Source organism: Amaranthus tricolor, chromosome 2 (genome assembly GCF_026212465.1).
Source record: "Amaranthus tricolor cultivar Red isolate AtriRed21 chromosome 2, ASM2621246v1, whole genome shotgun sequence".
NCBI classification, from domain to species: Eukaryota; Viridiplantae; Streptophyta; class Magnoliopsida; order Caryophyllales; family Amaranthaceae; genus Amaranthus; species Amaranthus tricolor.
The window spans coordinates 2211815-2274829 of record NC_080048.1 but is presented as its reverse complement, the minus strand read 5'-3'; the positions used below and the strand labels follow the sequence as shown (position 1 = coordinate 2274829).

The window sequence follows — 63015 nt, the reverse complement described above, 5'->3', positions numbered from 1 at the left end:
ATTTGTTTGACCAGTTAAAAGTATTAAAGTTGTGTTAGAGTGAAACTTGTTCAAATGACATGTGTCATACATGTATATTAGTGTATTACAAGTATTTTTCTCACTCAATAATATTTTACCTTAAGATTTATATAGTGGACTAAATGCCCAAATATATCACATATGAGACTCTATTGCAAAAAATACACAATTTAACATATACTTCTAAATCACAATACTAAATAGGTTAGAATTAATTTTCACAATTATTTCACTCTCTTTTCCTTGGTTTATTTCGATCAATGTACTAATCAACCTACATATGTATCAAACGTCAGCAGAGTATTATGCATTAGTCTAGTGTGTGGATGGATTACCTCTATGATTAGGATTTGACTCTCACCATTTACACCAATTATAATTAAATTTCTTTTTCCATCGTATATATAGAAAATTCTCATAGCCTTACATGTGAATCAAAAAATAAAAAATAAAATAAAATAAAAGGACACAACACTTGAGGCTTAACCATGTTAATGTTGATTGTGTTTCTATTTTCTAATAGAAAATTAATTAAATTAAAGCTTAAGCATCCTAATTGTGTGGCAGCAAATAAAGACAACTCATAACTAACAAAAGGATGATAATTGATAAGTTGATAGGAAGAAGCAATGTGCACATAAAAAAACAAGTTAGTGTGAAAGGTTATGGTCTTAGTGTGATCTTGATTTAATCATTCAGATTTCGGCTGATTTTTCCTTACAAATAATTTTGATAATATAAAAAAAAAAAAGAAAAATCAAAAAGTTGGATATAAAGTGCATTTAATTAAATTTAGGTTTTAAACTTTTGATTATTATATTATGCAAGATCATATCTTTTGTTTAACTAACCAAATCGAAGGATCCTAATGCCCCCTTGACTTCACATTATACTTTTAAGTTCTTGTCATGACTTCACATTAAGAAGACTTTCGCCGTAAGATTATCGTGTTAAACTATATAATATATTCTAAGGTCTCAATCATCAAACTTAACATTATACTAAATAGATAATGAATGAGAAGGTAAGGATCATTAATATCGTAAAAACCGCTACTACACTGCGTACTGACTCACTCAACTTCAAGAACCATACAATAGCACCAAATACTTGCATCATGCCATTGAGCTTGAAATTACGTGCTCTAGCAAGTCACCCATGGTGCCACCAACGTATGTAGGTAAGTTCTACCCAATTAAATCTGTAGCTCTGATATCAGTTGTTGGGTCTACCAACCCCTACGTGACTCACATGGCCACATTAGTATGATTGACCTATCTTTGATTTTGGCCATCTTTCTGAAATGTCTAATACTAATTTGTGTGGAGATTAATTATATAATAAATATAACTTTTTTTTATTTTTTCCATGTGGAACTTAAAATGTATATCCAACATAAAAATTATTACGTTACAAAATAATTTCAATATATAGTACTTTTTAAATGTATAAAGAGTTAGCTAGAAAGATAAGATGAAAATCGATCTCATATTCTCTTATATCCTAATCAAGTCATCTATTCTTGTCTTCAATAATAAGATTATCAGTGTATTATAAAATTTATAATGCATGAATTTGCCCTATTGGAATATAAAGAAGTGGAGCCAAATACTAGGCAACATCTGTGAAGACGCAAATGTCAGAGTCTTTGCAATTAATGGTTAACGGACAACTTATATGAATAGATCATAAATAATTATAAACAATTTAAGAACAGTTTGACGCCATTTATTCAAATTTCATACCATTATTATATTATATTATATTATAATATTGTTAATTTAAATTAAGGCATTATTATTATTATTATTATTATTATTATTATTATTATTATTATTATTATTATTATTACTTAACATTTAATTTTTATATAAATTTTAAAAATTAATTTACCAAATAAAGATGATGTTAAGATGTAATTAGTTCGATGGTTACTTGATCCCATGATTATATAATTAAAGGTTTGATTGACCTTTCAGCCATCGATGATAGCACAGCATGGTAACTTGATAATTCTAATTAGGCTATAGGTAATAATCACTTTATTAAGTTTAAGCATTAAAGAATATAGTTTGAAAAATCGATCATTGGCAAAAAAAAAAAAAAAAGAAAAATCAATAACAATAATGTAATTTATAACATCTGATAGAGTATATAACTTATCTTGAGATTACAATTGATTTAAATTATTAGTTCAATTGATTTCATAACATAGTATCATTGGCAAAAAAAAAGATCGCTGGTTTAAATATAGATCTACCCAAAGTGAAATATTTTGCGCTATGTATGAGTAGAGTGCGTATTTGCATTCATGGATTTAGCTCAATGGCTCTTGTATGAGAATGCGTGATAGAGTGAGAATATACTCTCTCCGATCCAGAGCAAATATATCATTTGAGATTTAAACTAAATTAAGCAACAAGAAAGAGACCATAACAAAGTCTCTTTATCTACAATAAATTTTATTTTAATATTTTTTAATGTTTATAATTCTGATTTTTTTTCTATTAACTTTAAATATTTTATATGACAACATTAAAAAGAAGTAACTATTGATACTTCAAATATTTTTTTGTTTCTTGTCTTAAAAATGGGTGATAAATCATTTCAAATATCATCATTATTTCTCAAAAAGTAATTAAAAATTTCCCACGTTTTTTGTTAAATAACTCTAGCTGTGGGCCAATCACTCAACATATTTCCCTGAAATTGGAGAGTGTGGGGACTTTCCTTTTATCTCCCATCTCACCAACATTGAATTGAGCATCCAATAACCATTTTCTCTCATATTTAATTTCTTCATGGCTAAACCTCTATATCATTTTCATGAGAAACATCATTCTTAACTCTTTCTCTCTTTTCTTTGTTTTTCATTTTATTAATTACATCATATATTTCACAATTGAAAATAATAATTTTCGATAATCTTGAGTTAGTCTGGTGGTCGATTTAGTTTCTTTCACTTTGGTGACATGAGTCTGATTCTTATATCCATTAATAGGGATTCTCTAGCTTGCTGACCCCAGAATCAAGAAAATAATAATTTTCACCACCTTGTAAAATTTTTTTGAACTTTGTATATTGTTTGGAGCTTTGAATATTTAAATGGGTGTTGGGCAATCTGGGTTAAGGTGTAATGGGTCGGAAAGGATTGGGCTTGGAGACTTGCCGGAAAGTTGTACGGCTGTGATATTGGCCCAGTTAAGCCCACCAGAGATATGTACGCTTGCAGAAGTGAACAAGACTTTTCATGAAGCTTCATTGTCTGATTTTGTGTGGAACTCAAAGTTACCTTCAAATTATGAGTTTCTTGTTAGGAAGCTTCTTAATGAATGTCCTACTAACTTCAGTAAAAAAGAGATTTTTTCTAGGCTTTGTGGGCCCATCAGATTTGATGCTGGAACTAAGGTGAGTAATTTTTTCGATAATTGTTTTGATTTATGAAGTCCGGATTTTTTTTAATTCTTGGTAGGAGAAAATGAGAGAATTAATTCATTTTGTATTTGACAAAACATTAAAGTATTTTTAATTCTCGAGATTAAGGATTTGATGTTACCATAAGGTGAAAAGGTAAACCTTCATTTATTAGATTCACACATAATTCTCGTGATTAAAGATTTGATATAATTATTATCGTGTATAATGGGCGGGATATATTACTATTGCTTGTTTTTCATAACAGGGTAAACTTGAGATTGATAGCGTATATATAAATATTTTATATAGATTTTTAAAATAAAATTTTAAGCTGATATTTAAAAGTGAAAGTTTTAGTGATTTATGTTCATTATTTCGATGGAATCAAAGATTAATAATTCTTTCACTTTAGATTATAATATTTATAAAGTAAAATAACTCATTATATTATGTTGCATATGTTGTTGTTACTAAAGATCAACCGTTAGTTTTTTCATTATTAATAAGGGTAAAGTTGCGTATATTCAATTCTGTCATACTCTACACTAAATAAGAGTCACTTAACTTAATAATATTAGGACAATGGAATGTATTCTGATATAGTAAATGTGATTGTGTAGGAGATATGGGTGGAGAAGAGCAGTGGGAAGATGTGCATGGCAATTTCATGGAAGGGAATGAGGATTACAGGAATAGATGATCGTAGATATTGGAGTCATATTCCTACTCATGAATCAAGGTAGGCTTTATCTTTTGGCTTAATTATAAGTATTAGATCTATAATAATAATAATAATAATAATAATAATAATGATGATGATGATAATAATCAATTATCAGTGGCTACATATATACATATATTTATTTACGTTAATCCTAATTATATTATATTATTTATATCTCTGCAGATTAAATTACATGAAACAATATGAATTTGGACATAAATTATTTATCAAGTCGAATTTTAAATATTGTGTTCATTGAGACAAACTTTGAACTTAGTTTCATCTAACAAATATTTGCTGCTAAGTGTGCTGCCATATGTATAGTCACGTCATTTCAAGTGTACAACGTCATTTCAATGAATACAATACTTAAAGTTCGACTTGATAAACTATTAATAGTCAAAATTCGACATGTTACATCCAATTTTCCATCATAAAAAGGTTTCTAATTAACATTATATAAAATTTTGATTACAATGAATGAATTAGAGTATGGATGAAGTAATATCTTGTTCTATAGTTTTCTGTTTTTCCTTGAGAAATAAGGTGCTAGCTAGCTAATTACTTGCCTTGAAATCAAGTGTTACTTGAAAACAACCAAATAAGCAATGAGGCAAGAACTAAAAAGTCAATATACAATTACAATATTATTCATAAATTTGGATTTTGCCAGCTTGCTCTCTAGAGTGGGTGCAAATTAGTTCCCATTATTGTCATTCTCTTGGGTATTTGGTTTGGGTAACTAATTTTTATAAATGATTTTTTATTTTAATTTGGAAATGATTTAAAATTGAATATTATATGTGTGGAAAAAATCTTCCATTCTCTATATAAATATTTTTTAATGTTCTTCTATTCATAACATCTTCATTTTATCACATTTATCATTAAAAATCAAGTTTCATTCAAACAAAAAGAAATCAACATTAATAATTTAATCTATCAACCATTTAATGAAAATGAACCAATTTTTTGATCATTTTAAAATAATCTAAGATACTACATGTGTCTTAGCAAATATACCTAATATAAATCATTTATTTTCTATTTATATACACTATTTCGGCCATTAAAACACCTTAAAACATCATCACGTTACCAAAAATCTTCATCCTTCTTTAGATAAACTTGCGCAATAACAATCAAAACATCAATTTTCTTTTCATTTGGTATTTTTTTTTACGAATACAAGCATTAAGTGAGATTATTCACGAATAATCTATCAAAAGAAGTTCATTCTCAACAAATGTACAATAAGAATTATGAATATTAATTTTTCCAAATTAATATTAGTTTTCTCAAAAAAAAAATTTTACCTTTGTATTAAATCAAACACCCTAGATTATAAGTTTATAACCTTTAAAGTTTAAACCTAGTATGTTATGTAATATTACAAATAAGTCAAGAAAATATGTCCATATGTTATTACTTTTGGAGAAAATAAAACAAGAGGCTAGAAATAATTGATATTGTAAGAACTAATGACATTTGCGTGCAAAAAGAGTATTGGAGTCGCATTCAACTATCTTCAAGCTTTCTCCTTTTTGGTTGGCAATATATCATCATGAAAGACAAGATTTTTAATTCATGGTTTTATGGCCATTGTTAGTATTAGGAAGTGATTGTAATTTGTCCATGAAAATGATATATATCAAGAGCTTGACAATGCCACCCAATTAAAGGACAAATGAAACAAAAAGACTATTTTACCAATAATAACAATTAATATCAACTTTGATATTTAGTTGCATGGTCTGTCTTTTTTCTGTCATTAAAAATAATATTTTTTCTAATAATATGTTATTCTTAGTAGCGATTTTAAAGGGCAAATGAGTCTTAATAAGAAAGTCTCTTAAACACATTATTCATTATTTTGATTGATGTGGGATAAATTTGTGAATTATTATAAATAAATAAAATAGTTTTGTTATATGTTGTTGTAAGGTTGTGTTTAATTCACTTTAAAATAGGAGTAATAATCATTTAGTAAAATATGTTAACTTTGGTAGATGAATTTAAGTTAAATCAGTAATAAAAAAAAAAAGTGTAAAGAGGAAAACAATATATATCATGCATCAAAAAATTCACTTTAATGAATGTATACAATTCAGTAAGATAAGTTTAATTGAGTAAAAATAAGATGAAATTAATAGGATATAAAAGACATCATTAATTATATCTCATAGATGAATATTAATTTGAAAAATTATTACAAAATCACATATAAAACGTAGAATAAATGTTCAATTAATTTTTAGTATAGCTACTTTTGACTTTCTAATTTTTACTTGTATATCTAAGGGTGTAACTGTAAGCGCATATGATTTTTTGTCGAAATAGAATTCTCTTATATTCTCCATGTGTAATACTTATTTTATTCTATTATATACTTGTAAATGACAGTAACATATTTTTATATAATATGTTATAGTCAGTTGTAAATATTTTAAGACAGAGATAATATATATTTGGGCTTATCGTGCTAGATCTAAACTTCCACTTTTTCAATCTAAGCTTAATCATGTTTTGAAGTCAATGTCACCTTCATAAGCAACAATATCTAAACTTGTATTTCAAAATTAGATTAGTACCCTACTAATATACTGTATTAGCATAATATGATAGTTTAAGATCAACTAATGGAAGTGGACTTTTTGGATTTATCTTATAAGAGTCTAATTAAAGGCCCCCACAATTGGGTTAATTAAAAGGAAGCACTCTAAGCATGAAGTGGCAAACTAATAATTGCGGTTTTACTTTTGATATAATACTAATTTTATAATAATCAACGTGTTTTGAGACGTAATTATCTTTTTCATCACCAATCCAAGCTGTGCTTCACTTTTATTGGATGCTTTATAATTAGGTTTTGACTACCACTAAATTGCATAAATACTATTATACATAAAAAGAATGCTTAATATTTAAATAACAAAAAAGTCATTGATAGGAGTATTAGTTTAGAAAGATCTTCTATAGGTGAAAATTAAGTATTATTCTATAAAGATTTTGGAAAAATTACCTAGAATAATCCAATCTATTCATGATTTTCCTACAATAATTCCACCTATCGATTAATCATGAATAATCCCAACTTTGAGGGGTAATTTTCTAGAGTAAACAATTTTTTTTTAAAAAAAAAAGTTTAATTAAAATAAAATGTCAAAAAAAATTTTAAAATATTTTAAAAATTTTTTTGATTTTTTTTTATTATTTAGAATTCTTTTATGTAAATTTTAAAATTTTTCTTTAATTTTAAATTAATTTTCAGTTTATTATTTTGGTGAATTACCTACTATAGTAGGTCATCGGGTTACCTAAGTTTACTCTAGGCAAATACCTTCTAATGTTGGAATTATTCATGGTTAATCAATAGATGAGATTATTGTAGGAAAATCATAAAAAGATTGGATTATTTTAGGTAATTTTTTCAAAGATTTTCTATAGGTAAAAAATTTTCCAAATTTTATAACATTGTATGATAGGGTCTCATTGAAAGATGCACCTTATACATAAATTAAATAGCTAATTAATATAAATTATAATGATATAAACTCTTTATTTAAGGTTGTTTCGCTGAGAGACTATCTCATACAAGAGTAGTTGTTACATCATAATAGATGATTTTGCATTTTGGGAATATTTGGCAATGGTTGTTAGTTGTTGATTGTTACTTGTTTTAGCTGTATTCTTTGGCAAGTTTGAAGTGTTGGCCTTTTCTGTTAGCTTTTAAATTTGCTGAATAAGTCAAGTAGTCAACTATTTTAAGGAGATATTCGATAAAATAATGTATTTCACTGTTAATTACTACAGAAAAATGGGTCAACAAACAAAAAGTCAATAAAAAACTAACCAAGTTAGCCTTTTCATTTTGTTCATCAAACATATTTTTTTTGTGCTTTTTGACCAACGAAATTACCAAAAGCCAAAGACAAATTCTCAAATAAGATGATCTCATGGTGAGATCATTACTGTTAGGCTTGGCCAATATGCATTTAACGTTTTAAAATGAAACTTACAATCTTAAATGACCAATTATAACCTCAAAGTAGAGTTTTAGTTAAAGTGATTACTTATAACCTCAAAATAATAACTTACAATTTAAAGTTATCAATTAGAGAAATTAGTTAATTATATAAGTCCATTTTATGATGGACAATCTCATATAAGACTTAATAAAAGCGGAAAACAAAAAAAAAAAGTCAGTACAAAAGTATTTACCAAACAATACAAACATCCTTTGTGTAAGTCCAGTTCTCAATCACTGATCTACATTTTTTGTACAATGAATTTGATTAGTAGCTTTGCAGCGGGCCGTGATTGGTCCATTAGGCATCCAAGGTGATTATCTTGGGCTAAATTTTGAAAATGGCCCATTTGAGTTGGTCTTACAAGCAACTTAAATAAAACAATTGTTTATGTAGTTGTTTGCTAAAATTAGGTATTATTATTGGTTATTTATTAGAAAAAAGTGAACTAATGTGCTAGAAGCCAATGAAAAAAACTATTTTAATTATCTTTCTATTTTAGGGTAAAAGCCACTTTTTAGTTGTCCTAAATGCCAAAAATCAAAACACAAAAAAAAAATAAAAATAAAAATAAAAAATTAATAAGTCCGTTACCAAAAAAGCCTATCTAGACAATCCTCTATGCTTTCTCCGTCCCTTTAAATTTAATATATTATATTAAACTCAACCTGCTTAATGTAACAAATTCAAAAAAAATATTCAAATTTCCATTGTTAATAACTAATGATGAATTATATATTGTATGAATTATGTAGATTCCATGCAATAGCATACCTAAAACAAGTATGGTGGCTAGAAGTAGGAGGAGAGTTAGAGTTCAAGTTCCCAGCAGGAAGATATAGCTTACATTTCAGGCTACAACTCGGAAAACCCACCAAAAAACTCGGTCGACGAGTTTGCAACTCAGAAGGAGTCCATGGTTGGGATGTTAAGCCAGTAAAGTTTCAAGTTTCAGCCTCAAATGGACAACATGTTGTTTCACAGTCTTATTTAAAGCCTACTGGAAATTGGGTTTGCTACCATGTTGGAGACTTTACTTGTGGGTCTATGCCTATCAAGATCAAGTATTCCTTGGCTCAAATTGATTGTACACATACTAAAGGAGGACTTTGCTTGGATTCTGTTATTATATGTCCTACTCAATTAGTACATTCTTTGAAGTACTAGGCTTAGTTTTTGTATAGTTTTAAATCTTAGGTTATGTATGACAAGGTATTGTAGATAGCAAGAATGCCATATAGAAATTTAAAAATTATTTTATAGTAGTAGTTTCCAAAAAAAAGTTATATTATATTATAGTATTATATCTAAATTAGGGATAATTTCGTTGGTTTTGTAATGTAAGTAGTATTATGTATAGTGTATACAAATGTACTCTATATTGATTACTTGTTTCTAGCATAACATGGTGTTCTTGTTCTCTTTTATGAGCGAAATGCCCATTAAGTTATTGATAGATTATGGGATGAAAGTTGACTGAGTCAAGATTATTATTTAAAGTAGTTGTATTTGATTTTGGGTGCAATGGCAAGTTGGATAGTACTCAGTGCCTTCTTGTACATGGAAACCCATTTTTCTTCCTCCAAAGATGTTGGCTTTGTTCTTTCAAATGAATTATCAATGCTTTGTTGAACCAACAAGTCGTCTCTTTCACATGGAAAAGTTCATCTTTCTATCAAACAATGGAACATGAAATCTTGTGCCATCACTCATCTTGTTTCCTTACCAAAATCCTTAATTTCACTCATAAAAATAACCAAAAATCTCACCAAACTCTGATATCAACTGTAATAAAAGCTTTTAAAAGTATTTGATGAAGAACAAGATTCACAAACAAAGGATGAAAAACAGAGCACAAAAATGAATGCAACACACAAAAACCTCATTAAAAGTCATATATTTACCTCAGTCCAAAAACAAATTTTTAAAGATAAGGACTTGCTGTTTCAGTAAAAACGAAAGTACCAATTTTCTCAGCAAATCATATGTAGTAAAAAAATAATAATAATTATGACAAGTCTTGTATGAGACCGTCTCACCATAAGATGAGTATATATAATTAGTCAATTTCTGTGATTAATCACTTTAAAATTGTAAGTGAATCACGTTAAGGTTATAAGTAATCAAAGTGATCATTCTAAAACTATGAAAAATAATTATTTTAAAATTATAATTAGTCATTTTTAAAAGGGTAACTGCACATTATGTCGGCCCTATTTTAATCTCAATATGATAACCATCTCATTTATCAATTTGTGTAATAAATAATCTTGCGCAATTCCAACATCCAAACTGGTGCGATTTTATTTGTATTTTTGTGAGATTCTGTTAATGTAACTCCCAATCTCATTAGACACATGATTATATAATTGGGTGGATTTATTTTATTATTCTTAAAAACAAAATAAAAAATAGTCATCTGTTGTTGAAATCAATATTTTTATTTATATTTTTTTCTACTTCTATTTTCTATCTTCTTCTAGCCAAGCACTTTGGTCTTAATTTCTTTTTTTTTGACATAATAATATTGTTTGAAAATAATTTAGTTCTAAAAATATTAGTTACAAAAAATATAAAACCCATAACAATAAACTCAGTTTATTAATAAAAAATGATTTATTTTGAAACATAAGCTTTTTTAGTCTATGGGAGTTTTTATCAATCCCAATGTATTTTTTTCTTAGCTTTTATGCTTTTGTTGATGAACAATAACTCATATTCAACTGGTTTTGTATGAAATGGTCCTATTAAGACTCTATATAATTACTTTATTTTTTTAACAAACCACTTTAAAATTTTAAGTGATCACATTAACACACTTAATGTATTTGGGTTAACTTAATAAAAAATGGTCTTATTATGAGACTGTCTCATTTAAAAATTTGTGCAATTATGTTTTTAAATTTTTGATAATCATAACTTTTTTAAAATAAAGTTTTTTAATGATTTAAAGTTTTAAAGTAATTATTGAAAGTCTTTTCCATTTTAATCATACAAATGTAGTCAAAGAAGCTCTAAGTCCAAATTTTAACCTTTGGAATGAATAATTAAGACGAGATACTAAACATTTTAGCATATTTAAGTTTAATTATATGATTAAACTTTCATCCTACTCCTTTGAACAATTCCAAATAAATTCTAAATTTTGACAACTTTTATTACATTAAATCAAAATGTACACTTTAAATCATTTATCATTACCATCATTTATCAATATCTAAACAGGTCATTTTTGTAAATAAATTGTAAATTAATGGAATACATTTATTTAACTTGTCACTTTATATTAATTCTAACAACAAATTGTTATAATAATGCTAACATATAATACTTTTCTAAAAATCTTTCCCACCTACTATTTATTATTATCTTCTCAATATTATAAATATCACTTATTTCCTAAATCATCCTATTTATTACAATTTTCAATTATATATATATAACTCATTGCCCTTTTAAAAACCTACTTCTTCTGCCTTTATAAGGCCTCCATTTCTCATAATTTCTCATTTCTGTCTCCCTATATTATAGCTTAATTAAATTTTGTGAAATCAAAATCTTATTTATTTTTTTCTCAATCAACTTATAATTGATGCAAAATGGGAGACAAAAACAAATCAATTGAAGAAAATAAATCACAAGATTTAGATGACATATTATTCTATACTAGCTCAACTTCTAGTTCATCAAGCTCTAGAGATTATAGTGATGTTGGGATTCTTAGCGATGTGGAAACCCTTCAAAACATTCCTCTTGAACCACTTACTAAGGTATCTTCTTGCATTCTAATTAAATTACGATGTGAGAGTTTTTTCTGCTAAATGATATAAAAATATGACACACAGAAGTATAGCAATTGTTTGACCTTACGTGTACTATTTATTTGTATTCGATATGTAGATTAAAACATATGATTGCCTGATATGTTGATTTATATCCGATAAAAATATACAATTTTTCGATATGTTAATTTATATCCAATACACATATTTAATTGCTTGATATGTTAATTTACATTCGATTAAAATATATAATTGCTCGATATGTTGATTTATATCCAATAAAGTATATGATTCCTCCAAAGTTATTTTTGGTTCAATCTTTGTTCCGTCCTTGTACTCTCTTGTACTAGTTATGTTTAATTTTACTTTGTTCTTGTACTTTAAGGTTTCTATTGATTTTGATCTCCAATCAAATGAAATATATTTAAAGATAATCATTTTGCTTTACAGAAACTATTTTGGTTTTTGCTTTAGAGTAATTAATTTGTTGGAAAAAATTTCAATAGTACATATATATATATATATATATATATATATATATATATATATATATGTATATATATATATATATATATATATATATATATATATATATATATATATATATATATATGTATATATGTATATATATATATGTATATATATATATATATATATATATATATATATATATATATATATATATATATATATATATATATATATATATATATATATAATCACTTATGCAAAATTAATTTAAGTTTTAGAAAATTATTTTTTTCAAATATTAGTAGAGTTAAATTGATTGATAATGATTTTATTGTATAATTATAATCAATTATAAGATATAAATTATTATTATTATTATTATTATTATTATTATTATTATTATTATTATTATTATTATTAAAGTTATAGGGGAATTTTTATTACTATTAAAGTTGAATCAGTTATTGAGTCAATACTAGAGTGTGATGGATTATTGATTTATTTCCTAAATCTGTTAGGCTAAATTATCTGAATTCATGAACAAATGCTGGAGCAAATATTTCTGTACAATGAACCTGCGATATTTCATTGCATATTCTTGTTTTATTCTGATTGTTTGACAGTTGTTTTACTCTAACGGGTTTTTCCTTTTTCTAGAATAATCTTGCTCTATTGTATTTTGCTATATATTTACCTTTTGAAGGTAGCTCGTAATATTTTTAATTGTATTTAATACTATGATTAGCTTAAGTTAATTTTAGTGTTTGCTTAAATCTTTTTTAACTAATTTCATAAGCTAACTTTATTTATATGATATTAATTGTTTATTATATATTTAAAATTTGACCACATAAGTTAGCAAATGTAGAAGACATAAATAAACCAATTACAAGGAGTACTTTAATATTGTGTAGAACAAGCAAATCAATCAAATAAGAATCAGATACTTTAAGTAAATAACGGTAATTTGTTGTATTGGAAAATCACCCTTATGTGAAAATTTTTAATAGGGTGGGACTCTAAGGATTTTAAATTATCTTTTTTTTATTTTCTTTACCTTGTGGTATTTGTTTTGTCAAAAATTTACAAATCACAGTAATTTCGTTGTGACTATATTAATCATGTACAATTCAATATTACGTAAAGTTGTCATTTGTTGGTAATAAGGGTGAACTAAGAAATAATTTCGTTGTTATTAATACATCAAGACTCTAAAACATTGCCCAAGTAGGAATCAGTTAATCACATTATGATTACAAATGTTATTGTTATGCGTCATCTTTGTGCGTCATCTTTATGCGTCATCTTGATAATGTCAATAAATGTGGAATAGAGACAAAGCCAATGATAGCAATGACAACCAAATTAAAGTTATGAAGAAAGGAGTCACTTGGAGGTCTGAAAAAAATGTCCATGAGAATAAAATTGAGAGTGAGGGTGAGGAGAATAAAATTAAAGCTATAGGGAGCGTCAAAATAACAGATGACAACACTCGATAGTTATAGATTTACATGGTCAGCTCTGAGATTGGAGAGGCTTATAGCGAAATATTTATTATGGACATATAGTTATTAAAATATACTTTCTATGTTCTTTTAAGTTTGTCCAATTTGAGTTTTTCACATTTATTAAGAAAAAAGAATCTTTTATTGTAGTGGGTATTATTTTAATTAAATAGTGGTGTAAAGTAATAATTGTATTGGAAGTATGAAAGAGAAAATTAAAGTAAAACAAAATTTAAAGAACAAAAAAGGAGTGAGAGAGTGAATATACTAGAGAAATAAGGAAGTGAGAGAGAGAAATGAGGGTATATTAGGGAAAAAAGATTTGCAAAATAGAAAATATTCTAAAGTGGACAAACTTTTAAAACTACCCGTTATAGTAAGGTGGATAAACTTAAAAGAACGGAGGAAGTATTATTATAGTCCTCTAACTATTAAATGTTAGAAGCATTATTTTTCTAATATTTAACCTTTTATTTGATTTTCCTACAATAACATTTAATTGATTGTGAATAATCTGAATTTTATGTTCACTTACCCAAGAATATTGTTGTCCAATGATGACTGATTTTTGCAGTACAATTGTTGAGAAAAGAAAAATAAAATAAAAATTTTAATATTAGAAATTTAAAGTCAAAATTATTAAATATACTTAGTTTATTTATTTCTCTTTGTAATTTTTCTTAATTTTTCAATTTTTTATTATCTAATTATGTATTTACTTTGTTATTTTTTATTGCAAAATGACTTGTTGTCTACCTTAGTACATTCTTAGTAAGCATCCCTTATAGTGGGAATTAGTCATACTTAATTAAAAGTTAGGATTATTATAGGAAAATTATGTACAATATTGTATTATTTTGGGTAATTCTCCTTTAAACTTTAAATAAAATCAGGTCTATAATATGATATCAGAGACCAACACGAGTGGTTGAAATCCTATCATATTGCAGAGTTCTTTTTATTGATTTATGTTGCCTTGCATTCTTGAGTCGAGCTGTGATAATTTTTCTACATCATGTTTAATTAGGGAAAGCCCTACAAGGTTCTCACTGAAGAAAATATTCGGAAATATCAAGAAGCTGATATAAAAAACATATCAGAGATTCTTAACATTACACAAGCTGAAGCAGCATTAGTCCTTGTTCATTGTAACTGGTATATATACTAGTACTAATCTGTCATCAGCTTCTCTTTAATTTGATCATAACTTACTATGTCTGATAATTCTGATCGTGATTTTACTAACAGGAACGTTAGTATAATTCCTGATAGATGGTTTAACGAGGGAACAAATTTAAGACATAACATTGGTCTATCGGAAATTCCCTTCATGGAATTTACTTTCAATGCTAAACAAGTAAGTCATTTGTTATCTTAAGAGTATGTAACATATTTTGTGCTTCAACCATTAGCTTAAGTTTTTGATTGAATTGGTTTATTGACATAGTATTAGAAGCCAGCGTGACAAGAGGTCACGGATTCAAATCTCAACTATCATGTGGAAAATTTAGCGCCGGATATGAGGAGCGTCTGTGTTGCATTCACACTTCACGCTCAATGGGCTCTCGTGTAAGAGGGCGTTTTAGAGACTTAGAGTATATAACATATCCTGGGGGCTGAGGCATCAACCATCAACTTAAGTTTTTGGTTGAATTGGTTTATTGACATGTTATCAGAAAGCAGCGTGACAAGAAGTTATGAGTTCGAATCTCAACCACCCTTCATTTAAAGTGAATATTTAGCGCCAGGTATGATGAGGGTCTGTATTGCATTCATACTTTTAGGCCAAAGGGCTCTTATGTAAGTGGGCGTGTTAGAGTCTCGTAAATTCCGGAGGCTCCTGTGCCAATTTTATCTTAAAAACCTTTAGAATTTATAAAAGAAAAGATAAAATACTAGTATATGATAAAAATTCTTCATTTATTAAAATATTAATATTTAATCTTGTCTAAAAAAAATTTTGGGGCCCCTTAGATAACGGGGCCTAGTGCTATAGACCAATTTGCACATATTAATCGATAGTCATAATATAATATATCCTTGAACTTCAACTACCTACTTAAATTTAGGTTGAGTTGGTTTCTTAAGAAGCTATACGTCTACAATATACAACTTTTTCTAAAAGTATACTGAGAAGTTTGAGCTTTGTATGACAGGTAAATTGTGGAATGTGTGCAAAAGAATTTCCTGAGGAGTTGATACCTGCTCCTCGTTGTGGACACACATTTTGTATCAATTGTTGGGCAGGTCGATTCTTTTATCTAATCTATATTAGATGTGTTTAATGGGGTGGGGCGAACTAATGGGGTCAAGGATCGGATTACATTTTAACGGGTCATTATCGGGTCGGGTTAATAATGAGGCGGGTCATTAACAAGTCTTAGTGTAGAGGATCGGGTCGGGCGGGGCGGAATAATTATAAGAATTAATTGAAAAAAAATTACCACTTTTTTTTATATTTTCAAATAATATTATATACATAACTAGGTCGATCCAATGGATCATAAAGTATAATAAAAAAAACTATTTTAAGAACTTTTAAAAATCGGGTCAAAGTGGGTCGGATTTAAACGGGCTTTGACCCGCCTCAACCCGACCAGCCCCGTTGAACACCTTTAATCTATATTGAAAGGAGAGGCTATAAACCTCACTCAAGGATCACTAAATTAAGGTTTAAGTGTGTGTTTGTGTTGTGTCAAGTATAGGAATCAAATAATGCAATGTAATGTGATGAATGGCAATAATAAGTAAATAATCAAGACAAAGATTTAAGGTGGTTCACCAATTTTGGGCTACATACACCATCTAGCCTAGTATTTATATTATTGTGTTTAAAGGAGAAAATACAAACTTGAAGGAATTACAATAGAGTATTAGTGTAAGGGAAGAAAGGAACTAAAATGGGAGTAAATACACAAGCAAGAAGGTAGCTTAACTTTGGTGCATCAAATAACCTTGTATACAAGGATATTTTATAGTGAGAACAATGTATTAAGGTGGGACACAAAATGGAACAGCACTAGATAAAGGCAGCAGAAGGCAGATTCACGAAATAGTAGTCAGAAGCTATCGCTCTCGTCCTGCTGCTGGTCGAGCCTGGGTCGTGCGTGGGTCGAGCAATACAGCCAGCAGCTTCTGCCGCACTTTCTTTCCTCTTTGGTGTATGCTATGGTCTCCAATACTCTTGCACATTGATCTTGGCTCTGGATACTTGCACTCTTATGCTTCACATGTAAAGGTGTACTACCCATAGAATCTTGTAATAGAGATTTCCACACAAAACAAATCACAAACATGTGATATGTCCTCTTCTAACCTTCACGAATTAAAATAATTAATTAACTTAATCATCTTCTTGATTACTTGGTGAATATAAGTAACCCATAATCTTTAACATATATACAAGAATCAATTGAGATATAAAAAATGTTGAACGCGGGACATATAAAAGATAGCATTCATGCAAGATAGTGTAGTCGATGGAGAACAAAATCAGAATTTATGTATGTTTTGTGCAGGTTATATAGGGACAAGCGTCAATATGGGGATGAAATGCTTAGTGTTACGATGTCCTGTACTTAAATGCAATTCTGCTGTGGACAAAGACATGATTCATATGCTGGCTTCTAACGCTGATAGAGATTTATATGACAATTACCTTATGAGATCTTACATTGAGTGTAACTTTAAGGTGCATGATATTTTTATGTTTTCAACTCATTTTTCGCGTTTTGTTCATCTCTCGATGCATGCGTTCTGTATCATCGTTGACATCTAGTTGATTTTTATCGTCGACATCTCAATGTTGTGTGTGTGTAGGCTAAATGGTGTCCTGGCCCAAGTTGTACTTGTGCTGTGATTCTTGAAGACGGAAATAGTTACTCCAAGGTTACTTGTGAGTGTGGTTATAGCTTCTGCTGGAAGGTGATATTGTTTAACTTTGAACTTGTCATTTTCTTCCATTACTCGACGAGTCTCCAGTATCATTAAGTGACTTCCCCTAGCTCTGAGGCGACAGGTTTTTTGACATATCTTAGCGCCTTAACCATCAGTTTAAATTTTTGGTTGAGTTGGTTCATTGAATGGTATCAGAAGCCAACGTGAAAAGAAGTCACGGGTTTTAATCTCAACCATCCCTCATTTAAAGTGGAATATTCAGCGCCTATGCGCATCCACACTTCAAGCCCAATGGGCTCTCGTGTGAAGGGGACATGTTAGAATATATAACATATCATGAGGCCTTAACCATCAGCTTAACAGCTTAAATCTTAAGCTGGCTTAAACAACTGTCTTGATAGCTAGAAAACCATCTAATACTTTCAGTCTATCAAACCCGCCAACTTTAATTGATTACAAGGCTTCCCTTGGATTATTGCAGTGTACAAAGGAACCACATCAGCCAGTAAACTGCATTGCTGCTAATAACTGGATAATGGAAAGCCACAAACAGTCTCAAAACATGTATGTCAAAATCTCCAATAGTTAAATTGCTTCACAATGCTATGCTATTTTTAACTTGCCCCTTATTTACTTATAGGGCAATCGTTGAGACCAAATGTTGTCCGAGCTGTGGGTATTCGTTTGAGGTAAATGATCGATACAAACGAGTGGAATGTGGTTCGTGTAATCATCAATTTTGCAGGTAAATTAGAAAAAATTCTCGTTTGTATGTACGCTACCAATTTCTTCTTGAACGAGCAATTGATATGCTAGTAAAAATTGTAGGATGTGCCTTTCTTCTTGGCTGGAGCAAGGCTTCTGGGAGGCAGACCAGTTTACACATATTTGCACTAATGGGAAAGGAAAACAAGTTATTGTAAGTTCCTAAGATTTTTTTATCCTTACTAAGAACAAGCTAAGCAAGATAATGGGCGTGTTTGGTAAACAGCTGATAGCTATTAGCTGGCAGCTGATTTTATTGACTGGATTGACCAGCTGATTTGGACCCGCTGCTATGAGCGACTTATTCAAAAAAGTTTATACATAACATTAAGATGTTTCAACCAGTTTGACTACCCAACACGCTGTTTGTATCAAAATAAGCTAAACTTGCCTAATAAGCTATTTTGCCTTCATGTTTCATGTTCTTAGAATTTCGATGATGAGGAACAAAAGAAACGAGCTGAGGAATTCATTAAGAAATATCAAAACTTTCACACTCGATGGATGAACTATGATATGGTAATTGTATTTGTTGGGATTTCTCTATAAGATTAAGAATAAATAGAGATTTAATTTATTTCATTTATTGTTTATCCTATTTTTATAAGTACAGGGTCTGCAAGCAGCTTATGAGGAAATTCAACACCTGAAAAATGGCCTGCTGGTGAGAAATAAGTCTGAATACTTGTGTACTTCCTACTTAGTTATTACAAAATACATATATGGGGAAATCATTGTATATAGCTTGTTAGGTTCATCAGCCGTGAATGATTCACATCAGTATGTTAACCGTTTTAGGCTGAATTAACTATATGTTTATCAACTCATTCTTGTTTTTCGTATGTAGGTGTTGGGATGGTTTATCCCACATCGAAAAATCAAAAATGGTGTGCACATATTATAAGTTATTAAGAGCCCTTCTTCCCATTGCCATGTGGTTTTGAGATGGTAGATATCTTCTTGGCTTATAAAGTGTGTCCACCTCGTGTTTCCCCGATCATTTGCTGGCATTAACAATAAGTTCAGCTAAACTTAACAGTGGGACTTAGGATGTTCAACACTAGTTTATTTCTCAAAACTAAGATGGATATATGAGTTTCATATTGGATGTAATTTGCAGCTGAGAGCAGTAGCTGACAAACAAGGCATAGATAAAACAGAAATGAGCTTTGTTACCGATGCTTGGGAGCAGGTAAAATCCAGTACTTTTTATCAATTGGTTTTATGATGGAACCTCATCGGATTTATATGCAGTCTACTCTTCTCTTGTGTGAGTCTTGTTTACAAGGCCGATAATAAATTTATGAGTCAGAAGTGTGTTGAACAAGCGCCAATAGGAAAAGAAGCTCTAATAGGCAAGGATAAATTCCTATTATTATAAACAACTCACAATTGAGTACACTGATCGAAATAACATATATAGTATATATATATATATATAGTTTTCATTATATACGAGTGAGCCTTTTAACGAAAACAACCTGTTTGTTATCGCCTTATTTGTTTCCCGTTTCTCATGCTTGCAGATTGTAGATTGCAAGAGGTTCTTCAAGTGGGCATGTGTTTTTGAGTTCTATTTAACGGATTCTGATAATCCCAGATTATATCTCTACCATTATTTGCTAAGTATGCTACTTATAACCATTATTATCAGTTGATAAATCATAAATGTCAATTCTAGCATTCTTATCATAGTTCTAATTATTGGATGGTTTTTCTCACATCGACATATTAAAGATGGTGTGCACACTTATAACTCATTATAGCGTTTTCTCTCATTGTCATATCGTTTTGAGATCGTATTTCTTATTGGAAAAATAACCCACATATGATTGCACATCGAACAATTAAAAAAAGGTTGACTAACATACAAGTTTGATAGGCTACTCCTATTGCCAATTGGTTGTAGGATGGAACCTCATCGAATTTATGTACAGTCAACCTTCTTCTTATGCGAGTCTTGTTGTATACAAGCATGTTAACAAATTTATCATCTCCTTAGTTTATGAAGTGTGTGCACCTTATATTTTCAAATTATATGCTGACATTCACAATAAATTCAGCTCAATTCAACACTTATTTTGCAGGAAGAGGTGAAGTTGTACTAGAAAGACTTTACCAGCAAGCAGGGAACTTATCTATATACTCTATTATGGAACAAAATTCACCTCAGTTCTTGAATTTTCGACATGTTCTTCTTCAAAAGATAAGGTAAAACAATCAAACATTTGCCATTCGCTGGATTTAAAATTTTCTTTCTAAAGGAATGATTATTGTTAAGGATGAATCGGAAATATCGTCTTTGTTTTTACAAGTATACAATTGCATACGTACACCTAATTCTCTTAAATCTTGTTTGGTGAAAGTTTAGGTACTTCACGGCATGAGTGAAGCAACTACGGCAAATAATTTAATGACCCTACGTATTTTTCATGTTTGAGGCCCTTTATTATTTATATCAAATTCTTCTACCACCTACTCTATCTTAATATATTCGAAGACCCTTTGTTTTCAGAGAGTCTTATGCGGTCGGACGTGCACATCCCTAATAACATTGATTTATTTTTTTTAACAATATGAATTATGCAGTGTGGCTTGCAACTTCTTTAAGAACATGGTGTGGGCTTTAGAAAACAAGCACTCTGATTTGAACACACTTCGCCAAGATCTGCACTTTAGGCTGCTTGAAAGTGGGCCTGCAACTCCAACTGAAGATAATAATGAACACAAAGAAAATCCATGGATTTGTGCTCATTGCCATTTCCCTAATGATGGTAGTACCATTTGTGTTATGTGCTATTACTAAATCTATTATTTTTTTAGTTGGAAAAGAAACTCTCAAATTTCACAAGCATGTTAAGATTTAAGAAGTCTTGATGATCGTGTTGAGATTAAAACGACTTTAATATTATTGTTGTTGAAAAGTTTAGTCAGTCAATTTAGTGTATAAGAATATGAAGTGTATATTAGATATGATGATGAAGTTTGCAATTAAATTTTGTTTTTTAATTTGACGCATAGAGGTTGCACGTGCAGGCCGTCGACCCGTCCTATGCACATGTCTAGTTCTTATATGTTTATTGCTGGGTCAAACCTATAAGGGAATAAGAGAGGACTGTGTCCTAGGCCCATCTAAAAAATTAGAATAATGATGTTTTAATATTTCATATTTTGGGGCCTAGAATAGTATATTTAGTAATTAGGGCTCATAATTAATGTTTCGTCTCAGGTCTCTCAAATCACAGGGCTAGTCTTGGTTTATTGTACATATACTTCATATTCGTTGCTCTATAATTTTTTTAGTTCATCCCATATAATTTGCTCTATTACCATTTTAAGCATAATCATCTTCTATAATATCTTACTAAAACCTCTAATTTATTTCCCTCCCCTGTATCAAAAGATATTCAATGTACTAAAGAACATGATTTCATCTACACACCTTTAAAATGCTTATTTTCTTCCTTTTTCTTGATTTGTGTCAAAACTCCATTAACAACAATCTTATAAGACAGAGGAATATTATACACGAGTTTTTTAATACATAAAAAAATTTAAAAAAAAAAAAGATAATAGACAAGACAAATTTAAAAGAATGGAAAAGTTTAAACAAGTAATATTCTCAAATAGTTGCATGGTTGGTATTCAATGAACTTTTGGTTCATTTATCTTTATAAATCGGATAAGAGTGTAAGTGTGTAACCATAGTCGTTAATTCACTAATCAATCACCAACTTTCTACATATTTTAATACAAAGTACCTCTTTACAAAAGCAAACAAAAAAACAACGAAAACAAAAAAATTACTTTTACTTTTATATGACACGGTCTTTTTATATGACACGGTCTTATTAAAGGCTATTTAAAAAAATCTAACTTACTTGAACCGATCTATTGACCGCTCGATCTATCTCTTAAATGGCGGATCATGAAATTTTAAGCTATAGGATCAGGTACCCAACCTGTCTTATTCGGGTCGAGTCATAGTCCAAAACTTTTTAAAACAGATACCCGTTAACCCGTTTATAGATGAAACTTGTTGAGGAGCCTGACAGTCAAAATCTCCTTTCAAATATCAAAAAAACCTTTCAACAAAGAAGAAACCAGGAAATTGCTAAGAAAAGCCATTAATGGAAGAATTGGGTGAAAAATCTCTTTTTCATAAAATATCTGGTCTTATCCTTTTAAGTGTTCTTACCCAACCATTCTATTCCAACATCACCAAATTATCAATTAAATAACAAAAATATACACATGAAAGGATTTTTAAGCATTACTGGCCTAAGCCGTTTATCTTTGCAGTACTAATACTGGCCAAAACCTGTGTCCGCATAAAGGATTAAACGGCTATGGCCAGTAGTGGATTAAGCATAAATTGTCATCTTTCTGTGTATCTGCATAGAAATTGATATCCGACTAATCCGATACCCGACTTTTCGGGCACCTAGTTATGAACACCCTTAGTTTTATCATGTGACGAATCCATACAATTACTTAATTTTTGTAATTAATTTTTCTAATTCATCACTTTAACATTATAAGTGATCACTTTAAAATAATAACTAATCAGATTATAAAAAATACTACCTCTATTTCAATGACTTTGTTTCACTTCATTTAGGCACGTTTGCCAAGACATATATTGAAGTCTTAATATTTCTAATGGCGCATAACTAAAAATTATAAAAAGTTGATATCAATAATCTTTGCGTTGAAATAAAAACAAGATTCCACTTAACCAAGGGCAGAGCAAATTCCAAGGCCCAATTTACTTTTCATAAGTTTCTAAAAATGGATGGGGCCTTTATAATTAAAAAAAAAAAATTTTGATAAACTAAAATAAAAACTCAACACAATTTTAATTTCTTAAACTTAAATTAAGTATAGTTAAAAATTAAACTTTCTTCTTTAATGTTAAAATGAAACAGAAAAAAATAGTAATACATTAATGATTAATAATAAAAAAAGTAAAAGTTTAAAGGGTTGAAAATTTTAAAAATAAATTATTGATTATTTTTATAAATTAATTAAGTTAGTGATTGATGCTTGATGAACTAGGTTGCACTAAAACGGACACGGACATGAACACGGACACGACACGGGTACGGGAAAACGCCAACTTAAAAATGACGGACACGGGGACACGAAAATTGTAATATAATAAATATATCAAATTAAAGATAATTTTACAATCTTTCATTTGATATATGTAAATAAACACTTTAAAAACACAAAACTCACATAAAATGCAAATAAGTACCAAATAAACAACATGAGTATTTAAAAATAGTCATACAAACCAAATCAAAGAAAACCAAAAATGGCAGCAGCAGTGTTCGACTGTTCGTCTGTGATGGAGGAGCAGCCAGAGGCGGCGTGGTACGGGAATGCGGCAGCCGGCAGCGACAGTGGAGGTGGAGGAAGAGTTGTGTAGAGTTTTTAGGGTTAGAGTGAAAGAGAGTTGAGAACAGTGAGAACAAAAGAGGGAATTGAGAGGGAAGGGAATTCTAGTGACGAGTGCTTCTGCTTCAGAATTCTGCTTATGAATTATGATTTCAAATTTTTTATTTTATTTTATTTTTTTAAAAAACGGTCCTTGACTGCTTGTCGTGTCCTTTCCGTGTCCTGGCCGTGTCCGCGTGTCCGGAAAAATATTAAAATATTGGACACTTCATTTGGCGTGTCGGACACGGATTTTCGCGTGTCCATGTCCGACACGGGACACGCCAATCCAGGGACGTATCTGTGTATTCCAGTTGATGAATGTGTAAACATTAAATGGTGGGGTAAGAGAAAAAAAAATTTAAAAGGTAAAGAGTTATTTTGGAAAGAGATAAAAAAAGAGAGAAAATGTAATCAATAGGTGTTGAACATAAGACCGTTGATATATTAGGCAAAACTCCTACAAACTGTTCTACTACAATATTATGTTATTCTACTATAATGTTTTAATAGGCCCTCTTATATTTGACTATGTTTCAACTTATAGATTAAGAATAAAATACAAATAAAGAATAAACTGTAAGTTAGTGTTAAAAAATCAATAGAAACAAAGTCATTGAAATGAAAATACTAATCATTTTAAGATTACGTGAGTAATCAATTTAAAATTATTAGCGATCAATTTAAACATGAAAATATATATTGAGTTAGGCCTGTTAAAATGATTTAGTTTGATACCTTGTCATTTGAAAATTTGCAAAAAACAATAAAAAAAATCACCCACTAATATATAACGTATGGTCTCAATCTCTAAGTAAACGCCAGTCAACTTTTCTTCCCCATCTTTACATCCTCTTTTCCCCTCTCTCTTTCTCACCATTTTCTTCATATTCAAGTATTCATATTATTACAATTTCTATTTTCTCATCCAAATTTAAATATAATCCCAAAAAAATAAAATTATGTCTCAATTTCCCCACCATGTATCTTGTAAGCTTAATTCACTTTGTAGATTATTTTCTAAAGTGGTTTCCATTGATCAACATGATCATCAAGGCAAGTTTTCTTATTTTAAATTATTTTGATCATTAATTTGGGTTATTAATGAATTTTTAGTATGTTTAATTAATTTTTATTCTAATTTTTGGGTTTTTTTATGGGGATTTTAGGAGGTAATATTGAAGATGATTGGGAATATATAGAAGTTCTTGATCGTGAACTTTTGAGTGATGAAGATAAAGAAAGCTCCATTTATAGCCAAGATATTGTTATGCTTGATCAAGCTTCTACCTCTTTGGAACACCCATATCATGTCAAGGTTATTTTATTTTATTTTTTTATCATTTTAATTTTGTTTAAGTTAATTATTTTTTTTTTTATAAACTTTAAATTAATATATCAGAGTCAGTCAACATGACGAAATAATTCAAGTTGACTGATAGATAGCAAATTCAAGATCATATTATAAATAAATTGAATTTTTACCTTCGTATACGTATTGAATCAATTTAGTTATCATTTCTAGTTATAAGAGTATATTTTACAAGATTTAATTTTAAGTTTTTAATTAAAATATCAGAATCATTGCTTATTCCCTTGCATAGATATGATATGTGCTAAATATTTCCATTGAAAAATGTAAAGGAGGAACGTTAAAGCTCAACATTAGGCCTTGTTAAGTTTACTTTAGAAAAAATACAAGTTTTAATCGAGTAAAAATCAACTTTAATCAGAAAATATTATTTACAATAAGTAAAAGTCAATTATAATTAATAAAAATCAATTTTAATAAGTAAAAGTAAATTTTGATCAATAAAAATCAGTTACAATCAATAAAAATTAGTTACAGCAATTTAAACAATGTGAATTAAACATGGTCTAATCAAAAATACAATCTAATAATAAACGACTAATAAGTTACATTTATGTCATGATTGATTCGACAAACCCTTATTCATCAATCATCATAATATAAGGTCCCTTTTACGTGTAATTAGTTGTTAGTAGGAAAAATATTTTCAGTAAATTAGTCCAATTATACTCAAGCGTTACTCTTTTTATATATTTGACTATTTATGAAAATGAATTTTAATTATATGATTGTTAACTGGATAATTAATGAAAATGAAATTCTTGAAATATTATGCCTTAGATGTTAAAGGCAAATATTAAAATTAATTAAATTTTAAAGCCTCATTAGAAAATTAATTTATTTATACACTTGATTATGAATATTTCACTTTAAATAAGGAGCGATTGAGAATCGATTTCGTGACCTCTTGTCACGTTGGCTTTTGATATCATATCAAAGAATCAACTGAACCAAAAACTTAAGCTGGTGATTAAGGCTCCAGAATATCTTATATACTCTAAGTTGTTTTTACCTTATATTGGAACATTGATTTGTTAAAATAAAGTCTTGGGTTCGACTGTTGTTGTCTTCTGAACTTTTTCTTTAGTTGTCTTCTTCCTTCGGCCTACGCTATACTTTTAAGAAAAATACATTTGTTCCTTTTTATTTTCTCAACAATCGCTAAAAGAAATTAGAATTGGTTATGGATTATTTTTGAACCATTTTATATAAATACGAATTCAAAAGTTAAATTAGCTGATGTTTGGTTCTTGATCATAGACATAAGACTTTAACGGCTTTAGCATTGTTGTTGGTTGTTATAAGTTTTGGTCGTATGAATCATGTAGATGAAATACACAGTATTGAGCAAAGATCATGTTCGTCAACGCCTAGAAGATAAAATTACAAAGGTTTGTAATGTCTTTTTGCTACCAAGAAATGAAGCTGCTATTCTTCTCCAACATTTTAAATGGTAATCATTTTCCTCTATGCTTTTGTTATGCTTTATTTCAATTGTGGAATTAATGAAGATTTGCTTCTTCTATGGCCGTGAAAAAATACCTCATTCAATCATGTGCAGCTTTTATTTATGTAAAGTTGCACATGATGTTTGTTATTAATGGTCTATCGAAAACAACATTTTTATTAGTTTTATCATTGACAAGGGTAAGATCGCGTTCGCATACATTAGATCTTTAAAAACTCCCACCCTAGGTATGAGCCACTTAATAGCGTTGGGAGACTAAAGATGCTTGTAAAGATCTATTTTTAGTCATTTATGACTAAATTTTATCAACTAGTCTCTTGTGAGATCGTTGAGAGACATATCTTAAGCCCAATCCATTAAAGATTAATACCTACTTACCGTATTCTTAATGCATACTTACATCATCTCTAATGCTTACTTACCGTATCCTTAATGTCTACTTTCAATATCTTAAATCTCTACTTAAATCATTCTTAATGCCTACTTTAATATTTTAGAAAAAATATATAATGGGTTAGCCTAATCAAAGATAGTCTCTTAAAGAGACCGTCTCTCACAAGAATTTGTGAAATTTTATTTGATAGTAGAAGTTAGTAAGGGGAACAGATTAAAGATACAATTACGTGTGTTTGCATGAATTAGGAGATTGGCTCAAAAAACTGTATTAAGATTTTCTCCATTACTTTTCTCAATAACCCATTTTAAGATTTTGACACCTATTTTAGAATAAAAAATAAAATCTCAAAATTTCTAACCATTAAGATTTAAGTAATGGACCCTCCATTACATTTGAAGTAATGGACCCTCCATTACATTTGAAGTAATGGAGAGAAACCTAACTCTAAAAAACTTTATAATTTTATCGTTTTACCGAGATACGGGTGATATTTTGCTATATGGGCAATACAAAGTTTACTCTAACTTTCAATTTTAAATAACTTTTCATGCACAAGTTTCTTGCTTTTTTGAAAGGAGTGTGAGCCGAACCAATGATGAATGGTTGGCATCGGAAGAGAAGGTCCGCAGGGCAGTTGGTCTGTTTGAAAGACCTGTTACAGAAACCCCAAATGATGCAGCAGAGGTAACCAACTCTATTACATTTCTTTACTTTCGGATTATAATAAACTATATCGGTATCATTTGTTACATGATTACATCGTGTCATGTGCACTTTTTGTTCGAGTCAAAGTTTGATATAAGAGCCAATCAGAAACATCCGATCAGGGGCGAACGTGTTGGGTAAGTCGAAGACTCACTTTTATATGTGTGTGTTGAACACTCACTAAATGAACTAAGACATGGGGTGGTTGGCAATAGCTTAATTGGAAATTGTAGCTTATTTTGATTTAATTTTAGGGTTGGGTGATCAAATCAGCCAATGCTAATGTTTGGTAAATTAGCGGGTTGAAACAACTTATTATTATGAATAAGTTGTTTTTGAACAAGCTACTTATAGCAACGGGTTTAAAATCATCTGGTTAAACCAATTAATAAAAACATCTGGTCAAACCAGTTAATAAAATCAGCTGGTCAAACTAGTTAATAAAATCAGCTGGTCAAATCAACCACTGTAATCATCTATCAGCTACCAGTTGTTCGCCAAACACCCCCTAACCTAGGCAGGTTCGTGCATAGATTCCCCCTTATTAGTCTGACCCAGTGAAACATAATCCGCAAGTTAGCTCACCTTTTGAATTCGTAATTTGCTCAAAATGGTTTAAAAATAACTTAAAATCGACCATAATTCGCTTTTTTCAATTCTCAATTCACGATTCTCAAGGTGATTAGCGCATTATTTGACAACTCCTACTCTTCAAACTCCGTCTAGGTGGAACCCATCTATGACATTTGGAGTAACTGAATGTTTTTATTTTAATTTTTTATTTGGAATCAAAACCAATGATTATAGACTTGTTCTTTTCAGATTGCTTGCAGCATATGTCATGGAAATTTCCAAAGATCTACCATGTCTTCTGTTTCTTGTGGTCATCAAATTTGCCATCCTTGCTGGAAAGGTCAAAATAAACATATTTTCTTCCACTTTTTTTAGTCAAACCAAATAAATGAGCTGCATTTGATTTATCAATCATATTAATTCAAATTCACATTCTTATTTATACTTATTTATTTCAGCCTACATTAGAGAAGCAGTCAATGATGGGCCTAGATGTTTGACATTGAGATGCCCTAAAGCATCATGTGATGCTGCTGTTGGCTTTCAGTTGATAGCAATGCTATCATCCCAAGATGATAAGATGAAGTTTGAAAATCACCTTCTTGGTAGTTATATCACTAACCGGCGTAAGGCATGGATCTTGTTTGCTGATTGGCTTTTTGGTCGACTTGTTGGTTAGATGTTCAATTTTTATTATTGGTTGGTTAAATAGCCTAAAAACGTGTTTGATGAATGGTTTTTAATCTAAAATGAAAAGTTGCTATGAACAGCTTTTTTATTGGTTTCTAGCCTGTTAATCACTAATTTTACTAAGCATCTCTATGGACAATTGGCTTATACAAGTTGTTCAAAATTTATTATTTTTTTTTTAAAAAAAGCAATGCTATATATAGTGTTAAAACAAGGTCACATTGCATCGTATTGTATCGGCCACGATGTAAAAGTTTTCAAAACATACGAATCGATATTTCTCGCGTTGTAACGGCGTAAAAAACCACATTTTGGACCATATCAAGGGATATCTTATGATTTGACTGATATTTAGTCGTTATGATAACATCACTCCCAGAGTCGTTACTTGTTATGATTACGCCGTTTGGTTACCGTTATTGTGACCATTACTACATTTTTACACTTTGATGCTACCAGCCGATAAAATAAGTCAACTAACCCGGCCTAAAGCCTACAGTCAAACCCCACCATGATATTTGGTAAATACTAAATAGTAGATTTCATTTTTGGTACATGTACAAATTGTCATCTTCCACAAAAATGCAACATGTTGCTATAGTCTTAACAATTCTTTGTTATCGGATTATAATGATTATTATATTAAACCGACTTATTAAATCATGTGCACTTTATATTTATGTGAAGTTGTAGAGTGTAGACGATGTTTGCTGTCAAGGGTCAATCTGAAATGATATCTTTGTTAACACTTTTCTGTGATGCTTTAGGCAAAATGGTGTCCTGCACCCAACTGCAACTATATTGTGTTTTCTCCTAATGGTGGTGAAGGCAATGTAACATGTAGATGTTCACATTGTTTCTGCTGGAAAGTAAGTAAGACATTCTGAAACATTGTTTTTGTCTTTATGCTTGGGAGTAAAAGAAAAGGTGATCAAGGGCGAATCTATGATACTAGTATCGGGTAGGTCGAACACTCATCTCTACATGAGTGTGATGACTGATGAGTGTAAACCAGCTCGACTATTGCACAATTTAATATTAGTAGGTTCTTAATCAAATCACCCGAGGCATGACTTAGGCACAGGGGCGGAGCAAAGAGTATAAGGACCCTATTTAGTATTTGATGTTTAGTAAATTGAGGACAAAATTTTCGCAAAAAGTAACATAGATAGGTTTTGAACCCCTAATCAACAATATCACAAGAACTGTCTGAAAGGCACGTAATCAGCTATAAGGAGTTTGTTAATACATGACATCCTTATTTTTCTGGGGGATGTAGGCGGACGGGCATCTTGAATAAGCCTAAAAAGCCCCATTCTTAGGCAGTCCCAGACCTAGATCTCTTGAGAAAAAATATATGCAGAACAGATACCTCAGACACTTAGATTAGCAACTGATATCATGGTTGTGCAGTGCTCAGCAGAAGGCCATGCACCCGTTGATTGTAACACACTTGTTGAGTGGATGTCTGAGGGCGCTCGGCAGTCAGAGAATTGGTAAGATATTGAACTTTTTCCCGAGATTAGCAGCTGATAATCAAACCTTTTCTCGAGTTGTTTGGATTCTTCGATGAAATAGTTGTCGCGCTTGTAGGGTCTTAGCCAATACAGTGTCATGTCCAAGGTGCAACGTCAAGTTTGAGTCCGAGCAAGACTTCTACAAATATATAAAATGCACCTCATGTAAATTGGCCTTTTGCTGGTAACTTTCTAATCTGTTCATTTGTTCATAAATTCCTTGTTTATTGTTAAACATACACGCTCATTGTTTTCGGTTGTTCATGCTTGTAGCGACTGTGGCGGTAACTGGTTTAACTACGAGTCTAATGGCTATTGGATCCATAAATGTAAATTTGATTTAGTAAGTGTAGCAACTCTTAACGCATCTAAATATGCATTTAGCTGTATAATTTTAGCTTATGGATTGTCAAAGAACCAAATCAACCAAAAGCTTAAGCTGATTGAAGCCTTATGTTATATACTCTAAATCATCCCCTCACATGAGAGTCCATTGGACTAGAAATGTGGATGCAGCACAAGCCCTCTTCATATCTGGTGCTAAATACACCACTTTAAATGAGGGGTGGTTGAGATTTGAATCCGTGACCTCTTGTCATGTTGACTTCTTATACCATGTCAAGGAACCATCTCAACCAAAAGGTTAAGCTGATGGTTAAGGTCCTATGATATGTTATATACTCTAACATGGAGTTACTTTCTTTGGTATTATTAACTATTGCAGGATTTCAATCTTAAACAGTCGGCCAAGAACTCGCTTGAACGATACAATTACCATTATGGTGAATGGGCAGTCTGTGAATCGGTACACTAAACAAAGTATTTTCGTTTCCATTCTAGGCAAATGAAGCAAAACCGTATGTTGATCTTATTGATTTCATCCTTGCAGTCTAGGGTAAACACGCTTGTTGACTTATGCATGTTTCGAAACACGCAAGTAAGTCGAATTTCTTGGCATGTACAATGTTATTAGTCCTTGTTAAGGTACATTTTGGAAATTATGTGATGTTCTGTTTTCCCATCAGCTCGAGTTTTTGCGTGCCATCTTGTGTCTTTCTCCTAAAGATTTAGACTTTTTCGTTGAAGCTCTTGAACAGGTAACGAAATAAATCTATGCAAATGCCGTTGGTTGAGCTGAATTCGGCCCATTCTATATAATGTTCTGTTTCCATTGTGTTTAGATTGCTGAATGTTGGCAAATACTGAAGTGGATGCATGTATATGGATATTTTCTGGATGATAATGAACATGTCAAGAAGCATCTATTCGAGTTCATGCAAGGTACACTCGTATTGACATAATATACCTAACAACGGTGCTATAACCTTGATCTGAACAACTATCACATGATTCACTAATCTTCCAGCGAATCACGAATCAAAATATAGGAATTATGGTCGATTTTGGGCCATAGGTCATTTTGAGCGAATTGCAAATTCAAAAAACGAATTAACTGGCGAATTATGTTACACTAATATGAACAATATAAGAAAGTATATAAGATATCTAGGGCTAAAATCAAAATTAGCTTGAGATGATTTCTTGACATGGTATCAGAAATCAACGTGGCAGAATGTCACGTTTCAAATCTCATTCACACCTCATTTAAAGTATAATGTTAGATTAAGTTTTTGATTGAGTTGATCATACTGTACTTGTTCTATCATTTTGAGGGGTCATTGACCTATGTAATTCTTATGCAGGAGAAGCAATAAGCCTTGTCAAGAGACTTCAGATGCATGCTGAGGATCTTCAGTACTTCCTAAGTGGGGAAGCACCCTTGAAAAAGTTCATCGAATACAAAAGCAATATGACTGTGCTCACAAGGTCTTCTTTCTTCTCTATTTCCAAAACTTCTGTTCGTCCCTTTAAATTTGCACTATATAACTCAAAAATTTTAAAGTTTTTTGAGTCATATGGTGCAAATTTAAGGGGACGAATGGAGGAACAATATACATTAAAGTATTGTGTATCTATCCTATCTCCTTAGAACCCAAGGATACAGAGTTACGAATCTATCGAACAAATCTGGTTCTAATAAAACCGTTACGATACAAAAATCATTTTATTTTGGTTTTTGTTATGCATGAGAATCTTAGTAATCAAATGAAATTCTTACTTTGGTTTTGTAAAAAACAGGGTGACAAGAAATTATTTTGATCAATTGGTGGAAGGTTTAGTGAGTGGGCTTTCAGAAGCGGTATGCATTTCAGAACTTAGCCCAAGACTGAAGAAGTGGCATGAACGTGGGGAAAAAAGCTTCATTTGGAAAAGCCCAAATTCAAATCCAAGCCCAAATCTAAATCCAAGCCCAAGTACAAGCCCACCCAAATTCACAATAGGCTAATGTGATATCAACATCTGATATGATTTGTGGTAAAGCCCAGCCCATTATTTGAATTTGAGCTCCGGCCCAAACTTAAGCCTGAAAGTAACAGCTTAATGAATAAAATTTAATTATATCTATTTGACTATGTAAAGATTATCTTGATTGGTTGTATGGGACTTTTTGAATTGATAAAATAAGCTATCTTGTCTAGCCACAATATTGCTTATGTGGATTAGGTTTAGAAATTGTTCTTTGGAAGATTGTTAAGCATTAGTTAGGATGAATATTGGAACTTAGCAATGGTAAATGGGTTTAATTTAGTGTGTTTTTACATTATGTTCACTCTAATTCAAGCGTGGATAAGTATGATTTTGGTGGATAATATATGAGTATGATTATACATGTATATAAAATCATATCTACTAACATAGTAGGTAGAAGATGATACTCACTTTGTATTATCAGTGTATATTGAGTTAAATGGTGGGTATAAAGATGATTTTAAGAACGTACCTCAATGGGTTGATAATATATGAGTATGATTTTACAAGTAGTAGTCACTGCATCTTTATTTATCGTAGGAGGTGTGTGAAAAACTTAAATAATACTAGTTTATTTTGTCATCCTTAATCAAATTTGCAAGTAAGTGTTACTTGATTATAAAATCTTAAGTGTCATATTAATGGTTGATTATTATCTACATAGTCCCTTGTATATCGACCGCTTTTTTTTAGTTCTCCCTGTGAAGAGAGTACGAGTATGAGTTGTCCTGTCTGTCACCTTCCCTCACCCAGATCCTACTTTCGAGCGGGATATTAGATATGATGATGATAATAATCCCTTATATAAAAACAAAAAAGTTCATTTTAAGTCTAACCTTTATTCTATAGAAATTAAATCTCATAAAAACAATACACATGTTAATTAATGTCTTTAAAAATTACTGTTGTAAATATAGAATAAATCAATAATAATATTTAAATTATTTTAAACAGATATATTTTTCAACCTAGTTATAACAACTAACTTTGAAAATATAACTCAATTTCGATAAATTAAAGTAATATAATTCAACCTAAATTGATTTTCTTCGAATAATTAGGTTAAGTCTATGTATGGTTTGAATCTAATAGTTTTAGTCATTATCAGAATTTACAGTTCATCAACAATATATATTCTAAATCAAATTTCAAACAACCATTTAACCACCTCAAACAAATTGGTATTATAATTTTTTTCGTTTGAGAAAAATAAAATAAAATCAGCCAAAACGCAAGCATTAGATCAAAAATTAAGGGTAGAAATACAATGTAACGCATTAATTAATGATGTGGAAATTACTTGATGCTATATAATAATCAATCATTTAACATAATTAATTTGATTAATTATCATTCTAAATCCAATCTACTTGCACATTTATTGCCTACACATCCTCGCTTGATAGCTTGAGGAAGTTGTCTAACTTTATGACATTGAGGAGAATGCATATTATGACGTGTACATCCCGTTATGCCGTCGTCGATGTGGCGTGGCCCGATCCGTCCGTGGACGTCCACCACATTGCTTGCTAGGAACATCATCCCAATCATCAATGCAAAACACACCAACTTAATTATGCTAATTTTGTTGTTAATGCATCCCTTCATGATCTTGATTATATAATTAGAAGAGTTTTTGTTAATATTGTTGGTGTTTCTTTGACTAATAATGTTTGGTTGTGATGCCCTAAGTTTTGTTTCATGTTGTATGGTGTTTTTATAGTCTTATTTTGAGGTGAATTGTTATTGTAGTATGTGCCTAATTTAGGTCTAAGTTGTTTGCTAAATGAAATGAAAGGTTGGTTTTTGATAGCATGGGTGTCACAATTGAGAAATGGAGAGCTACGGGATTATATTAAGACAACAAATTTCATTTGGAGCTTGGCTTTAAAAATTATTTAATATGTTAATGCATATAAATATATGTTAATCTAAAAAATAAAAAATTTATTATAATATTAGTCATATTATCGTATCTCATGCTATTTTACTTGTCTTTTTAGCCGTTTTTTTTTATTTTCTTGCATTAGCTATATACTTTTAGTTTGCAATATTTCAATTTTCAACAATAGTCTTATATTGTCTCTCCCAATTTCCTCCTTGAACAAATTATTTTTTTTGTTCGTATTTACATGGAGTATTTTTTATCTATTATTTATATTATCCATCTATTACTCTAGGCCAATTGTTAAAACGTACCTCTCTCTTTTCTTAACTTACACAGAATATGTACTTGGGGCTAATTATATGAGATATAAGGAGTATTTCGTTGAAATATGACGTATTTACACTTCTTTTTTTAACTTTTTTTGTCCCTTAATTATACAACCGGTCAAATTATATGAGTCTCAAGAAACTGTAGGAGAGATAAAAGTACTTTGAATATTATGTTAACAATATAAAAGGTGAAAAATATGTAAAGATATTTGGATAAAAATTAAAAAAAAAAAAAAATGACGATGATATTAACTTAGACCAAAATTAAAATGTCGGCAAATTCATCGGGAGGGAGGGATAGAGTAATTGTTAACCTAACTTTCCTTCTCCTTCTCCAATGAAAGTGTTCGAGTCATAACCAAAACCTTCTTCCAAAGTCCAAACCAATTCTTTCACACTAATTTACAGAATGTATGAAGATCTTAAGAAGACCATCAAATTTACAAACATATTCTGTCACCAACTTAAGAATATCTCCAATTCAGCTTGCTATAAACAACTTTTACAACAACCCACAAGCTCTCAACAATGGCGATTATGGCCACCTTCTCCAATTTTGCTCAAACAATCGTCTCATACTTCATGGGAAACAACTTCATGCTCGTATTATCCTCTTCAACTTTACCCTAGATAACTTCCTTGCTTCAAAACTCATCAACTTCTACACCAAAATTGGCCTTCCTTGTAATGCACGTAAGGTATTCGATGAAATTCCTCAAAAGAATACTTGGGTATATAATGCTATGTTGTTAGCTTACTCGTGTCATAATAAACTGTTGGAAACATTGGAATTGTTCTCTTGTTTTGTTAGAGACTCAAATGAATCAATAAAGCCTGATAATTTTACGTTAACTTGTGTTTTGAAGGCGTTATCAAGTTTGTATTTTGATGCAAACTTGCCTAGGGAGATTCATTGCTATGCATTGAGACATAGGTTTGATTCAGATTTGTTTGTTGTTAATCCTTTGATTACATTTTATGCAAGGTGTGATGAAATGGGTATGGCTAGAAAAGTTTTTGATTTGATCAAGGGAAGAGATATCGTGTCATGGAATTCTATGATTGCAGGGTATTCTCATGGAGGGTATTATGAGGAGTGTTTGAAGCTTTATAATATGTTGTTGGAGGCCAAGAATTTGCGGCCGGATGGGGTAACATTGGCGAGTGTTCTTCAGGCTTGTGCACAAAAGAGGGATCTTGTACAAGGGATTGATTTACACAAGTTTATTATACAGAAAAATATCAAAATGGATGTCTTGGTTTGTAATTCATTAATAGCATTGTATGCTAAATGTGGTAGCTTGGATTATGCTAGGGAGTTATTTGCAAAGATGGATGAGAAAGATGAGGTGACTTATGGTTGTTTGATTAATGGCTATTTGGTTCATGGTTATGTGGAGCAAGCAATGGAGCTTTTTAGGGGGATGGAAAAACAGAGTTTGAGTGCTTGGAATGGGCTGATTTCGGGTTTGGAACAAAACAATTTTCGTGAGCTTTCTATGGATTTGGTGAAGGAAATGCAGGATTCGGGTTTCAGACCGAATTCAGTGACAGTTGCAACTGTTCTTTCAGCATTATCCCACTTATGCAATCCAAAAGGAAACAAAGAAGTGCATGCTTATGCTATAAGAAATGATCTCGATTTCAACATATATGTACAAACTGGCTTGATTGATGTGTATGGAAAAACCGGGTATCTTAGGAGTGCAAGGCGTGTATTTGATCGATCAAGGTATAGGAGCGTAATGATTTGGACAGCAATAATTTCAGCTCATGCAACTAACGGAGAAGCTGATCGTGCCCTTGATCTTTTCAATGACATGTTGGATCATGGGACTCGACCAGATGATGTTACCTTCACTGCCGTATTGACTGCTTGCGCTTATTTAGGTAATACGGACAAGGCTTGGGAGATACTAGAGGATATGAATGATAGATATGGCATACAGCCTTTACCAGAGCATTATGCTTGCATTGGTAGGGTTTTGAATCTAACAGGAAACGAATCTGAAGCTGCGAAATTCTTGTGTTTCGCGCAAGCTTCTTAGCGCAATAAACCCAAAATACATGTTGGTTCAGCTCAGGGAACTTGGTGTGATTCTAGGTTTGGGCAGCTAGGAAGACTCGCTCGTCAAGAAACTAAAACGTTACTGTCGTCTATAAGCTGTCTAGGTCGCACGCACTTTCAACCGTTCGCTACAAAACGTTCGAAACAGGATAGTTTACATGAAGACGATGTTAAAACAATGGTATGTTCACCTTATGATCAATATGGAGTTATGGAGTAGTTGGATTCAGATTATGATAGGTCAGTTGAAAATGTAGCTTTGATTTCCTTATTGAACATAGAACAATTGGTGTATATGGGTGGGGGGAGGGGGGGGGGGGGGGGGGGGGTTCCCTTATTCTAAGAATTTTACAGCATAATTTCGCCATAAATTTTTACATTAATGCTACATTACAAGTAAGATTCATACTATTTTTCTGCTTCTTTTGAACTTGCTAACATTGCTGTAAAATAAATAAATAAATAAATAAAATAAATAAATAAATAACTCTTACATGGAAGACCAGTTTAAAATATAACAAATTTCCTAGGACAAAACAACTTATTTCATTTTTGGTAATAAATAGTAGGATTGGCATTGAAAAACTAGTGTAATTTTTATAAAAATAATTGACAAATTTAATAGTCATACTTGTTATATATCAATTATTTCATTTACCTCACAAGACGATAATGAAAATTTGTGAATAAAAAAATTATTATGAAAGTTTCATTACCTTATAAATAACATGGTACATTTCTTAAAATTTTATACTATAAATCATTCTCATTGTCCTCGTAATGATCGATCCTACTTTTTGATACTTTTTGATGTAAGGTACAAACTGAGAAATGTTTTACCATGAAAACCCAATATTAATATTAATATTTATATTTTTTGAAAGAATATTATATTAACATCAACAGAAAATATTTGTGAGGGGAATACCTTTCTTTTCTACATCAATCATTTTTCAAGCACAGCAAAGGAGCCAATATTCTCAAAGCTCTCTAAAGAATAACGTGTAAATGCACAAATTTTTTAGAAAGCCAAATGATCTCTGCAGCCACCACATTGCTAAAACATTAGGTTTTATCTCTCAGAATTAAATCAGAAGCCCAGATCAGAACATACTATTACTGTGGTTCTAAAATTAAAGACTCTTGAATTTTAAACGCCAAAAAGAAAAAAGAAAAAAAAAAGTTGAATTTGATGACTATCTCAATATGCTGTACACATTGATTCCTGAACTCCTATAATACGAGTGCTAAATCACAATCAATCGTCCGGTTAGTTGTCTGCTCTCCAATAAATCTCATTTCCATCCGAAGCCCATATTGTCGTTAAGATCACTGCTTAAAAACCCATTCTCGGAATAATCATGTGTTAATTCCGGAACTATATCCTCCGTCAAATGCATATTTGGTGGCATTTCCGGTGCTTTCTGATTGAAACCATTATTGGAACCACCGCCTCCAGCTGCTGAAGAATCGCTGTTTGAACCAGCTTTAAAACTGTTGCTCTTGCTAAGACTGGGACCCCTGCCTCCAGCAGCGGGTGTAGCCGGTGTGCCGTTGTTTACATATCCTAAACCACTAACAGTTACATTTGGATTCATATTTTGCCCACCAAGGGTTTTCTGCTGTCCCATTGCATTATTTCCGGAATAATCCTGTAATAGCTGCTGGATCGTATGTTGCTGCAAAGCCTGGCCGCTTTGTGATGCTTGTTGATTCAATGGTTGATTTTGTTGAGGTACAACGTTAACTCGTTGCTGCTGTGGAATACCCAATTGCGGATTTTGGAACCCGCCTATTGGCATGTTCTGCATTGACCCAGAAAGGACACTAGAAGGCCCTTGGAAAGAGGAAGACGGATTTTGATTGGGATTGTTATGAGACGAAGAAGCTTCGTGTTGAAGTGAGTTAGCACTCGAATTCATAGAGTTTTGTCTCATCATTATATTCTGGTAGTTTGTAAGTGCCAAGGCAGCTGCGGCTGACCCATTCAATGCAACTCGGTTATTAGCAAGCATATTAGCGTTGTTTGCCATGTTAGGATTGTTTCCGATGTTAGGATTATTCATTCCTGACTGCTGCATCGCCATAAGTTTATTCATGGAATTCCTGTCGGTAGGCAGACCCTGAATACTCGCAAGCTGCTCCATTTCCTGCATCCTTTGCATCTGCATCTTCGATGCAGAGCTTCGAGAGTAACTTTTCAAGCCCTCTGCATATGAGATGTAAGAATCACATTCAGACATACACATTTCAAAATTGTACGCAGAGTAAAAACAAGGTTGCATCATATCGCATCGGCCGCGTGGGCAAACCGATATTTCCCACGTTGTAAAGGTGTAAAAAATCCATAGTTTGGGTCATATCAACAGATGTCTTATGGTGTTGACCGATATTTAGACACTACAATATTTTAAACAAACCGATATTCTAGCTATTCATAGTTCGAAAAAAAATGCTAAAAAGGTAATGCTACATTTTAGAAACTACCTATAGGTCCAACTTTATTATCCCGGCACGAATCTATAAGGTCCTTCATACTGTTGACAACTTCAGCAATCTGCAATAAATTAGGAATTTCAGAAAGAATGTGCAAGAGTGTGTCTGTGTGTGCACGAGCGTGTGTTGAAACTCCATCAAGATTGACAATAAAGTAAGTATCTGGACCTGCAAACACCTAACATATCTTTTAGAAAATCCCAAGTCATTGAGTGATTGTAGCTCCAAACTCTTGGCAAGTTGGCGACCAGCTGTCACGACCCTAAAATAAAAATATATACATGATCACAGACGTTAAATATAACGAAGACATAAAAAATGGGAAAATGAATTTTTTTTTTTACAGAATATGAACAAAATCACACTTTCTTCAAGCATCTAACAAGTTATAAACAGGACAAAGTGATTTAAGTATTCCATACTAATATGGATTCACAAGCACATACTTCCTCTGGATTTAGCAACTAGATCTTATTTGGTATACATTTCTCCATGTATAATGTAAAACATGGTCTAGTGAGATCTTGTTTGATTTGTCTTAATGCATATTTTAATATTAAGTTTTTAAAATTTTTTATCATATGAAATTAAAAATATTAAAGATTAAAATCATGCATTTAATAGCGTAAAAAAATAGAAGTGCAGCGACTATTAAAAATCAGAGAAAGTACATTACTGTTTATAAGTCTGATAATGACTGGTAGCAGACCAAGAAACAACTCAAACTACATTCCCTGGCATATATACTGTTCACCACAAGGCACGCATTAATAACATCAGAATAAAGATAAACTCACATATTACTGCTTGTTTGTGAATCTTGAGATGACACTCCTTCGGAGCCACTGTCAGCAAGAGTGCTTTGACATTTTTGCGCAACTTGAAGCAGCTGACTCACCTGCCAATAAAAACATACGAGTGTCGGTTTATAACATACAATTCCGGAGCAGACACCGATCGAGCTACCAGCAACGTAAGCATACATGATACAATCATAAAGCTTCATGTTCAAGCTAGATTTTGTAGTCTTAAAAAATAGAATCCGAAGAAATCAGCACCTGTGGAGCAACAAGCCTCCTAGGAAGCAGCTCTTCATGACTGCGTGAACAGAACTCCCATGATAAGATCTGCCAAGCAAAGTAGGTAGATGAGTAAAATAGCTGAACCCCAAGAGACGACTAACACTAGGGGAAAAGATTTGAATCAAAACAGTGATCACCTTACCTTCAAATCCGGGGCAAAAATTATTCTGAGCTGACCCTCACGAACAACACGAAGTTGCTCATACACGCTCTCCTGAACAGCTTTACTGAATTCCAGCATCATAATCCCATTGGCAAATTTACGTTCACGAGGCACATCGAGAAACAAGAGCTCATCTATTACGCCACTTCCATATTTAATTTCATTAAGTCGAGGAAGCACTTCATATGTCGCTTCTATTGAGGCATACAGAATAATAAGAAGATATCAGAAACATAAATCATAAAAGAACACATCATTCGTCACACAAATTAACTTAAGAGTTGTGAAATAAAAATGAGCCTGAAGAACACAATATTTTGGTACTATTCTACACCATACAAAAACTTACCAAATCCCCTGCCAGATTTTGAGCCACAAATGTCACAATGCCAAGCATCCTAGATCGTGTGAGGAAATAAAATGTAAGAAGAAAAGCCAGCAGAAAAACTTAATAATGGGTCAATCTGAAAAAATAGAATAACCAACCATGGCTGCTTGAGGGAAAACGCCTAATGCATGGTTTCCAACATTGTCATACAACGATAAGCACCACCTTTTCTTAGCACGGGGAGCAAAATATTCTGCCACTACTTTTTTCCAAAAGGCGATAGTGTTTTCCTGCCAACACATATACATGAGACTATCAAGAAGAGGTGTAACATGTTTTCAGATACTAAGGTCTAAGATAACACAAGGATACTAAAATAACACATATACGTAAAAGTATGGAATTTAGGAAGAACAAAGCAAACCATGTGAAGGGGACGTGAAGGGGAAACACATGAGGAAAAGTTCAATCTTTTAAACACCGGAAGTTACCAACATCTGAGAAAGATTAAATGCAGTTTAATCAAACATAGTGTGTCATCCTTTCAGTCAGAAGACATCCCAAAGTCATTTTTGCATATGATGTGAAAAAATAGCACCACAAGCAAGGAAAGTGACACTAGAGGAGCAACAAGACATAGATCAAAAACTCACTTTTGGTCGCTCCCGCTGATGATAGAGGTATTGCATCACACGACGAACACATAAAGCTCCAGTGTCTAATGGGTGCTTCATGACAGCCATTTGTTGCATGCTTTGCTGTTGAAGCTGCTGCCTCAATTGCTGTTGTTGCTGATGTTGTTGCTGCTGCAGCTGAACACGCTGCATCGGTGGCATAGCCTGCAACATCTGCTGCTGCTGCTGCCGTAGCCTCTGCTGCTGAAGGATGGCCTGTAACTGCATTGGATCCTGTTGTCTCTGAAGCAGTTGTTGTAAGACTTGATGTTGAAAATTTTCTTCTTGCTTAATATCCAGCCGAGGTTTCTTTTGTAGCGGCGAATACTGAGACACACTGGAAGGATCTTGGATAAAAGAGTTGGGGAGCCTTGCAACCATTGAAAGGGGAAGTTGACCCGTTTGAGACGCTGACGCCCCTTGCGGAAACTGCGGTTGGCTCGGAATAGCTTGTTGAGAATTAGGGTCGTGATGAGCGCCCTGATGCGTTGTCGTTGGCCCATCTATTACCGAAGACCCAGATACGTTATTAGAAGTAAACGACATTGGCGATCCTGGATAACGCCCGTAAGATTCTGTGTTGATACTGGCACTTCTCTGCAACTGGGGACCTCCCGAGAAGGCGGAGTTTGCATCAGTGACCAAAGAACTAGCTCCAACACTTGGCCCTGAAGTTGCCACACTGTTCAAAATCACCTGACTCATGTCACCAGAAGCTGGGCCTAGGTTCGAGCGCCCTATTCCGGGAATTGAATTGGCAGAATTCCCAAAAGATGAACTCAAGTGAGGGTTAATTACATTCTGAGATTGAGCATCTCCTTGGAAAAAAATACCAGAATTTGCTGAAGTTTGAGACAATCCTCCGGCCACCCGAGAAGAAGCCATTAGCGGCACCGATCCCTGGTGGCTGGAATCCAAATAGCTTTCCAAAGCCAGCCCTAATTTTCCCTCTTTTCACCTTATTATTTGAGCCTATGATGTAATTAAATTCGAACACTACAGGAAAATTACCCAATCCAAAAGCTCTAGATTACCAAATTGCACGGACGTACAGTGATTTGTGTGTTTGCCCTAGTGAAAAAAAAAAAAAACAAAGCTAAAATTAGCAGAAGAATCACCTAGGGAACCAGCAAACAAAAATTTAACAATCTATGCTATCTTACACTAGTCATCAAGTTGAAATAAACCCAAAAAACTCAAATTGAAAACCCTAATTTGTAACTTAAGTTACCTAACTTAAAAACTCAATAACTTGATTATCTACAAAGAAAACCCTAACAATCTACTAAATAAATCCAAAATAGAACAAAGTAAACCAAACGAAAAAACCCTAAATTTTTTCCATAAAAATCGAAAAACCCTCAAAAATGAACCCAAAATCTCAAATTTATCCCTTTAAACTACATTCAATTGAATATCCAAAAACCTTAAATTACCATAAGCCCACTTAAAAATTCAAAGAAAACAGCAAAACTAATCTACCTCAAAGAACCAAAAACAATACAACCCAGATAGCTAAATTACACAATAACCTAACTTCAATCAGACAAAATAAAAAGCAAATAAGCAAAAACTAAAAATGATTGAAACTTCAAAGAAAACACACTAATTAAAAAATTTACAACAAAAATATTATAGTGATCAGCACAAAAATGATAAAGTCATGCTGATATTAAAGAGAGAAAATGAGAACAAGAACAGACCTTGAAAACGGCGTGCAAGAAAAAGTTAAACGACGGGATAAAATTAAAAATAAGTATTTTTTTAAAAATTAAAAAAATGGAAAGTTTCATGAATGAGAGAGAAAATCATAAATTGAAGAGATACAGTTTTATATAGCTATCCGAAGATGTCGAAAATCTATGCTACCGGTTGAACTGCTAAATATTAAAAACGAACCGGTATTAGCCGGTAGTATTTAACACGTGGCTGTTGATAGGTTGGTATAGGTAGTCGGTGGCCAAATTAAAGCGGTAAGAAAATAAAGTTTTTTTTTTTTCTGAAATATAAGAAAATAAACTTTTGATGACGTCTATATCTTATTGGAAAACATTTTATATATGCACATTTTGCTCCCTTCGGTTTTATTTACTTGGTTACGTCTAATTTTTTTACATTATCTTATTAATTACAAATTTTTAAATAAAATGGTTTTTTAAAGATATTTTATTTAGTCTAGTTTGTGTATGTTTAGTCAGTCAGAGTAATTATTTAATTATTATTATCATTATCATCAAATTTGGTGTTTTTCGCTCATAGGAAAACTATGATCATGGTCTGGTGAGTGAAGGAAGACGCAACTCATATCTGTAAAGGAGAGTGCCGTTAAAGAGCCCCTCGGCTAAAGGACGTGCAACTACTCTCAAAGCCTTCAACGTACACACACTATGATCAGTATCAATAATTTTTAAAGTAATCAATTAACACTAATTATATAGATTTATCTCATGGTAAGACGGTCTCATATAAAATGAGTTATTATTTAATCATCATTTGAATTTTAAAATCAATATAAATATTTTATAAAAAAATTACAAATGATAGTATAATACATATTAAGGGAGTATTTGGTATTACGAGTGAAAATGTAATGGAAAGGGAATTTAAAAGAAAGGGTAAGGATAAAGCAAAGGGTTATTTTTTAAAGTTGTTTGGTATAGAAAAAAGTTGTTTGGTATGATTGGTTGTTTGAGGGAGAAAATTAATTGTTTCCCTAACTTTTGTAGAGGTAACAAAACACATGTAACCATTACACTCAAGTAATGGTATTTGTTATTCAAGATTTAAAACAAACAACTAGTAAGGGATTTTGTTATTTGAATCCATTACCTCAACATCAAAACACCATATCAAACAGCCCCCAAGTTTCTGTTTGATATTTAAATTTGTGTTAAATAGTTAGAGATATCCATCAAGGTATTAAACTTTGGTTTTGCTTGATTTATGTTAATTAATAAGTTCAACAAAAAAAATAAGAGATAAAACATTAAAAAATCGCGTGAAGAATTATGTTGAGTTGTTGACGAGGTGAAGAGATAATAGAAAATTCTTTTTTTTTTTGTTTTAGTTAGAAGTTTAAAGAACACATATATCACTTTTCGTAGAAGGAATATAAATTTAATTTTTGTTGACTCCTTTCCTTATTTAAAATATTGATTAATAAATTAAATATTTAATAAAATTTAATTATTATCTATATTAAAGAAAACAAGGGGTAAAAAATTAGATGTCAGTAATTAAAATTTTGGATTAAAAGACATGTTTTCGATTGAATCAAAAGTTATATATCAAATAGAAGTAATTTTACTAGCTATTTGACCAAAAAAAAACTTAAAAGCCTAGCAAAAAGTCATATTAAGCTATAAACATCCCAACAACGGCTCAAGTTTGGCTAAATACGGCAGTAGTATTAAATGGTGGTAATGGAAATAATTTATTGTGTAAAATTTTATAAAAAATTTCATATTATTCCCATGGTTATGAAACTTTAATAAAAAAAATAATTTTTGTTTACAAATTTTCATTACCACCTAATACCACCTCTTATAATGGTAATGCATTGGAATGAATTTTAAGACGAAAATGAGATGATTGAAGTTGGACAAGCATGTCCATTAAGGTAACCAAAAGACTATTCAATCAAAATTATATTAATTTTTTATTCTCATTACCACCATTTATTACTACCTACCAAACGAGCCGTTAGTGTAATGATATTTTTGTACATGATTACTTTAATAACAAAGTTAATTTTATAATTAACATTGAGAGAAAGTTAATTTTATAATTAACATTGAGAGTTCAAATATTTATGCTTCTTATTTTTTACCACACTACCAAAATGACATTTTAAAAAAAACTATATACATTGTATTTTTGATTATTAATATAAATTTAGACATATATGTTTATCTACTTTTTATAATGGTAGTTTTAAAATATTTTTCCACTTTAATATACCTTTTCATAGGAATAATTTGGACAACTATAACATTATAAAGTTTTGTAAATAACAAATTTATATGGAATTCTTTTTAATTTTTCTTTTTTGCATTTGTGATGGCATATACAATATAATCATTGAGTTTTTTTTTAAAAAAATTAAGAGTACTTTTTATGTTTATTGAAATCATTTATCATTCAACTTATTTTATACTTTATTTTATATCACGGTCAATGTGTAAAAACAAATATAATTAGATAAAATTTTATTTGAATTGTCTAATACCTTCATATTATTAATTTTTATAACTTTTAATTATGTTCAATTTAATATATTAATAATCAAAATAATATATTATATAATACAAAAAGTTAAATATACTCCTCTATTTCTTTTTGTTTGTCCACTTTAAGTTTTTACACTTTATGAGAGAGAAATTTATATTTAATTTTTGAAGTATATATTCAAGACAAAATATTTTCATGTGGGATCTTATTAGATTCGTCTTAATGCAAAGAATATTAATATATAATTTTTACAATTTTTTATTATGCATACTATGAGTTATCAATGCTCAAAATTTAAATTGTAATATGTAACAAAATAAAATGGACAAACAAAAAGAAATGGAGAGAGTAACAAGTATAATAAATTAAAAAATAAAAAAATAATAAAAAACAGAAGAGCATAGGGACTAATTAGATATGGATAGGGTAGTATGTAACCAAGTACATAGAACTCATAGAAGGATCATCTTATGATGTTGCCACGTTCAAAAGTGGAGATAGATATTTGATGTGAGGTTGTGATTAAAAAGGGTATTTTGGGTATTTGAGGGAAGTAATTATGGGAATTGCAACTATTATGGGTTGGTGTGATTGATATGATTATCATGATTAGAAAGAGAAAAAATGAGGTTGATAACATGAGATTACTTCTTATTTTCTAGAAGAATAGCATTGAGTTAGAATGAAAATTAAATGAAATACAAAATTGTTTTTGGTTGTTTTTTGGTTTTTGAATATTCAATAAGTCGAAATATATTTGGTAAATAATTTATCAGTCACTGAAAAATTATTTTTTAAGTTTAAATAAAAAATTAAGTTTTTATGTTTTTTTTTAATTTATGGCTTATTGTCTCACTTTTTGTCTAATAAATAATCAAGAGTCAATATATTCAGCAAATATTTTAATTTTTAGTTTATACGACTAACTTAAAATAGAACAAATACAATCAACACCTTTGATTAATCAAACAAGTCTACTAAAAATCAACAACACTAACCATCAAGAGTTATGGAGAGAGAGTAAATGGTTAAACAATAGATGCAAACAAACACTCGTGTGGCCTGCACCACATAGTTTCTTCTCTTGATAATTCTTAAAATTCTTGTTCCTATTTGTTTAATATATTTTCTCTATATCTTTAAAGAATATTTTCTCTATTTTTAGTTGTCCATTGATTATTGATTTTGTGTTATGTTGAATGAGCTTTTAGTTTGAGTAACTTATAAATAGAAGAATACAAAATTTTAAAGTATGAAAACAATATAGGTAAAAGAGCTTTGTTGATTGTGAAATTTTGTCCACCAAAATGAATATTTTGTTCATTTTGGGTGAGAACAAAAAAAATAACACCCATATAATTTTTTATTTATTTTTTGTTAACATTCGATGGTTTCTCATGATTTATGAACAAATCATGAGTCAATCCGATCTAATCACTAAGCTAGTTGATCATCTAATGACAAATCGATTTGAATACAATTACAATCAACAAAACACCAAATCAATATATATATATATATATATATATATATATATATATATATATATATATATATATATATATATATATATATATATATAGTAATCGAGTGAAAAAAAACATTGTAATTTATTTGTTTCTTTAAATTATAACATATAATCTATTAAACATATAACTCCACATGATAGTTTAAAAGCATACGAGCAATCTATTAAAGAATAAGCATAATTCCATATGACATCCTCAAAATACGGATGCTATCATCATAATCATCATGATAAATCCCACCGAAGGCAGGGTTTGGGGAGGGTGGAAAAGAAGGTAGATCAATACTCTTATCAAGAGGAAGTTGCGAACGAAAAGTACGGAGCTAATACAACCTATTAAAAAAGAAATATAATTACATATAACAGTTTTAACCTTTGCTCATCCTCGAGCAAACTCAAGGATAGATGAACTAAGGTAAAACAAGGCTAACCACAATCTCCTTATATCCTAAATTACTTCTTATGCTTTCATCCCTAATCTCCTCAAATCCCCCACTGCAGTCAAGAGTTCAAACAACCAAACTATTTAACCTTACACTTGGTCAACACTACTCAACAACTAGATACACAAATTAGAATAAGACCTCGACATCATTCACTTTAACCCCCTTATGACTCCTACGGCCCGTTTGGTACATTGTATTAGAGAGCGATAATGGTAATAAAATTAAGTAATAAAAAATTTGGTTGTTTGGATGCCTTCAATGGTAATGAATGGTAATAAAATAAGGTAATGAAATTACCAAAAAGGGTCATTTTTATTACCATCAAACAACCTGGTATTAGGTTGTAATGGTAATAAAGTATTACTGTGGTAATAAAATAAGGTAATGTTGTTTCGAGCTGAAGAAAAAAAATAATGAAGAAAAAAAGGTAATGTATGTAATTATCCAAAAAAATATTATTATTAAAAAAAGAATCATTAGATAGAATAATTTAGATACAATAATGCTTTTAGATACAAGTATACAATAATGAAACTAAAAGTCATTACCATTTTTTATTACTAACAACCAAATGCAATCAATGGAATATTATCTTCCATTACCATTCTTTAGTCATGCAAACCAAACAAAAGAATTTTCATTACCAATTCTCATATCCATTTCTTCATTACTATTGCCATTACAACATTTCATTCCCATTACTTCATTACCATCAACCAAACGGGGCACTAGAGATATTAGATCTACATATCCCTTCAGTGGTGGCCTACCTAATTTCTTCCTTATGACTCTCATTTTAATGCCGTCTACACCAAGCAATATTAATGAGATGCAAACAAGTAAAAATATTCTCTTTATCTCTCATTTTGCCTAGAAACTTATTTCTTATTTTGTGTTAGCCACTCATTAATTTTTCCAAATCTCACTTGTAACTCAATGCTGCTTTTTTGCTTAGATTACCCTTTTGAATATTCAACCTAGCCAGACTTTCCTATTTTCAGTTTTATTTCCCTTTTCAATGAAAACCATATACAACTCAACCATCAAATATTAAAGGTAATATACAATCTATTGAAGAAAAATATAATTCCATATGACAACTTTAAAACATACAACTTATTAAAGAATAAGTATAATTTTACATGATAATATACACTCTATTAAAGGAGAAGTATAGACACAATTTCCTTCATTATGACTCCCGCTTCTTATGTCGCCTACACCAAGCAATAATAAGATGCAATCAATAATTTTTTTTATTTATCTCTCATTTTTCCTAGAAACTCACTTGGGTTTTCATTCTAGCTACTCAATAACGTTTCCAAATCTCACTTGCTACTCTACTCAACATCGCTCTTTTGCTTAGGTTTATAATAAAATTGGGTATACTTGGCAAATGACTGTTTGGAATTATTGACTGGTTTGACCAGTTGAAAGTTTTGACTTATAAGCCAGCTGTTGTGGAAATATTTGATAAAATTACTTGTAGGCTATTGGATATTTATTAGAGAAAAAGTATGGTAAAAGACGATGAAAAACTACTACTCGAATAAGTAGATCTTTAATTTTGATTTAAAAATTATTAATTAAAAAATAATTTTTTGTTAATTGACCAGTTATAAAATCAAAAGTCAAAAATCCTGAAAAAATTCTATTGCCAAATAACTCATTGTTTTATCCCTCATCATAATATTGTATGCCTGCACGACCCACATTATTATATCGTTATGAGTAATCAACACAACACAACACAACACAACACTGCAACCTGTACCGTGAAACAACACACCAAATACGTAACTCGCCCTAACACGATTATAACAATCTAGCATGATACGAATTCTATGTCCACTCAAACATAGCGTAGTTGGCTAATGGTTAATTTAGTTATAAGAATATAGACTAGACATCCCTTCAAATGAACCGTTAAAACTTATCATCAACTCCCCTTTCATATTCATAATAATAATATTTCCCAGAAAAATACACATTCCTTATTTTCTTTAAAAGGGCCATTGCCAATTCAGTCAATTCTCGTTAAAAATCCCTATCTCAATCTTTCCCCTTTAACTAACTCGACCATGGACCTTGAAATGTCATCAATGGCGGATGCACTGGGTTTGTCTGTATCAGTACTCACATTTCTTCTATGTTATGTTGCCACAATACCCATCAGCCTTTTTTGGCGATTTATACCTAGAACTTTTCCTAAACACATTTATTCTTCATTAACTGGTATTGTTCTATGTTATCTCTCTTTTGGGGTTTCTTCTAACCTCCATTTTCTTATTTCTATCCTAATTGGGTATGTTTCCATGCTCGTTTATCGCCCTAAATGTGGGCTCATCACTTTCTTTGCTGCTTTTGGGTATTTGATTGGCTGGTAAGCTTCAATTTTCTTTATGGGTATTTTAAATTTTTGATTTTTAATTGATTCAATTATGGATATTCCCTTCTCTCAAAAAAAAAATTATGGGTATTCCTAATTTGTGATTTTTATTGTCTTACACTGTTGGTTGATTAATTTTCAATTTTAGATCTTTGTCTTAATCTATATTGAATGAAATTTGTGTATGTTAGTGTTTGATTTCTGGTTTGTTGGTTTGCTAATGTATGAAATTTTCAGGGCCTTGATAGAACCCTGTATACATATGTAGCATATGAAAATTTGTTTAGTTTATTGGATTTTCTTCAATTGGAGAATATATACTTTTCCTACAATGGAAAATTGAATATATTTATATTTCAAACTTTGTTTAAGATTGTTTTTCTTGGGAATGGAATGTGAAAGCTGATATTATAGAGTATACAGATGTGTAGATGAAACTTCTCATGTAACTGTTGTTATAGTTATATGTCTATAGGCTATAGCTTAGCTTTCTCAATTGATAATGTTGAATGGTTACCTTGGAAATTTACCTCCTTTCATATCAAGATATACACTTTTATGTGATTTTGGCTCATATCACTATCACATGATTCGCTAATATTCGCTAATATTCTTAGAATTGAATAAACTATTTTAAGCCATAATCATGTGATCCTGAAATCCAATCAAAAAGGTGAATTAGCTGGTGAGTTATGTTAATACTAAGAGATGTAATCAAAAGGTGAATTATGTCCACAATGACATAAAGTTTGAATGGATTGATCTTGATAGATGAATGCACACTTGTTGAAATTTAGGGATGATTTCTTGGTATATCCCTGTATGATGTTGAAAATAGTTTTTAGATGTAGGCTTCCATTGCATATTGCTTCACTTGTTGATGTTACATTAAGCTTTTCGGGGATGCAATTATGTTGTGTTGAAATTTGTGAATGCTTCTTTGATACTCGAATCTATTTTTTCTTTTTAGCCATGTTTATTACATGAGCGGAGACGCATGGAAGGAGGGTGGAATCGATGCTACTGGTAAGTTCTTGTTTTTTTGGATCTTCTTATTGCAACTGCATGCCGAAGAATTTATTTCTCATAAATGCTAGTGCAATATTCTTCGATTGTTTCCGCTTTTGCAATGTTCTCTAATGTCTTAATGAACTTTAATTCTTTGATATTTTGAGGTTCCAAAGCAATTTAAACTGTTCTAAAAAGTAAGAGGTAATTTATTAGGAAATGTTTGACCTAAAATGTATCATTCAGGAAATTCTATATAGTTTCACCGTTGGTGATTGTTGTGTCGTTTTGCACAAATTGCGTAAAAGTTGGTGTCTTGGTGATGGCTAAGTACAAATTGATGAGTTTAGAAACTATATTTGTCATTTGGGCGAAAGCGTAAAGTCCTATATTGAGGAATGTCATTTCGGAAGGTCTTAGTTATTTCGTAATTTCACCTTCATTTTAGCGGACACTGTTGCTGATTAAGGCTTGAAATGGTGTTTGGAGATGTAACTTGCATGACAAGTAGAACCAAGGATTTGTTTATTTTTATATTGTATCTTTAGATGCTATATCCACTCTTATCGAGTATCTGAGCAGATAACAACTAGTTGTCAAATAAATGTCGATTGGGTGAATTTCAAGGGGCCGTGGCATTAAAGAGAAATTAACATTTAGAATTGGAAAAGGTACATGCTAAATGCAATCCCTTGATACATTTTTTGACTCCCACTCCTCTGCAGATGATTAGTTTCATGCCAGCAATGATAGGAAACTAATCTATACTAGCATAGAAAAAGACGGGCGCTAGTTGTTGTGGCTCGTATTGCGGATTCTCAAATCAAAGCAAGAGGTAAAGGGAACGATTCTTCTAGCAGCAAAACTTACGGGATTTTTTTGTTGAGTGGGTTGCATATCCAACCCCATGTTCAACACTAGGTCCGCTCCTGGGAATAGAGCTCTACCACAATATTGGAGGAGGGAGATTAAAACCTCTGACCAATATGAGAGCATTTTTTGCTTGTTAGCATGAAAATAGAGATGCCTTCTTGTTACATTTCAGTCTTTCACACGAATCGTTTTCTTGCAGGTGCGTTGATGGTCTTGACACTCAAAGTCATCTCTTGCGCAATAAATTATCAAGATGGACTTTTGCAAGACAAAGATCTACGTGAAGCACAAAAAAAGAATCGGTTGCTAAAAATGCCTTCCTTTATCGAATATGTTGCTTATTGCCTCTGCTGTGGGAGTCACTTTGCTGGACCCGTATTTGAAATGAAGGATTATCTTGATTGGACCGAAGGGAAAGGGGTCGGTTCATGAGGCATTTCTTGTTCGTGATCATGCTCTAATTAAATTGATGTGTGGCGGAATTTATATACTTTGAATCATGAGTTTACTGTTTCTTTTGCAGCTCTGGAGCCCATCCGAGAAACAACCATCACCTTGGGGTGCGGTAGCAAGGGCTCTTCTTCAAGCTGCTATATGCATGGCTCTGTATCTATACTTGGTGCCATATTTCCCTTTGACAACTTTCACCAACCCCTTGTATCGGAATTGGGGATTCTTTAAAAAGTTGAGCTATCAGTACATGTGTGGATTTACTGCACGGTGGAAGTATTACTTCATCTGGTCTATCTCCGAAGCATCCATGATAATATCTGGTTTCGGGTTTAGTGGATGGATGGGTACTTCCCCGCCAAAACCCAAGTGGGATCGTGCCAAAAACGTTGATATCTTTGGAGTTGAGTTGGCAAAGAGTGCTGTTCAAATTCCACTTGTCTGGAACATCCAAGTTAGCACTTGGCTTCGCCACTGTGAGTTTCTCGACATTTGTTTGCTTTCATTGCACATTGCAATATGAATATGTTGCGCTATCTCGATGCGTTTTCAAAAGATATGCTTTTCTTATCCATAATCTGGACCTATGTTACTTGGACTCGGGTACTGATGCTGAATGGTGGTACGTGTCCAAGTATTGGATATGTGTAAATATTCAATTTTACACCTAAAATGAAGTGTCTAAGTGTCATACCAATGTCCGAGCATCAAGGATCAGACACGAGTACGTGAAGCAAAATGAAGAGTCCGAATAACATAGATCTGGACATGACACCTGAATTTCGTGTTCTTGTTGCAGATGTCTATGAAAGACTGGTTCAGAAGGGTAAGAAGGCTGGCTTCTTTCAGCTGCTTGCCACACAGACAGTCAGTGCTATTTGGCATGTGAGTTTTCACCTTTTAACTTATATAAGCCTCTTCCTAGCTTTCATTTAGGGTTGGCAAACAGGTTGGATTGGATCAAGTTTATGTTCTGGACTTAAGGTCAACACAAAATAGGTTGACGGGTATAATGCAGTTATCATATTCATAACGCCTAAATATCGGTGGAATCATAAGATATTCCTTGATACGACCCAAAATACGGTTTTTTTTATACCTTTACAAAGCGGGAAATATCAGTTTGTTTGTTTTTAAAACCTTTACAACGCGGCCGATGCGATGCAATGCAGCCTTGTTTTTACACTATGTTACTCACTCTCCCCCCTCCTTAAAAGATAAAAGTTCGTTATAAATCATTCATCGAGTTGTTTTTCTTGTTCGTTCTGAAATTACAGGGAGTATATCCTGGTTACATCATTTTCTTCGTTCAGTCGGCTTTGATGATTGCTGGCTCGAGAGGTATTTCTTCATACCCGTGCTGCTTGTAAATTCTTTTTTCGCTTTATCTTCTAATTTATATATAACTCGTTTCTGTTTCGTACATTCAACAGTTATCTATAGATGGCAGCAGGCTATGTCCTCGGATCTTCTGCAGAAGATATTAAAGTTTGTGAACTTTACGTATACACTGATGGTTCTGAATTATTCTTCCGTTGGTTTCATGGTCAGTTTCTTAATGTTCACTTTTTTGAAGTCTGTTCCAGTGTAACATGACTCGCTAGCTAATTCGCCTTTTGAATTCGCAATTCGCTCAAATTTGCCTAAGAATAACCCAAAACTGACCATAATTCGCTTTTTTCATTTCGCGATTCGCGAGGAGATTAGCGAATTGTGTGATAGTGGACTCTGTTCACTTTTATCATAGTGAAGGAAAACGAAACGAAGCGGAGAGAAATAGAAGTAACTAATAGTATAAGTTTATAACTAAAATGAATTTAATGTTTGGTTAGACAATAGAATTTGTCGAGATGCGTTTGAAACTTTAATAGCAAATCAAGAGTATGGCATGGAAAAAAAAGATTTAGCGACATTTTATTGATAATGATTTTTATTTTTCTCTCCTTTCGGGATGAAATTTATGTAAGCGACTTTTCCTTCCATTTCATTTTCTTCTTACTTGTCTACCAAACATACATAGAAATTTATATAAGCTCGAGTACTATAGATTTTTAGCATTACATGACTTACATCACGTAATATTTTCTGCTGTTTGATGCTATGATATAATTTCCCCTGTATTCTATTACTCCAATGTCATTAAGTGACTCCCACCGAAGAGTTTGTTGGGGTGTTTGGATATACGTAATATTATCCTTGTCAGTGATAACAAAGAAGGTATTTCCGATTGACTTCTGGTAGCAAATATCATCTGCAACTTCACAAGAATAAAAAGCGCACATGATTGAATAAGTAGTTCATTATAATTCGAAATCAAAGAACTATAACTCTTTGGAATCTTATGAATTTTCCGTTTCAGGTACTAAGCTTGCATGAAACCTTGACAGCGTATAGAAGTGTGTATTATATCGGCACCATTGTTCCCATCATTGTTTTACTGTTTGGTTACATTGTCAAGCCTCCAAGACGGTCAAAAGCTCAGACGAAAGAGCAGTAAGCCGAACAGGACAATTTACGTATCAGTCTCTTCTGTGGTTGTAGATGGCTCAAAAATAGCCTCACTGCTGATCAATCTGAAGAATAGATTGTGTTTTCCGCTGCTTTCAACCGCTGAATATTGATTGTGCTTCCCGCTGCTTTTAATCTGTCGTCTTTTTACTGAATATGTTGATTTGTCGATTTCTCTGTTCGTCGAGATTTATTTTCGAAACTACATTACTGGTTAATGTGTAGGGCTGTTAAATATTCAAAGGTGCATAATTGAAAATGTCAAAGTAGTTTGTAAGCTTGATTCATTTCTGGGTTAAAAGGATGATTTCTTAATCATTGAACAAAATTTTTAAATTTGAAAAAATCATTTTAAAATGACTAAATGTGAATTTTTTTTAATGAAGTGTAAGGCCTTGTATATTATAGCTTAAAATTATATTACTTACTAAAAAATAATTTTCCCTATTAAACATTGCTAAAAAGTTTTCAAATTTCTAATACAATACTAAAAAATTTCACAAATTATTGTATGAGACAGTCTCACCATGAAATAGTCCAATAATAGAAACTATTAAATTATGGGCTTTTTATTTTAAGGTCATCTCACCGTGAGTCGGTCTCATACAAGACGGACTGAAAAAATTTACTCTCCCAAATGTGAATTTTTGAAATTCTTGAGTGAAAAAAAAAAAAATAATTAAATAAATTAACATTTAAACTTTTTCCAAAAGTAAGCGTCCAAACCCCAAAGCTGTGCTTTGGAGCTGTTCGCAGTTAGTAACTGCGAACAGGTCAAAAAAGACAAAATAGCTGTTCGCAGTTACTAACTGTGAACAGAAAAAAAAAAAATTTTTTTTTTTTTTTGTTCGCAGTTAGTAACTGCGAACAGCTAGTTTGTCTTATATGCTGTTCGCAGTTAGTAACTGCGAACAGCTCCAAAGCACAACTTTGGAGTTTGGACGCTTACTTTTGGAAAAAGTTTAAATGTTAATTTATTTAATTAATTTTTTTTTTCACTCAAGAATTTCAAAAATTCCCCAAATGTGGTGTTTGAAGGATTGAAGTTTGGAGGCCATATATCAAGTTGGGCCTATTGAAGGCTAGGCTGATTACAAATTAGGTCAAAACGATTCTAAATCGATTCGAGTAAATAATTACTATAGATTATAGTTGGATTAAGATTAATAATATGTTGTATCTACTTTTTGAATTGATCTAGAATGTGGTCATTCTCAAATTAAATGCAAGTATCTAAATTAGTTTTAAAAGTAAATATCAAGTCAAATAAACTTTTTTTTAATTTGTGGTAAATTAGAAAATTCCTACACATAAGAGTACTGAATGAATAAACAACATGTCTTTTGAGAGACCGTCTCTTTAAGAGACGTATTTCAAATCCAGCCCATTAAAGATTAATATCTACTTATCATATTCATAATGCCTATTTACATTATCCTTAATGTTTACTTACCGTTTCCTTAATGCCTATTTTCAATATCATGTCTACTTACATTATTCTTAATACCTACTTAAAATATTTTAAAAACTATATAATGAACCGGTCTAATTAGATATGATTTCTCAAAGATTCCGTCTCTCACAAGAATTTGTGATGAATAAATCTAACATAGACATGAATCATGATAAAAAAATGGAGGAAAAATGCCTCGACCACTTAAAAAAGGGTAGTTTAACTGAAAATCAGTTTTGACGGTTAAACCTAACCTTCTATTTTCCCGCCAAATCATATTATTATCTTCATGCTGTAAATATTGTAATTACCCATCTCAATTCCAAAAACTTTACATAAAAAATTACAAAGAAACTTGATGATTTTCACAATTCTTTGGGCCATAAACACGAACACCTTGTGTGCATCTTTTGGTGAGGTGAAATTTTATTTGTCATTTTAATTTTTGCTCATTCTAATGAATTTGGTGTTCAAGAACTCCTGGATTGGATGAATCTTATTTGCCTAGATGGATTGCTGGTGGTTTTGGACCTTTAGTTATTTTGAAATTTGAACCTTTTTTGGTTCAAATTGTCCTGTACCTACAGGCTACAGATTAGCTTTTAAGTTGACATCTTTATAGGATTGGCTGTTGTGAAATTTGTTTGATTAAGTAATTTATAGTGAATAAGATTGTGGGTAGATATCTAAAAGCTTTGGGTCTTTGTTTTGCAGCATTCTTTGTGACACTTCCTTCTGTGGAAATTCTCAAGTTAGCTTTTATGTATGTTTTTGTGTATTAATTCTCGATATTGCTTGTATGCTTTATGATAACTATGAATTTCGGAAATTTTAACCAAGTTATAGAAGTTCACATTAAATAACGTGCACTTTTTATATACGTGGAATTACATATTATGTTTTCTAGTTGCTACTAATGGTCAATCGGACACAACTTCTTAATTATCTCTAACAAGGATAAGGTTATCTGTACGTGACTCCCCCAAAACCCCATTTAGGTGAGAGCCAATGGAATAATGATGAAGTGCCTCATAAAAGGTTGGGACTTAAGTACCTTGAAGCAGTTATGTGGGAGTTGAATGTTTAGCTATCAAGAGACTGATTCTGTTCTAATACAACCACTTTGCACTGTAAATCCATGGGATGAGGGAAACGACAATGCTTATGATGAGAAAGATGCCTCGTGGAGAGCCATAGCCAACAAACTAAAAGGTCAGACCATGAGCATAGATTCTGAAATATCATAGTTCTTCTTTTGCATTGGGATACCTATGCTTCTATCCAATCAAAGGTACCTTGTACGAATTTTGTGTCCTCTTCATTGACTCGTGAGTTGCGACAAGGTGTGTTTTCCTTATAATTTATATGCTCCACATTGTTCTTGATTTTATATGTAAAACTTTTAGTACCCTCGCTCGGCATGTTATCTTGGTTAAGGATATTAATTGCCTTTGCTTAACAAAGATGTATAGGAGGATAAATAATTGAAAGAGACCCCAAATGTGGACTGAATTTGATGTTGTGAATAAGATCTGATTAACAACGACAATGCCAAAACCTTAATCCCAACAATATCAAACCGACCCTTTACAAAAACAAATTCCAAGCCATAAACCAGGTTCTGTCAAGGACAGAACATTAGTATTTTTCAATTTGTATTGAGCGAGAAAGTAAAAGGTATACTTAACTAGAAGCCTAGAATCAGATTACATGAAGTAAAATATCGATTCGAGACACCTTATGGTCATTGACGATTTAGAATACCATGACAGTTTAAGAATGATATACTCTATTATCTAAACTTTAATCGCACGCAGATATTCTATGACCTGAGTGTGTGACTAGTATTGCTTCAGATCAGGAGCTGCCTATTGGGGTTGAAAGTTTATAAATGTGATGAACCGTACCAAGGACAGCTCTATATTATTTGTGATGAACCGTACCAAGGACACCTCTATATTATTTGGTCTATCTATTTTCATGGGTGTCTTCTGTCGTACGTTAGAAAGCAAACCGTCAGCCTTCAGGCATTGCAGCCTCAAGCATTGATAAAAGTATAAACAGGATACGACCCTCTGAACTACTTTTCTTATTGCCATGATCAGTCCTGGCATCCGGCTTTTCACATCTATCATTTCATGTTTAAGAGTTAGTACCCGTACCAGATTTTTTAGAGGTCAGAGAAGTACGACATCTGTAATTTGTTGTATACAGAACTTGTCAAACTTTTAAATGTTTTTGTGGGACTATTAGACAACCTCTCCAAGACCATGACCCAAGAAGTATACCATTGTGTTAGAGGGGCCTGGAAGGACTATACTCTGCAGTGTGATAAGTTGTTGGCCTTACATTCAGAATTTCTTAACAAATTCTTAGTTTTGTGGTACCAATATTTGATAAGTTGTTGGCAAGTTGCTAATGATGTTTGCTATCAACACTAATTGGAAACAACCTATTGTTGTTACCTATATTACTTGGACTCAAGTACTGATGTTGGATACTGATACATGTCTAAGTGTCGGATACGTCTAACTATTCAATTTTATGCCTAAATTGAAGTGTCTAAGTGCCATACTAATGTCAGAACATCAAGGATCGGACACGGGTCCGTGAAGCAAAATAAAGAGCCTGAGTAACAACAGTTGTTACTAACAAGGTTAAGTTTGCGTGTATCCAACACCCAAAACCCCTCTTTTGCGGGAGTCACTTAATGGTGTTGGGGTAATGAAACGCTGTAGCCTTGTTCTTGAACTCCTAGGGAGTACTTCATGAGTAACAGAGGTTGATTCTCTGTTACCAAAATATTGTTCATATTATTGTTATGAACCAAACAATTGATAAGCAATAATAATCAAGCACATATAAGTGTCCAGTTTATTGTAGGGTCTCATTTCTTTCGTACTTTTGTATATGCACGAAAAATGAATTATTAGATCTACAATTTTATAGATGACAAGTTCCTCAAGTGGTTGGCCCTATTCAAGAACATTAAAGCAAGAAATCCAAATTAATAACACCTGGTTTAGATGTAACATGTTGTTAGTTCAATGTGTGAATGGCATTTTTTTGGTCCAGACCCAGCCTTTTTTGATAAGGACATAGAAGTTTCTCTTGGTTATTGTATTCTTTACAGTAAATGGCAAGCTGGTTATTATTTGGCCATTGATGACTGAATAAAATCAATTTCTCAAGTTTAAAGAGTATTGAGAAGATGAAATAGAGTCGTTTAAGATGATTTTAGCATGTACAAAGATGGGGTATCAGTGAACCGATAAGGAAGATAAAAGTTCTGAATTCGAAGAAGTTTAAATGTGGACGAAGAAGACCGAAGATGTCTTAGAGGGCCTACGTAAAAATGGATATAAAGGATCAAGTTGAAATGGTAGAAAATCGAGAAAAGAATTCATGTGGGTGGCCACTAGAACTGATCTATTGGTTAGTGTAACTTACCCAATCTTTTAGGATCAAGACTCTGGCATTGTTGTTGTCTGAAGTTGAAAGGAGCACATCACTTGAAGTATTGTAATTGGTTTCTACCAGTAACTAAAATGTCAGAAATTCTGATTCCTCTTAATAGAAGTTAGAACAATCCCATCTTCATGATTATATATGTGTGGCTTGATTTTGATGTATTGATGTGGGCATTTGAAACTAATGAATTCAGCATCATGTCATTATCTGTCACTAGCTCTAATAGAAAAGAAGTTAAAAAGTACGATGAGTAGCAAATGTATGAACAGCAATTTCCTTTTCAAGTGTATTTTCTTGTTGTGGACGATACCTTTCCAATCAACATCTCAGATTTTGCTTATATTAGAATATGGTTCACTTATTTGGCTATGTTGGGATGGTTTATCCCTCGACAAATTAAAAATGGTGTGTACACTTTATAAGTTGGAGCCCTTTTTCCCATTGGCCATTGCCATATGATTTTGGGATGTTATAAGCACCTCGTGTTTTCCCGTTACTATGCTCGTATTTACAATAAGTCCAGCCTAATATAACAGTTTCTACTCGTTGCACTTGTTAGCTTTACTTATCTAATCAAGATGCTTTGCAGGTATCGATGGTCGACGTCCTAGACATACAAGTAAAAATATTTCTTGGTGCATAGGTTTACTCTTGATGGCCTTGATTCAATTATCTCCATATAAGGGAAAGAGGTTTGAATCACTACCTGCGGAAGAAACATGCATCCTATTGACAGTGGCTGTGCTTTAAGACTACTCCGATTTAAATATTCAAGCGAAACCCAAATGAAATTAGTTTAGTAGAATCTATGCGCAGAACTGGGTCAATCGGAAACAACCTCTTTTATGTGATATCCACTAATAAGGATAAGGTTGCGTACATCCGATCCCCAGTATAGCTAGGGTAATTGTGATGCATTTCTTTTAAGAGTTCTCTTGTGGAGTTGTTTCGTTCATTATAGTCTCACATTATGTGCACTTTTTTATGTATGTGAAGTCGCAGATAATAATTGCTACCAGGTTCTTGTGGAAGCAAACTCTATGTTTATAAGGGTCAGATTGCATACATCCAAACCTCTCCTAAGTGGGATCCACGTGATGATCACATATAAAGCTATCTATCGAGCCACGAGCTATTATTCAGGAACAAACACTAATAAGAACAATGTAAGTATTACCCAGATGTTATTCTGAGCTGGTTGCTGCAAGTGCAAGAGATCGAGGCCTTCTTGATTCGTCTGTCGAAGCTAGCAGTGTGACGACTCCATGGCTTCCTCGAGCTTTCGTGTGTTGCACTTTCTTTCAGTTATTTGAACTTCTATGTCTCAGTGACCATGTAGGGTGTTCTGCTTCATTCAGTTATTAACTGGTTTAGTAGTTCAGGATAATTTTTTGTCATTTAGATGAGGCCTTGTTTGGATGGAATTGTAGGATTCTAATTATAGTATTTTCATCTAGATAAGGCCTTGCCCTTGACATATTAAATTTTTAGAGATTTTTTGAAAATATTTGTAATTACAAATGTTTAAAGATTATAGATATTGTTTGTGTGCTTTACAAACCACAATCTTCTTCACAAATTAATTTGTTGCACTGAGCTATGAAATATCAATCAAATGACAATATTGTCAACGTGTCACGTGTCAAGCTGTGGTTAAAAGTTTCCCGCCTAAATGAATTTTGCAGTATTGTCAATTATATCATTATATTATTATAGGAAATAATCAAAGACAATAAAAGCAAACATTTTTCATTTTCCTAAGAGCCACTTTTTAAAAGATAAAGAACATATAAAAAAGGAAACAACCAGTCTTTTGAGAGACCGTCTCACTGAGAGACGTCTTTTAGGCCCAGCCCATTATAACTTAGTACTTACTTTTACTCTATATTTTCCATTATGAGCCAGTTCAATTGGACATGGTCTCTTAAAGAGACCGTCTCTCACAAGAATTTGTGGAAAGGAAATAATAAAAAATTATACACATATATGACGGCCCAAGCTATGGTCAATTAGTCAATTAAGGAAATTATTAAAAGTTAAAAATTTACATTCTAAATAAATTATTGTCAATATCGAAATATCTAGCTAACATATTAAAGATTTACATTGTTTTTACTCATGCGTTTTTTTTTCTTTCTATTTTTAGAGTTTTTGCTTTCTTTAATTTAATTGATGATATTGTTACTTATAATGGGTGGTATGTACGTAAATGACATCTTCGAATGTCATGAGTACTTTTTTTACTCCACCCATTTTTTTGAATTTGCGGTATTTTCTATTTAATGCGTCTCACTTAAAATTTGCATTAATTTTATTTTTTGACGATGATCCACAATTTTATTTTAGTCTCATCTATTTTTTTTACGTACTTTTAATTTTATCCAGACAATTCATTTTCTCTATTTATTTATTACCATTTTTTTAAAAACTTATTCTCTATTTTTCTTTGATGCAAAATCAAATGGAACAGATAAGTAATTTACAAAT

General features: G+C 31.6%; 6 protein-coding genes across 9 annotated transcripts; 5 read left to right on the top strand and 1 right to left on the bottom strand.

Moving 5' to 3' along the window:
• The first annotated feature begins 2663 nt into the window (after positions 1-2663).
• Positions 2664-9724, top strand: LOC130806775 (F-box protein PP2-A13-like). Its single transcript, XM_057671979.1, has 3 exons — positions 2664-3429; positions 4059-4177; positions 8946-9724. Exons 1-3 carry the CDS (start codon positions 3127-3129, stop codon positions 9355-9357), a joined length of 834 nt encoding a protein of 277 aa, XP_057527962.1. The 5' UTR covers positions 2664-3126; the 3' UTR covers positions 9358-9724.
• Positions 9725-11789: 2065 nt separating this feature from the next.
• Positions 11790-21416, top strand: LOC130805387 (probable E3 ubiquitin-protein ligase ARI8). The gene is made up of 16 exons (XM_057670159.1): positions 11790-11960; positions 14976-15103; positions 15197-15309; positions 15396-15517; positions 16105-16195; positions 17467-17639; positions 17768-17872; positions 18327-18409; positions 18486-18590; positions 18674-18764; positions 19040-19129; positions 19224-19274; positions 19731-19802; positions 20137-20236; positions 20674-20821; positions 21200-21416. Exons 1-16 carry the CDS (start codon positions 11790-11792, stop codon positions 21414-21416), a joined length of 1860 nt encoding a protein of 619 aa, XP_057526142.1.
• A 3444-nt stretch (positions 21417-24860) lies between these two features.
• Positions 24861-33320, top strand: LOC130806559 (probable E3 ubiquitin-protein ligase ARI8). Of its 3 annotated transcripts, XM_057671689.1 has the most exons (17): positions 24861-25108; positions 25222-25370; positions 26753-26877; positions 27865-27973; positions 28117-28131; positions 28817-28907; positions 29026-29198; positions 30025-30126; positions 30671-30753; positions 30851-30958; positions 31048-31117; positions 31499-31579; positions 31664-31711; positions 31800-31871; positions 31956-32055; positions 32478-32601; positions 32914-33320. In XM_057671689.1, the coding sequence occupies exons 1-17, from the start codon at positions 25015-25017 to the stop codon at positions 33119-33121; spliced, it is 1752 nt and encodes a 583-aa protein (XP_057527672.1). In that variant the 5' UTR covers positions 24861-25014; the 3' UTR covers positions 33122-33320. The 3 variants fall into 3 exon arrangements, with proteins under 3 accessions (XP_057527672.1, XP_057527673.1, XP_057527674.1); XM_057671690.1 differs by lacking the exon at positions 28117-28131; XM_057671691.1 differs by lacking the exons at positions 28117-28131; positions 28817-28907; positions 29026-29198.
• Positions 33321-35618: 2298 nt separating this feature from the next.
• Positions 35619-37727, top strand: LOC130806558 (pentatricopeptide repeat-containing protein At2g37310). The gene has a single exon (XM_057671688.1). It carries the CDS (start codon positions 35775-35777, stop codon positions 37407-37409), a length of 1635 nt encoding a protein of 544 aa, XP_057527671.1. The 5' UTR covers positions 35619-35774; the 3' UTR covers positions 37410-37727.
• Positions 37728-38483: 756 nt separating this feature from the next.
• LOC130806557 (probable transcriptional regulator SLK2) lies at positions 38484-44007 on the bottom strand. Of its 2 annotated transcripts, XM_057671687.1 has the most exons (10): positions 43876-44007; positions 42152-43243; positions 41657-41788; positions 41520-41568; positions 41150-41364; positions 40984-41052; positions 40723-40823; positions 40094-40187; positions 39917-39986; positions 38484-39638 (listed from the first exon to the last, which is right to left on the bottom strand). In XM_057671687.1, the coding sequence occupies exons 2-10, from the start codon at positions 43055-43057 to the stop codon at positions 38725-38727; spliced, it is 2550 nt and encodes an 849-aa protein (XP_057527670.1). In that variant the 5' UTR covers positions 43058-43243; positions 43876-44007; the 3' UTR covers positions 38484-38724. The 2 variants fall into 2 exon arrangements, with proteins under 2 accessions (XP_057527670.1, XP_057527669.1); XM_057671686.1 differs by lacking the exon at positions 43876-44007 and having other exon boundaries at positions 42152-43863.
• Positions 44008-50291: 6284 nt separating this feature from the next.
• Positions 50292-55960, top strand: LOC130806556 (lysophospholipid acyltransferase 1-like). The gene is made up of 8 exons (XM_057671684.1): positions 50292-50759; positions 51736-51791; positions 52846-53066; positions 53170-53572; positions 53896-53981; positions 54374-54437; positions 54530-54642; positions 55456-55960. The coding sequence occupies exons 1-8, from the start codon at positions 50458-50460 to the stop codon at positions 55591-55593; spliced, it is 1383 nt and encodes a 460-aa protein (XP_057527667.1). The 5' UTR covers positions 50292-50457; the 3' UTR covers positions 55594-55960.
• Positions 55961-63015: the final 7055 nt, after the last annotated feature.

Bases quoted from the DNA above. Each gene is read 5' to 3' on its own strand.
- LOC130805387 (XM_057670159.1), top strand. From the start codon at position 11,790: ATGGGAGACAAAAACAAATCAATTGAAGAAAATAAATCACAAGATTTA. The intron at 18,765-19,039 runs GTAAGTTCCTAA...TCATGTTCTTAG, and splicing joins GGAAAGGAAAACAAGTTATT to AATTTCGATGATGAGGAACA. The intron at 19,803-20,136 runs GTAAAATCCAGT...TCATGCTTGCAG, and splicing joins TTACCGATGCTTGGGAGCAG to ATTGTAGATTGCAAGAGGTT.
- LOC130806556 (XM_057671684.1), top strand. From the start codon at position 50,458: ATGGACCTTGAAATGTCATCAATGGCGGATGCACTGGGTTTGTCTGTA. The intron at 50,760-51,735 runs GTAAGCTTCAAT...TTTTCTTTTTAG, and splicing joins TTTGGGTATTTGATTGGCTG to CCATGTTTATTACATGAGCG. The intron at 53,067-53,169 runs GTCGGTTCATGA...TTTCTTTTGCAG, and splicing joins ATTGGACCGAAGGGAAAGGG to CTCTGGAGCCCATCCGAGAA.
- LOC130806557 (XM_057671687.1), bottom strand. From the start codon at position 43,057: ATGGCTTCTTCTCGGGTGGCCGGAGGATTGTCTCAAACTTCAGCAAAT. The intron at 41,789-42,151 runs GTGAGTTTTTGA...ATGTGTTGGCAG, and splicing joins ATCAGCGGGAGCGACCAAAA to GAAAACACTATCGCCTTTTG. The intron at 40,188-40,722 runs GTGAGTTTATCT...TTTTTATTTTAG, and splicing joins TCACAAACAAGCAGTAATAT to GGTCGTGACAGCTGGTCGCC.
- LOC130806775 (XM_057671979.1), top strand. From the start codon at position 3,127: ATGGGTGTTGGGCAATCTGGGTTAAGGTGTAATGGGTCGGAAAGGATT. The intron at 3,430-4,058 runs GTGAGTAATTTT...GTGATTGTGTAG, and splicing joins GATTTGATGCTGGAACTAAG to GAGATATGGGTGGAGAAGAG. The intron at 4,178-8,945 runs GTAGGCTTTATC...TGAATTATGTAG, and splicing joins ATTCCTACTCATGAATCAAG to ATTCCATGCAATAGCATACC.
- LOC130806558 (XM_057671688.1), top strand. From the start codon at position 35,775: ATGAAGATCTTAAGAAGACCATCAAATTTACAAACATATTCTGTCACC.
- LOC130806559 (XM_057671689.1), top strand. From the start codon at position 25,015: ATGTCTCAATTTCCCCACCATGTATCTTGTAAGCTTAATTCACTTTGT. The intron at 25,371-26,752 runs GTTATTTTATTT...TGAATCATGTAG, and splicing joins AACACCCATATCATGTCAAG to ATGAAATACACAGTATTGAG. The intron at 30,959-31,047 runs GTAACTTTCTAA...TCATGCTTGTAG, and splicing joins TGTAAATTGGCCTTTTGCTG to CGACTGTGGCGGTAACTGGT.